The following is a 72089-nucleotide window of genomic DNA, read 5'->3' on the forward strand; positions in this document are numbered from 1 at the left end:
CCATCAAGGAGATACAGATGATGACGACGAGGAAATATTTGAAGAAGCATCCTCTGACAAAACAGAACCATCATCAGCTTTAGTCATTGTTCCAACTGAAGAGCCAGTTCATGATAAGCCTCTTTCACCTCCTGGTGAACAACAACTGTATACTGAAGCTGAGCTCTCTTTCGCACACATTGATGAAGTTATTCAGGCCGTTGTGGAAGAATCCCAGATTAGTGCACCCGTTTCTGACAAAGTTGATCACTCTGCTGATCAAATCAATCCAAAGGTCACTTTTCCTTCAGAAGAACCTGTTCAGCCAGATCCATCTACTGATCAGGTTATCCCAACTGATGTGCCAGTTGATTCAATCGATCATCCTTTAGAGGCACCAGTTTCAGTTTTGTCACCATCTGCTGAACCAAATCCTCCTTCACCACCTCGGGATCAAGGAGAAATCACTGCTGCTGATACTTCAGTTCGAGATGCTGCTGAAACAATCTCAACTGATCAAGCCTTGATAATTTCTGAACTTACTACAAGTGAACCAAGCACTTCTCGACAGTCTCATCTTGCATCTTCATCTGATTTTGATCTTATTTTTGAAGAAGTTCAGCATATGCAGGACAGTATGAGTCAAATGATTACTGCCATCTCCAAGATTCAGAACACGCAATTATCGCATACTCTGAAGTTGGACGATAATCAGCAGTCTTTACAAAAGCTGAAGGATATAAAATCTGTTGTTACCTCTCTTTCATTTGCAGTTAAAGATATTCAGAAAAAGAGAGGAATTTTTTCAAGTCTGACTGCCACTCAAGACTCTATTAACCAACGGGTCGACAGTGTGGAGTCACTTGTATCAAGAAAAATCGAACTGCTACAAGTCACTATGTCTACTGCTATCGATAACATTTCATCCTCTGTCAAGCTCCTATCTACTAACGTTCGGAAGTTATCTCTCAAGATGAAGCTGTTTGACAAAAAGGGGGAAGAGATCAAGGAGATCTTAGAACAGCAGAAGAAACAATAAGAGCAGTATCTATTGTATTTAATTGAAGAAATGTGAATTCAGTTGATTCAGTTAATCGACATATTATTTTATCTACTTTGAATTCAATCAAGTATCTCTTACTATAGTTTTGTCAAACACCATAAAGGGAGAAATTGTTGGAAACGAAATTCCGGCGTTTGACAAAAGATTTACCAACTGAATCCAGCAACTGAATTTGACTAACTGTTCGACGTAAATGAACACGTCATCAGTCAACTGATCGCTACAACTGAAGACTATTCCATCGTCAACTGATCTTTACCAGCTGATCTCTCAGCTGTACACATCATCAGTTGAAAGCGACAACCGACAAATAGTACAAATATCTGCAACTGGTAGTGGCTCGTCGCATTTCAGAATGAACAGTGTACGATTGTCAGAATATATCGACGTGGCAATCAACGGTTAGAATATTCAAATATCTTTAATGTGACCGTTGAGAGGGAAGCCTATAAATAGTCGAAGACAGCAGCTGAAGAACATCCGACTCTCAGTTATCTTATCTTACTTGTTGTTACGCTGCAAAAATATCCACTTACATTCAGAAATCAAGCTCACGCTTATCAGTTATATCAGTAGTATTCTAGACTACGCTCTTGAGCTTATATAGCACTTTGTAATCGATTGATAGATTTTCTAAGTTGTGCTAAGATCAGTTACGATCTGTAAAAGTGTTGTATACTAAGAGTTTCAGTATTGGCAAAGTGATAAGTCCAAACTGAAGTGGGTCAGTACACCTTTTTGTATTTGATCAAAGTCTTTTAGTGAATATCCTCTCTTCGTGATAGAAGGGGTGACGTAGGAGTTATTCAAGTCTCCGAACATCCAGAAACAAATTGTGGTGTTATTACTTTCAGTTATCATTTTCAGTTAGATACTCTATCTTTCAGTCAGTTAGTTTTCCGCAACTGGTTATTCAGTTTAACTGATTGTTATTGACCGGCGGGATATTTAGATTCAGTTTGTAACACAACTGAAATCAGTTTGTCGAAGAATAATTTTAATTGAGCAGCGTTTATTCAACCCCCCCCCCCCCTTCTAAACACTCTTCACCCAGTCTAGATACCCAGTGCATGACTTGGAACTAGTAGTAGTGGTTTTTGCCCTACAGATTTGACGCCACTACTTGTATAGGGAGACAATATTCAATGATCATAAAAGTTTGAAATACCTCATTTCACAAGCGGAGCTGAACATGAGACATAGGAGTTGGTTAGACTTGTTGAAAGACTATGATTGCGAAATAAAATATTATCCAGACAATTCTAATGCAGCAGTCAATGCTTGGAGCAGAAAAGTATGCAATATGTCCTTGATCACTAGCAGTATATCTGATCTAGTAGAAGAATTTTTTCTTTCTGGTTTAGATTTTGTGATAGATACTCAACCTGTAAGAGTATTTATGATTCAGGCAGAGCCAGAGTTGTTTGTAAAAATTAGAAAGGCCCAAAGGTTAGATCAAAGCATTCAGAAATCAGTTGAACTCATCAGATCAGGACATCGATCATAATTTCAGGTCAATAATCAGTGTACTTTGTTTGTAAATGATCGTATTTTAGTTCCTAATATTTCAGAGTTGAGGATTCATATTTAGCGTGATGCTCATTGCATTAAGTTCAGTGTACACCCTGGAATTATAAAGATGTACATTGTCTTGAAGAAACAATTTTGGTGGAAAAGAATGAAATCTGACATATCAGAATTTGAATCTCTTTGTTTGAATTGTCAACAAGTGAAAGCAGAAAGAAAGGGACCAGGAGGTCTTTTGCACAGCCTTAAGGTTCCAGAATGGAAGTGAGACCATATCACATTGGACTTTGTCACGAAATTGCCGAGGTCGTCGAGGGGTTGCGATGCAATTTGGGCTATAGTTGACAGATTAACCAAGTCTTCGTGTTTCATTCCTTACCAAATGACATATAAGCATGATCAGATGACCAAATTGTATATCAGAGAAGTTTTGAGATTGCATGGTGTGCCTAAGTCCATTGTATTAGATCGTGATCCCAGATTTTCTTCTCATTTTTGGCAGAGTTTACAAGAGGCCCTTGGTACTCGTTTTCATTTGAGTACAACATATAATCCTCATATAGACAGACAGTCAGAACGTACCATTCAGACATTAGAGGATATGCTGAGAGCTATAGTGATGGATTTTGGTATTGGTTGGCAGGATTCGTTACCACTTGTCGAGTTTTCTTGTAACAACAGTTATCAAGTGAGCTTTGGAATGTCACCATTTGAAGCACTATATGGCAGGAAGTGTCGATCTCCTCTATATTTGGACAATTTATCAGAAGCACCAATTGTAGGACCTGATATGATAAGAGATATGATATAGAATGTGAAATTGATTCAGAGTCATATGCGAGCTGCTCAGGATAGGTAGACTAAGTATGCGAACATCAGGAGACAACCGTTGATTTTTGAGAAAGGTGACAGAGTTTTTCTGAAAATATCTCATTTCCGTGGTACAGTTAGATTTGGAAAGAAGGGTAAATTATCACCGAGATTCATAGGTCCGTATGAGATTTGGTAACGTGTTGGTGATTTGGCTTATAGAATAGCTCTTCCTCCCACATTATCAGGTGTTCGTGATGTTTTTCATGTGTCTTTGTTGACGAAATATCATCCAAATCCTTCTCATGTACTTCCACCCGATGAGATTGAGTTAGATCGTACTTTGAGCTATATTGAGAGACTGATTCAGATTCTAGACAGAAATGACAAGCAACTCAGAAATAAATTGATATTGTTGATTAAAGTACAGTGGAACAAACATGGTGTCGAGGAGGCAACTTGGGAATTAGAAGACAATATGAGATGTAAATATCCAAAGTTATTCAAATGAAGTATGCTTCTATTCTCGTTCTTACTTTCAGTATTGATCATTACATCGTAGACTTGAAATTGATGATTTGATTTCAGGACGAAGTCTATTTTAGAAGGGAGGAATTGTAATGCCCGAATTTAAAAAAATGAAAAACAAGTTATTGTTGATGAGGTTACTATTCAAGCGCCTAGGCGCTAGAATAGCAGCGCCTAGTGTAGCGCCTAGGCGCTTGAGCTGCGAGATTTTGGCGTTTGAAAGAGAGAAAAACCCTATTATTTGAAAGCGCGAAAAATCAATATGTAAGCCCACCTTCACCTCCACCAATTATTTTTCTCCTCCTTCACGCAAATCCTCATCCATCTCTTGTCCATTTTCGAACTTCTTCCTCATTTTATGAGTGATTCGCTTAAGAAAAACATGAAATGAAGGTAGATTTGTGATCTTCTCATCACAGGCTTCAAGTTGACCTAAGTATTTCCCAATTTTATTCAAGTTTAGAAATGGGTTGAAATTTGGAATTGATATTTGGGATATTAAGATGTTGTATTTGAGTTGGTTTGAATTTAAAAGGATATGAGAATGTTTTCTTGTTTATATGCAAAGAACAGTTTTTACACCTTCAGTATCTGGTGTATATGGGATAGTTGTGTTTGGATTTTAGAGTTGGGATCTTCGTCAAACTTGTAAATCATCGAGTTAGCTTCGATTTGGTTCTTGAATGCTGGTCTAGAACTCCGAGTTAGTGCATATTTGTGTACATGCCTTCTGTTTATTCAAATTCTGGGATTTATTAGTTGGGATTCTAGATTTTACGTTCACATAAAAGTTATATAACATTGTTTTGTCTTCTAAATGATACCAAATTGGCTTGATTCCATTGAATATTGAAGAAGTTATGCTCAAAATACTAAAATGTGCCAGAAATGTATTGATACAAAATTCATGGGAATTATGTTGTATGTTTCAGATTATGAACGACTGAGTAAATTAACTTATTTGACAAAAAATGTGAAGATTAATTGTTGGGCTTTGAGTTTTCTTGCATATCCAATTTGCGGATCTTGATTTGAATCAATATTAAATTAATTATGAATTTGTTATAGAAATTGCTCTAAATGATCCGAGTTCTTGAGTTATAGTAGACTTCAGAAGTTCAAGACTTTCAACTATACCTTTCGGTTTCCTTTTGGTAATATTTGAAAGGTATGTTACGATCAGTAACATACGAGGTAAAAGTATCATTTTAATTTTAAATTTAAAATTCTATGGCCTGATGAATTACTTGTGATTTGATGATGGTTGTTGTCTTGAGATGAGTTTATTATGATATCAAGATGATGATATTGATTTGCATCATTATATTGCATATTGAGCCACTTGTCGATTCAAATTTGATATGGCAGAGATCTCCTTGATTTATTGATTTGTTGGACGTATGTGGCTATAGTTGAGTTGGCATAGTGTATGCATAGGTCGCTGCTATGGCCTGGACACTCTCTATAGGAGCATCATAGTCATGGGATTGTAGAACACATCACCCCACCACGAGCAGATGAGTCGGTGGATGTTGCTGGGGCATTCTCTTCCCTTGGGTATCCTATGATCAGATGATTCACTTGATCTTGAGATTTATTGATAGCCCACAACTTCTGATCATGCATTTCATTATATTGCATCTTTATGAATTTCATATGAACTATTTGTCATTTTAATTCTCTCATATGTTATTGATTGTATCATACTGGGTTTATACTCACCGGCACGTCGGCCACCTCTTGTTTTTATGTGCTTGACGGTAGGGCGAGGCTTGGGATGCCAGAGTCCAGCTCCAAGCAAGGAGATACAAGTTAGAGTGGGATTCTCGGGTCTTAGGAGCTATATTATGATGTTTGGATTATTTTGGCATTTTAAAACTTATATTTCAAACATTTGAGACCTTTAAATTATTTTGACGATGTTTATTTCAGTTTGTAAACCACAGTTTATGTTTTTTACTCAATCGTTTGGTTTGTTACATTTATAATTATTAGTATTAATGTGTGACCCGGGGCCCACACTCTTCCTGCTCGCGCGGTTGCACGTGGACAGGGTGCAGGACACGCGCTTCTTCCTGCCTCTGTGCATCGTTGATGCACGAGCTTGGGGTTTCTATGTGTGCGGCTCCTCACGTCTCATTTTCATTTGATTTCAAGCCTTCTTGGCCACGACTTGCATATGTCTCATGTGTCCATGCAATCGACAAAAAACAAAAGAAACACAAAATTCCATTCGATAACAAGCATAATCTATGCCAATTTCTTGGGTAATTTAAGTGCAAAACTTGCACTTATCCCTTAAACTTAAGTTTTTCTAGTTCTGAGAAAAATATAAAAATTACGTTCAACGCTATCCTAGGAGCTCACACAACTCAAGCAGTGGAATAAAGTAATCATCATGGCCTCAAATATCATGTGTCTGAGGTTTTTAAGTCCGATGTGTGCACCTGTTACTTAAAAATTCATGTGTGTGGTGTGAATCGTCAGTCTCATCTACCCAACCCAACAAAGTGATAGATTCATGCCACTAGTTCACCTCATAGAAATGTAAAAAAATTTGGATCTAAATATTTTGAATTATGGCACGTTTATCGTGGGCATCATTTTAGTTTTACTTTTGGGTTTATTTTTTTGAGGATGATTGTATGTATTTTAGTTTTTATTAGTTGTAATTTCATGAATTTTTAATTGGTGTTTTTATAAAATTATTAATTAAATAATTCATTGCATATAAAATGTGAGAGACAACGGCTTTTCAAAAGTTAAGGACAACATTTATAAAATGATGCATATTTGATTTGTAAACAAGGTCAAAGACACCGGTTTTTACATGTTCTTAAAATTTTGTCTTCTGATGTTGTAAACCACAAACAACAATGTTTTTAATCTACCTCGTTAGGGTTTTTCTCTCTACCTCGTTAGGGTTTTTCTCTCTTTCAGCGCCTTCTGATTTGGGAGGCGCGATCCATAGAAGGGCTACACGGCATGGATCCAGACGAGGTGGCAAGATTGGTGAACAATCTGAAGATCTCTCATACCCTTGATCGGGGGGAATCTGTAATACTCGAGGATGGGGACCTCAAACTTGGCAAAAAACGACTGGAGCATTGTTTAGTGGCTAAAGTTTTATCTCTGAAAATGGTGAATTGCGAAACTTTCAAGCAACAAATGCCTCGCATTTTACAGACGGTTCGACCGGTGGTCATTGGTACGGTAGGGAACAACGTCTTCACACTTGATTTTGATGCAATATCTGATCGAAGGAGGGCTCTTAAAGGAGGGCCATGGAATTTTTTCGGTGACCTAATTATTTTTGCAGAGCCTCGTGGTTTACAAAATCCTCAAGACATGAATTTTGATAAAATCTCATTGTGGGTTCAGTGCTATAACTTACCTCTGAGCTTCATGCATAGGGATGTGCTGCATAAAGTCGGAAGGCTTATAGGCGAAGTGGAGGAAATTGATACCAATGAGAGAGGGTTTGCTATGGGGTGCTGTGCTAGAATCCGTATCTGTATCGACGTAAAACGCCCTTTGAAAAAGTCGATACGTGTGGCGACTAATCAGGCCAAAGAGGAGGTAATTGTGATCTTATCTTACGAGCGCCTCCCAGACTTCTGTTATAGTTGTGGGTGTATTGGCCATTCTTTCAGAGATTGTGATCATGGCCCTGTGGGTGACGGGAAACTAGAGTTTGGTAGCTGGTTAAGGGCTCCCCCTCTTAAGGGAGGGTCCAAGACTCGGAGACCTCCCACTGGAAATTCGCAGACTAGTGCCGGGGAATCTCCAAGTGGAGAGGCTTCAACAAATAGTGGCAGCTTCTCTTGCGCAGTGGCGGTGAGAGACTCACAAAGGGAAACAAGTCTGCGGGGACGGGAAGATAGCAATCCGGTGGGAGGGACACCTATAAAGGTAACTACTGTCTTATCTCAATTTGGGAGGGAGGGACCTGATCCCATCCTGTCCATTAAGGCCGCTGGGGAGTTAGGGGAGACACAGTTCAATAAGCCTCTTATTCAGAAGGTGATGCCACAGCAGGCTTCGTCTGATGTAGAGCAGTCCACTTTTCTTGAACCAAAAATCCCAACGATGGACAGTGGTCAAAAACGGTGGAAACGTCGTGCCAGGGATTATGGAACACAACTCAGAAATCAGGGAAGGGGATTATTGGGGAAAGGCAAGGGGAAAGTACATGACGAAAGCTCGCCTAGAAAGAAACGTATTTTTGAGCAGTCAGGCCTTCCTTCGGAATGTTATATCACGGCAGCGGTTGCTAAGCAACCCCGCCGATCCCAATGAGTTGTATTACTTGGAATGCTCGGGGGCTTGGGAACCAACGAGCATTCCGTGAATTGAAGCGACTTGTCGCTGAAAAGAGACCCTCCCTCCTTTTCATATGTGAAACGAAAATGAGGAACTATCAGTGTGGTGGGTGGAAGCATGGTCTTGGTTTCTCGGGTATGTTTGTGGTCAACTGTGAGGGTAGAAGAGGCGGGCTGATGCTTTTCTGGAAAGAACCGTTAAGTGTCAATATTCACTCATATACTTCAGGGCATATTGACAGTATAATTTATCATGGGGAAAAGAAGTGGAGATTTACTGGCTTCTATGGACACCCGGAGACACATAATCGACAACTTTCTTGGGCTCTTCTCCGTCGTCTGAGTTGTATACCAGAAGTTCAAGAGTGTCCGTGGATTGTAGGGGGAGACTTCAATGAGATTTGTTTTGACAGGGAAAAGCTTGGAGGCAACCCTCGACCTCTCTCCCACACTCGAGCGTTTCGAGAAGTTCTTGACGCCTGCTCGCTCCAGGACCTTCACAGCTCTGGTGAGTTTTTCACTTGGGTTAACCGTCGCTCACCTGAAGACATAATATTTGAGAGACTTGACCGCTTAGTGGCTACAGTTGAATGGCGGTTGCTATACCCAGCAGCCCGTGTTTGTTCCCTTGATTTCTACCATTCGGATCATAGGCCTTTACTTCTTGACCTTGGAGGCCAACTTCGGTCCACTGCTCGACCAAAGCACTTGTTTCGGTTCGAACAACATTGGGTAACAGAGAAGGACTTCATAGACGTGGTACGTAGGGGATGGAATAAAAGTGATCAAGCTATTACACTTCCTAACCGAATCCGAGGGTGTAAGGAAACTCTGAGAGTATGGGTTGGAAACAGGTTTGGTAAACTCCCTAAACAACTTCAAGATAAGCGTAAACACCTGAATTACTTGAGAACTCATGATCGGTGGCACACCTCAGTTGATCGAATTCTCGAGCTTGAGCGAGAGGTGGAGATGTTGGCGACGAAAGATGAGCTTTATTGGAAGCAAAGAAGCAGGGTCAACTGGCTTAAGCATGGCGATAGAAACTCTAAATATTTTCATGCTTCGGCGGCAGCAAGGAGATCTAGAAATCATATTCATGGTCTTGTCTCGGCACATGGGGACTGGTGCACAGAGATGAGGAGCATGGCTGAGATCGTTGAGGACTACTTTACTCAACTATTCCAATCTGATAACCCCACAGAAAATGATAGAAACCAGATTTTGGACTGTGTGAAGAAGACAATCGACGATCACACAAATTCTGTACTGTGTACTCCTTTCACAGCGGCTGAAGTGAAGAAGGCGATGTTTGATTTACATCCCGACAAAGCTCCAGGACCAGATGGTATGTCTGCTTTCTTCTTTCAAAAATTCTGGGATGTGACAGGTGAAGAGGTCTCGTATGCCATATTAAAAATACTCAATGAGGGGGCGCCTCTTTCGGACTGGAATGACACAATAGTTACTCTTATACCGAAGATTCAGAATCCCATGACTCTGAAAGATTTCCGACCGATAAGTCTTTGCAATGTCTGCTATAAAGTAGTTGCTCGGTGTTTGACAAATAGGTTCAGACCTATTCTTAAGAATACGGTGAATGAGTTCCAGAGTGCATTCGTACCCGGCAGATTGATTTCTGATAACATTATTCTCAGCTTTGAAACTTTACACTGGATCAGAAGCAGAAAACAAGGACCAGAAAGGGTATGGTGCTCTAAAACTTGACATGAGCAAAGCTTATGATAGAGTGGAATGGGGATTTCTGGAAGGCATGATGATCCGGTTGGGATTTTCACCTATTTGGGTGGAGAAGATCATGAGGTGTGTGCACACTGTCCGATACTCCTTCTCCTTAAATGGTGAAGTCAGTGGAAATGTCATTTCAGGCCGCGGGTTAAGACAGGGAGACCCTCTTTCCCCTTATTTATTTGTATTGTGTGCTCATGGTTTATCATCTGCTCTCATATCTCTTGAACAACGCCGTCTATTAACAGGAGTTCGCATTGCCTCATCATGCCCTGCCATTACTCGCTTGTTCTTTGCTGATGATAGCCTGCTCTTTTTCAGAGCGACATTGGGAGATTGTAAGGCCATCCGGAACTGCTTATCTTCTTATGAGAAGGCCTCGGGACAACTAATTAACTTTGAGAAGTCCTCGCTCTCTTTTAGTCCGAATACTGATCCGCAGCTGGCAGAAATTATTAAGTCGAGACTGGCCATTTTGATAGTGCAAGGGCATGAGGTCTACCTTGGACTCCCAGTGTTTTCTACTAGAAGCAAGAAACTACAGTTCAGATATCTTGTGGAGAGGGTTGTGAAACGAATACAAGGGTGGGCAACAAAAATTTTCTGCTGGGGGTAAGGAGATTATGATAAAATCAGTGCTGCAGTCAATACCCACCTATGCTATGTCCTGTTTTCGAATCCCAAAATCGGTTTGTGCAGAGATAGAGCGTGAATGCCCTAACTTCTGGTGGGGTGTTAGTGAGGGAAAGAGAAGAATGCACTGGAAATCATGGAAAGCCCTGTGTCAGCCTAAGTGTTGGGCTGGGTTGGCTTTTCGACATCTTGAAACTTTTAATAAGGCATTGTTGGCAAAGCATATATGGCGTCTGTTAGTAGACCCGGGATCATTAGTTGGTCGTGTGCTTAAAGCTAGATACTTTCGGTACCAAGATATCATGGAGGCAGGCCTTGGCAGTAACCCATCGTATATCTGGAGGTCATTGTTATGGAGCCGTTCTCTACTGGACATAGGGCTGTGTTGGCATGTGGGCAACGGAGCAAATATTAACCTATTTGGGGATAGATGGATTCCTAAATCAATAGGCAGAATCTCTCAACCTCCGAATCAAGACAACAGAAAGGTGAGCGACCTTATTGATGATGGGAGCTGGAAGGTATCGCTCGTACAACAGCTTGTTTCCCCTCATCTGGTGCATGATATATTGGCCATTCCCCTACCAGTGACGCCACATGAGGATTTCCGATTCTGGATATTTGATGCGAAAGGCAAATATACTGTCCGAGAAGGGTATAAGGCAGCCTCAGGCTTCTATGATTCGCCGTTGTCCAGTTCGAGCATTAAAATGAAAAGTTGGTGGAAATTCCTATGGGCTCTCGCGATCCCGCCGAAAGTCAAGATATTCTGTTGGAGAGTGTTACATGATATCATTCCTACGGAAAGAAACCTGCAGAATCATCACGTCCAAGTAGCCGACGTGTGTCAGCTGTGTCAGGCGAGTTGGGATACATCGGGCCATGCATTATTCGCATGCGCCGCCATTAAATCTTGTTGGAAAGAAACTCGCTTCCGGCCGCTCTTGAAACAGGTCTATCATTTGGAAGTGTTCGATATATTCTTGTGGATGAAGGATAAGCTTAGTAAGATAGAGTTTGAAGTGTCTGCAATGCGTACCTGGGCGACGTGGAGTGAAAGATTGCGGTTGATTTACAAGAATCAGGGGAGGTTGGAAATTACTAATACAGATTGGAGTGAAATTCTGCTGAATGACTTCCAACTGGCTCAAGCTGCTCTATCAACTTTGGCTGTTAATGTAAAATGCTCGTCTCCTGCAGTGTGGAGGCCGCCTCCAGAACACAAGCTCCGGTTAGATGTTGACGCGGCCTACATAGAGGAATCTAACAGCTGTTCAATTGGAGGAGTGGTGAGGAACCACGAGGGACAACCAATAGTAGTTTTTGGACAGAAGATTGACATGCCACAGTCGGTGATATGCGCCGAGCTTCTCGCTATTCTCGGGGGTATAAAACAGGCCCAAATGCAGAACTTAGAGATTCATCATGTGCCTCAGATTCTCTCCTTGCCGTGCAAGCAGTCACAACTGCGGAAGAGAATCTTAGCTATTCAGGATCCATTGTTATAGAAATAAAACTTTTACTCATGAATTCTTGGAATAGCACATCACTTTTTCATGTTCGTCGATCGGCAAATGTGGTTGCCCATTCGATAGCATCTTTTGTTATTTCTTCCAACTCTCAATTTGTTTGGGAGATAGAAGATTTTCCCGTATGGTTGATTCATCTTGTAACTAAGGACTTATTGCCTGCAATAAATTACAAGTGTTAACCATAAAAAAAAAAAAAAAACAATGTTTTTAATCTATTGTTAAAATGTTATTGTAACTTTAAAAAAACAACGTTTTTAATTTGTTGCAAAACCGTTGTAGATCATATAATACAATATTTTTTAAGCGTTGTAAAACCGTTGTCGTAGCTCACACAACACAATATTTTTTTAAAGATTACGAAACGGTTGTCTTTGTTATCTAAGACAACGATTTTTATCCGCTGTCGTTGGCCGGATTTTTAACAACAATGACTACGACATCATTTTTTCAGCCTAAAAACCACGGATAAAAATTTATGGTTTTTCTTCTGGTGGGAGGGGGCATATTCTTCATTAAACTGCTGACTTGGCCAAACCTGCGCCGCAAACGAATTAATAATTGCAAACCGAGAAAGGTCTTTTCTGTCCTCCAATCTCTACATTTCTGCTGGTTCGTCGAAGACTATTTTGAATGCAAATTTCAACACATTTTTCCTCATCGACAAATTACTCTCCATATATACTCACACATATATCTTCCAATGGAAACCAAACCATTTCTCATTCTTTTCTTCACTCTAATATTAGTCGTCCTACACAGGAAGCCATCCCAATCTCTTTCAATAGCTAACGAGCTTATTCTGAGGAACAATCCAAGCATAGACAGAAGCCATTTCAATGCAAGCAACCATTTTCATAAAGCGAAAGTTCATCCACAACAAGGGATGAAAGAAAGTGATAGGATCCATAGATTGCCCGGACAGCCCGATGTTAAGTTCAAGCAATACGGCGGATACGTTACCGTGAATCAAACCGCCGGTCGAGCTTTCTTCTATTACTTTGCAGAAGCTCAAAATTCGGATAAGCCATTGCCTCTTCTTCTCTGGCTTAATGGAGGTATTTGGCTTCTTTTCTTTTTTTTCCCAAAAATCTAGTTTATTTTTTGAATAAAATTTGGTTTTGTTAGGTAAGATTTAGGTGATATGTTTTCAATTCATGTTATTTTATGTGGAATTCACAGTGATATTTCCCTTTAGCTTTCCTATCTCAGGTTGGCACTAATTCATTTTCAGATGGTATGATTATTATTTTTTATCCATGGAAATTAAATATATATCCCACCTAAAGTTCAAAAACTTTTTGAATACAGTACATCATGATATTATAATACTCTATTAATTTAAATTCAAATGTCATATTAGTAATGTTACGATTTTTTTTTTTGGGATTTATATACTAAGTAATATAAACAAAATAACATTGTTTTGATGCATCTACGAATAGGGTTGGTTTATGTGTTTTAGTTACACGAGGGAGTATATCAGTGGCGGAGCCAGAAATATGGCTCTGTCCAGACTAAAATTTTAAGTTCTACAATCTTTTAATATTTTATATTGATCTATCTGGACTAATATCATGTTATTCTAAAATTATACAAAATTTACATATAAATTTTTTTTAAAAAAATTGGGTCACTCGAGCTTTAAGAGTGTAGCTCCGCCCGTGGAGTATATAATCCCTCCTGTAATCGGATAGTTAGGTACCGTTTGTATCTATTACTTGGATCAAGTACATTTTGATCTCAATACTTTATAACTAGTAATTCACACCGTTGGACCGGAAACGTCCGACATTGGTAAGTCGGAGACCATTCCGACCACTTTGGCACATCGCAAACAAGAGGGACTAAAACAATCTTCGTCCCAAATGATAGCGACGAAAAATGTAATTATCCCACAAATGGCCACCCTTTTTTGATGCATCTTGACGGGATTGGTTTTTTTTTTTTTTTTACTAAGAGTAAAAAGTTCTTGTTTGATTAAGTTGTGGTGCACGTAATTTAAGCTAATTGTAATTATAATTTTAGTAATTTTTTAAAGGAAATTTGAAACCAATATTTTTAGATGGGTCAAAATTAGTGCACTCTTCCCAGAAACAAAAAGGCTTGCATCAAGGAGACATGTTTATTAGTCTCGCAATTTTCTTGGAATTAAAACCCATTTTTTAGCTCATATAATTGGCTTCTTCTTGCATATAATTAATTTAATGTTATGCATGTTGTAACAACCCCTTTTATTTTCTAAATAGACAAAAATTTGTGTGAGACGGTCTCACGAGTTGAGTCGTATTTTGTGAGACAGATATCTTATTTGGTCATCAATGAAAAAGTATTACTTTTTATGCTAAGAATATTACTTTTTATTGTGAATATCGGTAAAATTGACTCATATCACAGATAAAGATTTGTGATACTGTCTCACAAGAGATCTACTCTTTTAAATAATTAATTCTTATTATATTTCCATCCAGCTAGAAATAAGTTACTATAAATTTATTAAATAAATGATTTTTTCAATTGGATTCCAGATAATATTTAATAATTACTTGAAATTGTAGCCGATGTATTTATAATATAAAATATTCGTTGAGTCACGTGGGACTATGATATGTTTATTTCTTTTTCTCTTGGAAAATAATAATTAATAATTATATGTCAGAACTAATTAATCAATTATTGTTGTAATTGTCTACTACTTGAGAGATTTCGAATTTATTGCGTGACAGGGCCTGGCTGCTCCTCTCTGGCCTATGGAGCAATGCAAGAGCTAGGACCATTTAGAGTTCAAAGCGATGGCAAAACACTCTACACAAATAAATTTGCATGGAATTATGGTACTTTACACACTTTCATCTCCCAATATTAATTAAGCGCAAATATTAATTTTGAATTCTGTTAGATTTATTATTTTTATTCATTTTTTTAAAAATTTTGTTTTAGCTGCAAATGTGTTGTTTCTGGAATCTCCGGCGGGTGTTGGCTTTTCATACTCGAACACGACGAGAGATATGGTGACCGGAGGAGATACCACAACAGCTATTGATAATTATGTGTTTTTATTGAATTGGCTCGAACGATTTCCGGAGTACAAAAATCGCAAATTCTACATTGCCGGAGAGAGTTATGCTGGTCATTACGTACCCCAATTGGCACACACCATTCTCCATCACAATCAAATGGCAAACAGGAATATTATTAATCTCAAAGGAATATTGGTAAGTTCTGACTTAATTTTTATGGATCCAATTCAATATTTTTTTCTAAAAAATATTTGGGAGAACAAAACTTTTATTTTTATTTTTATTATAAAAAATAAAATTTTGTCAAAAACTAAAAAAATAATAATAGGGAGAACAAAACCTTTATTGTTATTTTTATTATAAAAAAATAAAATTTTGTCAAAACATCATTGTTGATATATTCTCACTGGGACAAACTCGTCACACTTCACTGTAAAATTGACTAATTAGAGGACAAACATCATTCCGTTCCATGAGTCACACATTTGGTCTTAATTGGCCAAAACCGTCACATTATTTGTGATGCAGTGACATAAATATCTCACAATAGGAAGAGAATTAAATTCGATCCTAAGTGATTATTAAAAAAACGTTATTCCCATATAATAAAAAATAGCCAAAACTTCATTTTAGTAAATTTGTCTTTCATATTTAGTTCGATTTTCGTAGAAGTGTTGTACTGCATGTTGGTAGACATGTTAGCAATATTGACCTCATATCACTACCTCGACAAATCGATTTAAATGTGCAATATAACCAATTTAGAGATTCAAAAGTACCCTATCTAGTCCAATTTTTAGGAAGATTTTTTTTTTCTCACAAATAAATATATTTTATCAATATTCTTGTTTTACATGCTCCCACAAAATTTGAAAGATACACTATTATAGAGAATATAGATATATGAATTATTCCCATAATTTTTGAAGAGTTGGAAAAAATATGATGTCTAGTTAAGATTTAAGAATGAAATATGTTGTCTTAAAAACAAATCAAGATCCGCGCGCGATTTTCTGAATCAGAGGTGCAATTGCATGCCCAACCCTATACCAAATGTAACTTTGCCATTGAATGCAACATAATGTTCATATTTTTTCTTGGATGACTATGTACAGATTGGAAATGCTGTGATCAACGACGAGACCGACGAGAAAGGGATGTATGAATTTTTCTCGAGCCATGCCTTAATTTCGGACAACACATTTAACAACATCATGACGTTCTGTGATTTTCTCCCCAACTCTTCAGAAAAATCGAAAAAATGCAGCCAGGCACTCGAAGAAGCAGACGACAACGTCGGCAGCATTGATATTTACAACATTTATGCTCCCTTATGCACTAATTCAAGCATCACCCAAAAGCCTAAGAAAACATCTGTATGTCCATGTGCATATATATCTATATATACTTACTATATACACTATATAGTTACAAATTTTCATTTAATTTGGAGAACTCTACCCCTTTATTGATCTCGAATTTTTTGCGAAACTTATAATTTTTCTTATATTTTTTAAAATTCCCTTCCGACATAATTCAACCAGCTTCCATCGACTAAATTTGTGTATTCAATGCATGCTCGAGTTTATCATTTAGTATTTATTAAACATTGATTAAATTTTAATTCTTATTAATTTTAAGCATATTTTCATTCATTTTTTCCTATTATTATATAGAATAATAATATTCTTACGAATTAATTATATTATATATTATGCAGGGAATGAGTACAATTGATCCATGCAGTGACTATTACGTTCATGCATACCTTAATCGGCCTGAGGTTCAGCAGGCTCTCCATGCCAACGTTACGAAACTTAATTATGATTGGGAAGCTTGCAGGTCAATTATTTTTAATTAATATCCGATAATAATTATTATTTTTTACATTATTATCAGTATTATTAATTTTAACGGTATGATATGCAAATATTATCATGATTTCGTTCGAAATTTAAATTGCAGCGACGTCCTCAAGAAATGGCTAGACAGCCCTTCGACGGTCATTCCTCTCCTCGAAGAGTTTATGTCGAGTGGACTTCGAGTTTGGATATTTAGGTATGCTATTACAGACCTTTACGTAAAACAGTAGCTAGAGATGATTAATCTTAGTTCGTTCGATGTGATAAATGAAAAAGGCCAAATTTTATTGGGTACTCTTTGTTACAAAAAAAATATGACAAAACACAACAAAAATAGAAAAGATAAAATAAAATTTAAATTTAAGAAAACTAATATATATAACGAGTACTTTTTGAATAAAATATTTAATAATTTATGTTAAGATTGGAGATTAATTATAAGAGGGGCTTAAATAAATAATCTTAAGAATTTGTAAATATTTTAGTTGAGTTAGTATCATTGAAATGAAATCCTTGTCAGTTAGGTTATCAGCAAGTCAACAATGAAAACTATGCGGAAATAAACTGATTGAAATTTTTTGAACAAAATATCTTATATCAAGAACTCAGCTGGGCAATAAAATAAAAATTAAATGCAAGTATAGACTTAAATGTAATATGCACATATTGTTTCTGGATGTTCGTAAACTTTGATACTTTTACGTCACCCTTTCTTCTTTGTTGAAGAATTTTACTAAAAGACTGGTAATTGCAAACAATTTTAAATTACCCACTTCAGTAGGACTTATCACTGTCTAACTGAAACTCTTAGTTTACTTCAATTTTAATAAAAAATTAGCAGTAAGACTTCTTACTCTCAATTACAATGATTTCACAAGAAACTTTCTAAGCACAAATTGATTCTCAATTGATCAAATAATAACTTATCAGATAATAACTTATCAACACGTAGCTTTGATCAGTTTGGCTTGTAGAAAGTTTTTCACGAAATTCAGAGGATCAGAGAATTCAAATTATCAAAGACTCGGATAGATTTAAAAGCTTGTCTAACTAATCTATATATATACTCCGTGTGCAACAATCATCTTTTTAAATTATAATATGTTTCCAAATATATATTTCGTTGTTGTCATGTTATCGTCCTTTCTGACAGATTTTGGTAGTGCGCATGAATTCTGACATTCTATTGGAAATCAGAGACTATTGATATGAAAAACTTTAGCGGATATTTCAGTTGGGCTCTGATTCTTAATCACCGAGTATAATGATAATATTAAGAGAATGTTTGGATTTGGGCTAACTGATCGGCTGAAATAATCTGCTATCATTTGGGCTCCATCAGTTTTCATTTGATCAGTTTTCCTATTAGTATCTTTTTTTAACTTAGAATAATGCATTATTAGTTTGCTCGCTAGTCTGTTGGACTCTGATTGACTAATAAAAAATTTGCTCTTGTATTTTCAATTTTCTTCTTGAATTCAGTTTAGTTGGGCTTTGTAATTATTCATTGGATTAACAGCTTTGTTAAATCTAAAAAACTGAAATGTTCTAACGATTTTTTTCCTTTTTGTTGTTTGAAAAAATTGAGCTCTTGAATCAAAATACCGAATTCATTAATCAGAATAAAAATTACAACTAGATTAACTTGTCAAAATACAAAGCATGTCTTCTAAATACTATCTTCTATGATTATCTTTCAGAGATCCATAGTGCTCGTCAGTTGGCTTCTTAGACTGATTAGTTGACTTCAGCTGTTCTTTTTTATGAGCCTAACTAGAGGATTCAGCTGGATTTTTTCTTCCCCCTTGTTGTCAACACCAAATGGTGCTTTCGATTAGGCCAGAACACTGAGAGCTAATTCCATCAATCTTCTCATTAAAATTAGCCTGAACTTCCTCAATCTTGGTGGAAATATGAAAATTGTTAGCTTGGATTTTCAAATCGAGAGGAGTAACTGTGGCCGCCTGAGCCTTCTTAATATGCTCTAGTCGAGTAAATATATCAATCATTCCTTTTGATAGGTCTGATACCTCCTTGAGCATCTTGCCCCTGAAAGATTCCAAAGTTTCCTCAGCATTCAAGTTACTCCTTTTGAGAACAGTGAGAGAAGTATAAATAGATGTGAGGTTAGAATGGATTCCTGTCCAAGGTGTTTTCATCTAAGAGATCCATATCAGGAGAAGAGAGCTCTATTCTTAGAGGTTCCTTAGATGCAACAAGTATCAAATCAGGAGTTTGACTGCTCGAAGGACCTGTTTGTTCAATCATCAGTAAACTTGAGTCAGTCTGACTTACAAATGCTTTGATATGAGCTTCTTCAAGCTGACTGATTGGCTCAGCATCAGTTTCAGTAGGAGCTTGGCCACCCATAACTATTTCAACTATTTCTTGCTTTATGGCTTGAATGAATTCAGCTTCATCAAACTCTACTATGAGTACATCCTTAGATACGATGACTTCTTCTTCGATAACGACTACATTATTCTTCTGAATTCCTGAAGATGTAGACAAATTTTTCTCAAAGTAATGCATCATCATCATCTTCTTCTTCATGTTGTTGACAATTGATCGCATAACTTCATCTACGTTTTCCAAGATGATCTGCCTCAGAGGTAGAGATGTGTAACTTTCTTATTATATTGGTAGTTTCTTGAGGAATTGGTTCAGTCTGGTTCTCTGAGGCACGTTGAGATGATGATCCAACAGCCTTTTTGTCCTTGGCCTCCACAAGCTCGAACAACTTGTGAACACTTTCCCAAAACTTTACTTTCATTTGCAGTGACACGAGATCCATGTCAAGTTGGTTGGTCACAACAATGTCGTTGAATTCGGTCGGGCAAGTGGGATCATAGTTGGATATTTTCTCAACACAAACAGTAGTTAATTTCTGAATCTTCAAAAGATCAATCAGAAAAGCTCAATATTGAAGAGCTTTAGAAATAACCATTTTCCTCACTTGATTTATTATGGCTTTCTCTAGGGCTATGAACCTTTCCAGCACATTCATCCTTTTCAATTTCTTGGCAAAAGTGACTATCTAGAATTTCACCCATTCATCAAAGAATTTGATTTTTTCTTCTACAAATTCATTCACCTCGTCCATCAACAGATCAATTCGAGTCTGAACTATTGATACAAACTCAATTTCCACAATTTCAATAATATTATCTTTTCTTTTCACAGAAACTGTGAGAATCTGGAGTCCAGTCCTAACCATTTGTGATTGGATAGATCTCTGATTATGACTCATTTTGTTGGTCTGGGAGGAGGAAGAGCAGCTGATGTCCTGATTTTCCTTGACGGAGCGGCCACAGTTATCGGTTTCATCTTCTCAATTGTCTCTTCAGTAACTTGGATTGCTTGTACCTAAGAGAGGTATAACCTTGATAGATTTAGGCACTGGTCTTGTTTTGGTTGTCTTTGGAATATTTGGATGAAGAGAAGAAGTTGCCACCTCATAGTCACTGGATTGATGGACCAGTTTCCTCTTTTGCTTAGGAACAATAGTCTTACTTACCTTCGTCTCTACAGTTTTTTTCACAACCACCATTTCTTATCCAATTTCTTTCTTAACTATCAACAGTCTGGAAGCATAGATGTTTAATGCATGTCCCGTAGGCTTGTGAGATAATATGTTTGCTTCACCGAAAGCCTTGAATTTATGTAGGGTGATTGAATTGCTCAGCAAGGCTCCTGGATCCTCAAATAATAATTTGATAGATATGGAAAATCCGGATGATCTCTTTTTAGTTTGAAACACAACCTTTAGAATTTCAAATAAAATGATCAACCAGTTTATATTCATTACTATGGAAATGACTATCATCACCATAAATTTCTATGTGGTGAAGGCATCGAAAGAGCATGCCTCAGCCATAATGGCTTGGCTTCCACATCAGATAGCGACTGATATTCTAGCTTCGTCATCTTTCTTTTCGACGATTTATTGATTGGGTCACTTGAAGCAGAGAACTCCAACTTCATATCCTCAACTGCTTGTTGAGGCAATTCCGAGAAGTCGGATAGCCCTTCAAAAGGTGACTGAAACAGAGTTGAAAAGAAATCTTGTTCAATCAGCAAATTGTCATCTCCTAGAGGCATTCGATTCTTCCCATCTTCAGCGGCCTTCCCTATGGTATAAAAACTATTTAGCTCAGATAAATAGATTTCCAGAGATGAACTTAGAAAGGTATTGAGTCCAGATAACTCAACCGCCTTGAAAACTTCAGTAATTGCCAGCATTTCCAATTGAATAAATCGATTCCAAATCGATTGTGAGCGCATTCATGATGTAGGAGAGAGTTGTTGGTGCTGCTATTTCTTAAATGAAATTTTGAAAATAAGGATTAGAGAATTTTTTGATTTAAAAGGAAGCAAATGCTTGAAAGTAGGAACAAGAGTATACTCGAAGAATGAAATGCAAAGGTAAAATGAAAATATTAGGTATTTAAAATTGAATTGATAAACAGATGCGACACGTGTCACAATATTAGTCAAAATTTTGAACTATTTTTTTTAAAGTAAAGTGTACTAGTTTTAAAAGTTTTTAACATTAAATGAAATATTCAAGCCGCCCTTAATGGTTAATAATGAGAATTTAAGTAGATCATTAAAGTTAATACTAAATTATAAGATTAGTTAGACTTAGTATATTATCTATCAGTTAGGTTGTAAGGATAAATGTTAGTTAGTGATATTGAAAGACTAACTGACAACTGTCTTATAAGTTGAGCTTCATGATTTAATATTTTCCCTAAATTCATGCTTCCAAGATAAATCAATAAGTCTTAAAATATTTCTAAAGGAAGAAAACTTATTCTCTGTAAGTGTTTTCGGTGAAGATATCAGTCGTTTCCTGTTCAGTTGAGACATATTCCAACTAGATGTTCTTATTTAAAAAGATGTTCTCAGATAAATGATGATGGATATCAACATGCTTATTCTGAGAGTGCAAAAATGGATCATATATGATAGTAATTGAACTTACGTTTTTCGCAGAAATTGGTGTCTCCTTGACATCAATTCCATAATCTTTCAGTTGTTGTTGAATTCACAACAGTTGAGCACAACAGCTAGGTATTCAGCTTCTGTGGTTGAAGGGACAATTGATGTTTGCTTCTTATTGAACCAAGTAATCAACCGATCTCCAAGAAACTGACATCATTCGCTGGTGTTTTTCTTGTCTAGCTTACAACACGGATAGTATGCATCAGAATATCCAACTAGATTGAACGATGAGTCCTTAGCATACCATAATCCAACATTTAGCAACATTTATCCAACTAGGTCATGTGAACGGCTTCTTGTTCTATTCACTTGATTGCTGGGCACGGTTCCTTTTGCGATCCATCTCCCAGTCAATGTCCTTCAGAGACTGCTCGGCTCGAAAGGCTTTAGCAACAACAGCAGTATAATCAATAGGATCAGTCAGCATCACATCTCGACGGATCGTCGGCCTCAAACCATCCAAGAAATATCGTAGCTTCTCCGCAGAATCATTTGCAATCAAGGGCATAAAATGACAGTCCCTATCAAACTTATGAATAAACTCAGCAACATATGAATCACCCTGGCAGAAACTCATGAACTCTCTCTTCAACTTCGAACGAACGTCGGTAGTGAAATACTTATCATAGAATACCCTCTTGAAGCCCTCCCAAGTCAAAGTTGCCAGATTCACTCCTTGTTCCGCTCTCTCCCACCATAAGGAAGCGTCGCCCTTCAGAAAATAAATGGTACAACGAACCCGGTCAGTGTCTCCATATACCTAAAAATCACCTCCAACGACCTAATCCATCCCTCAACCACGAATGGATCAGTAGTGCCAGAAAAGTCCTTGGGATCCATCCTCTTAAATCGCTCATAAACAGCCTCAGCATTCCCAACATGCTGCTCCAGTAATTGAGTCATCCCAGCTAGCACACGAGCACTAGCATCCTGATAAGGCGGAGGTGGTAGAACCTCCTCCTCCTGCCTATCCTCACTATTTCTGCGAAGATCACGTCTAGGAGGCATCTCTGTATAAGTCGTCCAAACCATCTAACCAACATGCATTTAACATTTAAAAAACATACATCTAACCTTATAATTCATACACCATAAAAGCATTTAAAATTCAGTACATAAAATCTAAAGCAGTAAAAACTCACAGACTTGAGTCTTGACTTCTCGAGCTTCTCGGAGTGGCAGTAACGCAACCCTTTAGGGATCCTTGGCTTTGATTGCAACTGAAACGTCCACTGCCTTTTAACTTTAAAACGCTACTAAATTTTTTTTAAATTCGAATTTTCTTACTAAAATAACCCAACATCTCCAAAATCCTAAATACATAAAAATCCATAAACGTCAATCACCAAAATCATACGTTAACATTCAAAACAATCCAAAATTAAAACTTCAAAATAATACATGAAACTCTGAATAGAAAATCTTTAAAATATTTTCGTAAAAACCCTGAATACAAATAAGTAACTAAATAAATGCGTAAAATCAATGTTCTTCACGAGTGTACTGCTGGACTCGATCCACTCCAGCGTCACCGCCTCCCTCAATCTCATCATCACCTGCAACCATCCAAACCTAATGAGTCTAATGACTAAGCACGTTCTAACCACGATTAACAAATAATACATATACAGGCACATGCATAAAAATCATAATTTTATTTAAAATAGCTAGCATAAATTTTTAAGCATAAATAAATCATAAATAATTTAATCGTAAAGCTTTCCATCATCATATATCATTTTTAGTGAAGTTTGATCCTTGAAAGCGACTAGTTGTAATCAGTATCATGTGGTCGATTGATCAGTCTTAGCTCATCAATGCACATTGACGGGCAATAGGCACCGCCGTAAATGAAAATACGATCGCCGAGCTCCCTCTGAGGCCTTCTCCCGTAAATGGGCTCCCTCTGGGGCCTTTCCTTTCACGTTATTCCCAATAATATCATATTTGTCACAGTCAATTCACATCCTTCAAAATATTTTTCTTTCCTTTTTATTCATAAAATATCGTATCATTTCCAAATTCAGTAAAATAGCATTTTAACAGGAAAAATCGTGCAACTTTAGAGTAAATCATTAAATTCCATATTTTCATCTTAAATGTTATAAAATATCATTTAACATGTATTATAATCCTTCAGGGACAGTACCAGACCTTTTGTACTACACGGGACGCAAAATGATCATTTTACTCTTGGACTCTAAAATTCCCGATTTTTGATGTTTTCTTATTTTTATCGACTCGAGCTTATCCCAAACCATAATATAAGATTAAAATTGATTTCTAATATTTTTTTTAAACGTAAACCCAAGCCTTTCGATTTATTTCCTTATTAACTAACCCATAAGACGTTTTAAACCCATATTATTTCAAAACTTAATATTTTATTCCCAAATTGGAAACTTAGACTTTTCATCTCTACAATATCCTTGCAAGCCACGAATTAAACCTCGCGAACCATGGTTCGAGCCCTTACCTTCTCCCTAGCTATGTTCGAACCCTAAAATTCCTAGGGTCACTCGTCTCTCCCAACCCCCGAGCCACCACCTAGCCAACTTCGACCAGACCTAACCCTGACCATCCTGGACCCTACCTGAACCCTCCTGGACTAGCGCACCAGCCCCAGCCCACGCGAAACACCCTTGCGCATGAAACTCCTATGCCATGACCCTTCCTTGCACGATTAGGAGTCTTGTCCATGCTAGGACTGTTCCTAGCCTCTAAATACAGTCTCCACATGCCTAGCCATCCCTGAACCACCCTCTTGGACACTCTCCCTACCCATGCCTAAACCCCCGCATCCAACCAGCCCAAGCCGCGCACACCCAAGCAAGAATAATCCCTTGATCGCGCCTCCTCCCTTGCGATCCAAGAGCCCAACCATGCTAGGACTCCTTCTAGCCCTCACACGCAGCTATCACATGACCGTGATCAATCCTGGTCGAGCTCTAGTGCATCACCCCTCCTTGCCGAGCACTAAGCCTTAAGCAAAAACCCATAAAACCCTAGATTCTACCCTTCACCATGCAGGGCTCCTTCCCTGCCCATCCAGCCCTCATGTGTTCCTTAAACGACCATTTTTTTCCATCGCTTTATCGTCCTATATTGGCAGCATGTCCCTTAGAATTTATAATGTTCACAAACGAATCGTAAAATCATCAAAACTTTGACAATAATCATCCAAACGTTAAACGATTTGTACTTAAATATTTTTCATGCTAAAATACATCAAACATGCATAATATGATTTGAATGGTTCTTAAAAAGTATAGAAGCATGTCTTTGCGTTTAAAACGATCGAATATACGACCGTTGGCGTGGGTTGCGGAGGGAGACGACCGGGACGACGAACGACCTTGAATTTTTCTCTCAAAATCTCGAAAATTTGAGGGTGTTGTGTGTGCAAGTGGTGTGGCTGCTATGCCCATCAAGAACCCTAGTTTATATGTTGGAACACTTCATGTTCGCAATCTTGATTTTGATGTTTACAAAATTTGTTATTTTGTTTCTAATATTTTACCTAAGTGCACATAAATTGGAACTGATCAGGATTTGAACTGATCAGTTATCGAGCCAAAACTGAAGCTATCGAGACGTAAACTGAAAGTGACAACTGATCGCCCAAACTAAACCAGTTCCATTGATTGTCGAGCTGATAGGTAGTTCAGCAGAAGACCTTCAGAAGCCCAGCCAGCTGATGAAGAGCTCAACTGATGAAGAGTCTAGCTGACCAGTTCAACTGAACCAACGAAATCAATTCAACTGATGAGCTAACTGATTTCACCGAACCAGTTCAAGATCAGTTCAACTGACCAGTTCAGAACATCAGTTAGGGATCAATCAGTTTGCAGAACATGACAAGCTTATTCAATGGAATCCAGCTGTGCGCACTAAGGAAAATCTTTTGTCCAGTCAAAGGACAATAATAGACGTTGCAGCAGTTCTTAAAGCCAAAACGTTCCAGAATGGCTGTCGGAAAGTGCAAGACAAATATTAGGAACAGATTCAAACTACAACGTTCATATTTGATGAGTTTTGGTGTACGATCTCATTGCCTCTATAAATACCAGACCAAGATCATCAATACACAAGTGTGTGGAAAATACACAAGTGTGGAAAACACACGAGTGTGTGAAGATAGAAGAGAAAAAGGGTATGCCAACTGCTTAGTATAGAAGCAAAATTCTCAGTGTGTGAGAATACTTTCGTGTTGTATCATAGTTCAGTTCTCACAGACGCACACACACAATCACTCACATATACAGAGAGTTGAGCTTATTTACTAGTTGAGTGAGTCTTGCACAAAGACGTAAAACTTGTGTATGTAGCCTTTGACACATAGACGTTAAACAAGTATTGGCTGGAAAGTGTTGCCTTCAGTCTAGGCTAGGAGTTCAGTTGGGCAGTAGGGTAAGTACTAAGCTGAGTGAGTTTGTACAAAGCGTTGTATAAATCAATCTTCTAGTGGAACCTACCCGAGGTGGTAGGAGGGGTGACGTAGTTGCAGTTGAAGTCTCCGAACATCCACAAACATATCTTGTGTTATTAACTGTTTAACTATTGTTTTAAAACTGATTTGATCAGTTCGAGCAGTTATTAGTTGAGTTCTCACAATAACTGAACTGATATATGTAAGAACTGATCCCCCTTATATTAGTTAATCAGTTTACACAAGTTAAAAGTTTTAAACCGATAGTTTTCTTAACGAATGATTATTTCGAGTATTTTTTATAGTTTAAAACCAAACTCGATTTAATTCATCGGTGTTTACGTTCTTAGAACACGAACTATTGTAGCTCATTGAGAATATTGTGTTTGAAGCACCTTTCAAACCGATCCATCAATTGTTATCTGAGCTAGTTGTTCTAAGAATGACATTTGAAAGTTAATATTTTAAATATAGTTTCAAAATGTTATTTAAAATGGATTTCAATATCCTCTTAAAAATTTTATATGAGCTTAATCGCGATTCAAGATAAATTCGTGCAAAAGAGAGAAGATTATTTGATCTGCAACTAACATTGTAGTCACTTCTCTCGACTCCGGATTTTGTTGTTTTAGTAACTTGCATGGTTTTGAGTTCAACTTGACACCAGAACAACTAAACTGATCGGTTGACAAGATTTCAGTTGCCAGCCTACCTAGTCCAGCTGATCAACAGACGAAACCCAGCTAAACTGAAATGCTTGATGATTAAAGTGAAGCTTAATCATCAGTAGTATACCGCCTCTTAACTGCCATATCAGATCAGAGTAGATGATCAATGCGGTTAATCATCAATTGAGTCCAGTTTGAGTAAGCTCGACCAGTTAGCCAGCACAGAGATCAATTCCAAGGCAAATTAGCTGCTCTTCTGGCAAAAAGAGACTCAAAATCGATGCAGCATTTCAAATCATTCAAGACAACCAGTTATTGGTACATTCAGTTCTACTATGTTATAAACTAACTGATATTTGATGTTATTTTCTATTTGTTAAGTGTAGTAGCATTTCCCTTACACTTGATGGTATACTTAATGTATAATACAAGGGACACTTATTTGATTAAATAAACATCATGTTTATTCAGTTGGTTTGAATGTAACTGAACTAATATTTTCAGTCAATGTGTTGCCTAAACTGCTTAAATGTTAAAAGATGCTAAAACTTCATTAAAACGCGTAAATAATTATATTTTTAAAGGGATTTTTTAATTTAGTTCTTGAGGGGAAGTTTTCTTTAAAATTATCCCTCAACTGAAAATGTTTTAAATTCGTTTTCAAATTTAGTTCTTGAGGGGGAGTTTTCTTATCCCTCGAACTGAAAAATTCCTTTTAATCGTTTCAAATGTTTTTAATTCTCACAAAGTGGGAGAATCAGTTAAATGTTAAAATTTTAAAATTTTAAATCAGTTTAAATTGCTCAAGTTTTGTGATCATTAAAAAGGAGGAGATTCTATTTTATAATTTTGAAAATTTGGTGTTAATGGGTTAGGGTTTTGTGCCTTTTAGTTTAGAGTAATTGGGCCTTCTAATCTTAAGTAAATTAGGGCTATTATGACTTATTTAATTAAAAATAAAAGTTTACAAAATTTATTTTCAAAAATAATAATTTTTGGGCCTTTGAAGGTCTTTCTTTTGCCCAAAACCAACTTCCCGGATAAAATCGAACGCGTCTCGTAAAATAATTTGGACTCCAGCATTTTTAGAAAATTTTAATCATATTTTATCATATTAACAAGTCTCAAAAATATTTACCGAAAAATATTTTATCTTGGTCGTCCCCGATCTCCTTTCCCAAGCCTATTATAGAATATTCGGATATAATCTTCAGTTTTCATGAAATCATGCAATTAGACCTTCAATCATATATTATGTATCATTTAAGTATTTAAAATCAATTAAATATATAAAGCAATTAAGTAATTTAAATAATTTACATGCATGCGGTTTAAGTGAGTTAACTTTTGGTCGTTAAATTTAGTCAAGATATGTAATTATCAATTGGATCAGTAACGATGTTAAATCACAAAAATGAAATGTTGTTTATATGATAAAAATCATAAAAAATGCATATTTTCTGCTCTATTTATCCACAACATATTAAAAATTTTCAGGTACGATGCCTTCAACTAATGTAATATGCTGCATACATATATATATATATATATATATATATATATATATATATATATAAATTGAGTTTTTTTGGTGCAATGTAAATTGCAGACTATTTACATTGAGTTTCGACTAGTTTGGACGGACGATCTTAGTTTAATGAATTACTATATTTTTTTAGCTTTTTCGTCATAGCGCTAATGTAACACATAATATATCAGCAATGTCCAGGCTGTCTAGGCCTGGCTAATTAGATAATCAAAACTCTGTCTAGGCCAATTGACAGGCTGTGTTTTGGAAATTTCTCGATTTCGGCTTTTTAAATACTTTTTTCTTCACATTCTTAGAAATTATGTATGATTATTTTAAAGTAGACTTTTTAAATCACGAAATATATAATCCAAATTAATTTTGTTAATTTGGTTTAATTAAATACAGTGGGGATACAGATGGAAGGATACCGGTGACTTCTACGTTAAATTCTCTTAAGCAGATGAAACTCACTGTCAAAACTCGGTGGCACCCTTGGTATCTGGCTGCAGAGGTTAGTTGTTCATTTGCACTTTACATTTCAGGTTTTAAATATTTTTTTTTATATTTTATTGACGAAATTAAATAAATCGATGGAACGAAAAAGATTTTAAATCAGAAAGAAAATATTTTATTAATAATTAAATTTATTTTATATATATAAAATAGGTTGGAGGGTATACAGAAGTGTACGAAGGAAACCTGACATTTGCGACGGTGCGAGGAGCAGGACACCAAGTTCCGAGTTACCAACCAGCTAGGGCACTTTCCCTTGTCATGCACTTTCTTGGAGGGACACAGCTTCCTAATTCCTCTAGAAATTAAAATCATTATTATTTTATTGCTCAATTAATAACTAATTTGTATTTCATTAAATTGAGTTTTTCTTTCTTCATATTAAAATTTTATTTTCATGACGAAATTTAATTTCAGATCCACGTCCAAATAAAAATAATATCAAGAAAAGAAGATATTCGAAAGTTGTGTAATCTTTTTAAGTTCCGTCGTCAAGTGATATTTCAAAGTATTGATTTCTGTTATACATCGATGTATGAACTTTGTTGACCAAACTTCTGAGATCATAAAAATAAATTGATTTCTATAAATTTTTTATGCTCACGAGAAATTTAAGGTCCGATTACAGCAAGTGTCACTAGTCCAGAAGCAGGTTTCAAAATTGTCCCGAGCCTAAAATCACGAATAAGACCGTTAGAAGGGGTCAGGAGAGTGTCCCGGCGTAGTCTCTCCGACGCTCAAGTCAGATACTGAGGATACAAGGAGAGCAGCTAAGAGTGTTGCTGAAAAATAATATATTGAATGAATTAAACACTCAAGCCTGATATTTATAGGAAAATTCTTAGGCTCATCATGAGCTTGCTTTCTATTTGGGCTAGGGATGAACCAGGGCTAGGATGAGCCAAAGGTACTGGATCCGTCCATGAGATATCAATTTTATTATTTATAGCCGTTGTAAGAAGATCCTTGAATTATACGTTGTAAGAAGATCCTTGAATTATACGGTTCGGATTGATCCAATTTCAAATTTTTGAAAAGAAAAAAGGCCTACTCAACGTTCACAGCCATTCTCTTCCACTGTCTCTCTCTCTGAAGATTTCAGCTCTGAAATTCGTTTTTCTGCTACATCTGTTCTCCATCTATCAGTAGAAAGAGCGGCGAATTCACTGTTATCATGGACGGTAATCTCTCTCATGATTTTCTTTTCGCTTGTTTTTTGGGATGTTTTGACCTAGTGTTCTTGTTTTATTTATTTTTTACTTTCGATTTCCTGGTGAATTTTTGGATTTTGAGTACTTTTGGACTTAATGTTCCATTTTAAACTTCAATTGTTCGCGAGAATCGCAGGTCTTATTGTTAATTTTGATCTGATATTCACATGGACACTTTTCATCATTCGGTCAGAATTGTGGTTTTCATGTTAATTTTACCTGATGTTTCTGTTCTCGATTTCAATTTTTCGAGGGAAATGTTGATTTTTAAACTGAAGTTGCTATAGAGAACTGCTGTTTTTAGTGTTAATTTTTGTCAGATATTAGCATTTTCAGTTTTCATCGTTCACCAGAATCGTCGATTTATAGCGTTAATTTTCACCCCATGTACCTATTTTTAATTTCAACTATTCAAGCACATCGTGGATTTTTAGTATGAATTGTTAACCTATCTTTCTATTTTCATTTTCGTTTACCCTAGATAAAGCGTTTTCTTTTGTTATACTTTCCCCCATTTTTCTATCGTAATGGTTCAGGAGAACGTTCGCTTCTAAATTTATAGAAATGATAGAGTTCTCCCCGATGAAATCGATTGGTCGAACGGAAAATCTTGATATTTTTCAACCTTCTGTTGTTCACTTTATTTTCTTGACAAATTAAGAAACATAAGGGAAATGGGGATAATTTTACTGCAGATCGGGTGGCATAATTATTGTGAACGCTGATTGTCTTGTTCTGGTGGTTTTTAATTTGAAGGAAATAGTGATTCGGTGGATATCTGTAGTGGTGCCTCCGAGGACACCCAAGAATTTTGTTCTTATCCGGAGCAGACTCTTCCTATTCTTCAGAAAATCAAAGATCTCAGCGAGAAAGTAAAGGTATGTGGTTAACTGGCAGAAACATTTTTATTTAGCAGTTTCACTTTTGCTGCTAGTATTGAATGTAAAGTTGCATTGCAAATCAGATCATTAGGAATGAGCATAAGCTTCTGTGTAATGAAGTGAAGAGCTTCACAGATCATTCTTTAATTGGTTCCGAAGCTTTCACTGCTCTTCAGAATCTTGGTGTGTCTCCGGTTCTGTTTAATCTTAGTCTTCTTGAGATATTTTGACAAGTTTTGATGTATAAATGCTTTATTTTGTCGAATTACAGTCACGGAACATGAACTTCTGAAGAAGAAAAGTTATGAAGAATTTGAACTACTGAAAAAGAAGTATCTACAAGAATCATCAGAAAGAAAGAATCTTTACAATGAAGTCATTGAACTCAAAGGAAATATCAGAGTCTTCTGTAGGTGTAGGCCCCTAAAACAAGAAGAAATTGAAAATGATCTGACTTCAATTATTGATTTTACCTCGTCTAAGGAAACTGAGCTACAAATCATCTGCTCTGATTCTTCTCGAAAGCAGTTCAAGTTGGATCATGTATTCAGACCTGAGGACAACCAAGGTAGATAGAACTGACTTCAAATTGATTTGTGTTACCGTTTCTTTGAGCTCCAACAAACTTCTGTGAATTTTAATTATTAATCCATGAAACTTCAATGCAGAGGCTGTCTTTCTTCAAACTCTGCCAATAGTGGCCTCTGTCTTGGATGGTTATAATGCCTGCATATTCGCCTATGGACAAACTGGAACAGGTAAGACATACACTATGGAAGGAACACATGAAAATAGGGGAGTGAACTACAGTACTCTGGAGGAACTCTTTAGATTATCAAAAGAAAGGAACTGTATGAAATATGAATTGTTTGTCAGCATGCTAGAGGTTTACAATGAAAAGATAAGGGATCTCCTGGTTGAGAACTCGAATCAACCTGCCAAGAAGTAAGGCTCTATCAATCTTTCTTATCTTGCCTTTTCTTTTGAGTCATGAACCTTGTGCCAAGGGAAAGCTAATATTTTTGAGAATTTCCCAGCCTTCCATTAGGAAATTGAGAATATCACTGCGCCTCCAGGTTTTTTTTTTAGCTAACTTCCTCCAGGTTTTAGGAACATATTTCTAATACGTTGAACAGTAAACAGTTTCCTTCAATCAACCAACTATAGAATCAGGAATTAGGAGCTATTGCATTGTTTTCCTATTTTAGGCACATGGCAACGTGTTTTTCTCCGTGTCATATCAAATATTCTATACACTATGTAGGATGGCAATCAACCAACTATAGAATTAGGCGCATGGCAACATGTTTTTCTCCTGCTCAAAACAAGATTCGAATTTTAATTTACACAATTCAGGAAATAATTATGTATTTCAAGATAGCTACTTAATTGGCCTTTATATCATGGCAGTCATAACATTATCGAAATAAAAGATAAGGACATGTGTATAATGATTAAAAATAACAAAACAAAGAGGATAGGTCTATTAGTTTCACTGGCATAATATCTTGCATCACAAAAATAACAGAAGAAAAAACAAGAAATGAGGATATGTAATTTAAGAAGTGTCACTGTTTCTCAAAGGATTCAAGAATGCTCTCTAAGATACTTGCATGTCAAAGTCTGGTAAAAGACAACAAAGATTTATAGTCATTATAATGACTGTCTTCGGAGGGAATAAGTTTTTATTTTATGGCTTTTATGGGGAAGATCCAGAAGAGTTAACATTCTGTAAATGTAGGCTGGAGATCAAACAATCGGCTGAAGGTACTCAGGAGGTCCCTGGACTTGTTGAGGCACAAGTTTTTGGTACAGATGAAGTTTGGGGGATGCTAGAATTAGGCAGTCGAGAAAGATCTGTTGGATCAACCAATGCTAATGAGCTGAGTAGCCGGTCTCACTGGTAAATATAATACAATTTTATCTGCATTCGTTTTTTAATATGTTGATCTATCTGATTCAGATCTTAGGAATCCCTTCAGTTGATTTTATTGATATATATTCATATTACATTATATTATCATGCAGTTTGTTACGTGTGACTGTCGTGGGAGAGAATTTAATAAATGGGGAAAGAACGAGAAGTCATCTGTGGCTGGTTGACCTGGCAGGAAGTGAGCGTGTAGGTAAGATTGAAATTGAAGGAGAAAGGCTGAAGGAATCCCAGTTTATAAATAAATCCTTATCTGCACTGGGGGATGTTGTCTCTGCCCTTGCCTCCAGATCATCTCATATTCCATACAGGTGTCCTCTCTATTTTCCTCTATGGTTGGGTTGTGTGGCAGAGTTCTGAAATTCCAAATTATTTTGTAACCAGATCTTTCTCAACCTTCAGGAACTCGAAGCTTACTCATATGCTGCAGAGTTCTTTAGGTGAGCAACTTGATTTTATTGACTGATTGATTTAATCGCATTTTTATTTCTGGTATTGCGTTCTTGATTAAATATTCTGCAACAAAGGCCAAGCTGTGTGATGTTGCTATAGTTTTTCTATTAACAACATCAATTGGAACTGAATGCAGGAGGAGACTGTAAAACTTTGATGTTTGTTCAAATCAGCCCAATTGCGGCTGATTTAGGAGAAACTCTTTGCTCCTTGAATTTTGCTAGTCGCGTACGAGGAGTGGAGCATGGACCTGCTCGGAAATAGCCAGATCATGCTGAGCTTTTGAAATACAAGCAGTTGGTATGGAGAAGCAAACTAATCTAGTTTTCTGGTATATCGATTTAAAAGCCCTTCTATCTCCTTATTTGTTTTGCATTAACAGGCAGAAAAGGCTAAACAAGATGAGAAGGAAACAAAGAAGTTGCAGGACTATTTCCAGGCTTTGCAATTAAGGCTTGTTGCTAGAGAACAAATTTACAAAAATCTTCAAGAGAAGGTACATATATGTCCTCGCATGTATAAATTGCTACCCAACATCGACTGGTTGAAGTATAAAAGAAAAATAATATTTTTTTCAGTTCAATCTATTTCTTGTTGGGCTTGTCACTAAGATTTTTCGACATATACTCAACAGGTTCGAGATCTTGAAAATCAATTAGACGTGGAAAGAAAAACTAGAATAAAACAAGAGGCCAGAGCTTTGTCCTCAATTTCGACTAAACCCTCGGCTGTATCAACTTCAAACCGAGGACAAAATACAACTGATAAAAAACCACCTTTGCCTCCACCAAAGTTTAGGTTGCCACTTCGAAGAATCACAAACTTTATGACAAATCCATCCCCCATTCCCTCAAACAAATACAAGGCATCATTTCTACCAGTTTTGGACGAACACAAAGAGAATATGTCATATGACAGTGCTAAGCCAATTTTTAAAGCAAGGCGAGGCTCTGTTGTTGTAAGACCACCACCATCAACAAATCAGCTTCTTCAGCCCAGAAGAAGGGCTTCCGTTGCAACTCTCTGCCCTGAATCTAACTCAAACACGACAACTCCACTTCACTATTCGACTATTAGGTCAAGGCCTGATCGTGCTGTGGGGCGACAATCATTTGTGTGGGATCCAAAAAAAGTATGGAAAACATCAAGAATATCTTCTCCGCTGCCACAATGGAGACAAACGTCAAATACTGCTACAGAAGCTACTCCTCTTTCCTTTAGAAGTAGTAAGTTTAGAGGAAGTCCCCCATCAGGTCAGTAAACTTTCCCATGAAAGTATATATTTTTCCTATTCTGGAGAGAATGAAAATGCGATTTCGTTTCGTTAATACTATGTCAGGTTCACTGATTCCAAAGCATTCTACGGTCGTGGCCCTTCATAAGAAACAGTTGGTTTGGAGTCCACTGAAGTTGAGAAGCATGAAAAACAACCGAAAATCGTTATTGTCATTACCCAAAATCAACAATTAAAATGCATGTATTCTATCATTTCATTTCTTTACTTTAATATAGGAGTTTTCAAGCATGATTCTTGCTAACAGAATCATTGGGGCTTTCCATGTTGTCCTACTGAATGTAAATGACAAAGGTGACGTTTCAAATGAATTCTTTTTTCAATTTGTTTAAGACATGTTTTTTACCAAGTCCGTCGACAGTCATTATAGTTTCAAAGGGATATCTAAAAAAGTAATTGACTAATATAAACGTGATCCAACTTTGTTAAAAAAATTGTGTTTTTTTTTAAGACTAAAAAATTGTATTTTTTTTATCTGGTGAAAATATATTTGTCTCAATTTCCCGAATCTCAGTTACTCACATAATTTGTCCTGAAAATAAATACAGATGTAATATTTATATTTTATCACTAATATATTTTTGAATATGAAAAAAGAATGTATATGACAATATTTATGGGGTATAGTTACATGTAATGTTCAAGGATTTGATAAAGTTCCATATTTCGATCCTTAGACGTAATAATACTCAGTGAATATTTCTAAAAAAAAAACGTTGAAGATGAGAACAAGTCGTTATTTTGAAAGAGGTAAATTTTTTTTTAAATAAAATTCGAAATAGGTAGTTGTTTTTCCTTTTGAAATTAGTGAAAGAGGTAATTATTTCATTAAATAATTCAAAATTTTTATAATACTAGTAAGCAATACGTGCATTGCAATTTTACGTGGAGAATGTGTTATTTGAAATCATCAAATGATCTTCTTATTTAGCCAATCTGTTAAGTGAAATATGATAACAAAGATTAAAGATTAAATCTAATTTATTTTTTTCCGTCAAGAATTATAAATTTGATACATATATTGAGCTATAAAAAAATATAAATTATTATACATTTGTTAAAATGCTTGTAATTTAAATCAATACAATTAGAAATGAATATTTTAGGGGAAATTTGTATTCACCTTTTTCGAATTCAACTTTCTCCTCACTCCTGATTCCCTTATTTCTTTGTTTAAACTCTCCATTTATCTAAAATTTTAAAAAACATTATTTTGGTACGTGACATTGTTATACCTATTGATCATGTTCTTAAAGGCATATAGCCTCAAGACATACAGCTAAGTAAGGTTTCTAGCCTACATACCAGTTCAAATGATCGATATTTTTTTTTATTTTTATAAAAGGCACATCTTGCTTCCGTATGATAAATTGAACCGTTTATCTTTTTGGCCAGAATGCCGCCGGGTTATATCCATCGAATTTTACAGACTACTCCTCATAGTCCAACCACACAATCGCAACCGATGGTTTCTGACGCAGATTCCTTCAGCAGTACTTAGCACAACCCTGTTTCGTTTCCTACCTCAGGGTGTAGAGTAAAATCTCAATTTGAAAATAATACATGAAAGGGGCCAAAAACCTTGGTCTTTTATTCAAACATACAAAATATTATTACATAGTAACCTCCTGTAGAGGAGGATAAATTTGTTTAGCTACTAATAATAGCTGAACTTACAACACACGTAAACTTGAAAGAGAAAATATTACAACTTATTTTTGAAGAAAAACGAAGAGGTTGAGTGATGTCTTCATCTTCCTTCTACCTGATTATTTATAGAAGTCCTTGGCAGATTTGTATTTCGAACTTCAAACTCTTGCTATAATATGATGCCTTCCCGCTGTGGTTGGCCCTAGCTGATTGAGTGGTTGAATAGTCCCTCCACTCGAATTGTCTTCTTTCTAGATTATTAATCTAGAAACAGCTTGTTCTTCTGACTTTATCTCCTGGCATAACCAGTAGATATGTGTTTGTATTATATCAGTTGAGATCTCGTTCTCTTCTTCTTTTAACAGTTTATAGAGATCTTTAGTATTTTCCAGCTGCTTTATTATTCTCTTGACACGTCTTTTAGAAACCTTTAAATATTTATAATACATTTTTCTTTAGGTTTCGACTTTGTTCTTGTGTATTTTTATTGGTTCTCATTTACTTTATTTATAGTTGTAATTTGGTCCAATTTTCCTTGTCTTGTAGTGGGTGAGTCACATGCCCACTATCTTTTGTCGGGGAATCTTTTGCTTTTGTTATCCCCAAGGAAAAGTAATTAGGTTCACATGTCTATTTATTTTTGTCGAGAAATCTTAAACTTTTGATGTCCTCGAGGAAAACGTGGTTGTGGTCCTTCACCACTTGTTTTTGCCTGATGCTTTCTATGTGACCGAGGTCTGAAACCCTTGTCAAATTCTGGCTCCTTTTGATTTGGGGACTATGGGCAGATATTCTCTGACCATCTTCCCACATGTGCCATATTACAGAATTTCCGACGAGTTTCTTTACTCCCCGGAAGCTTGCTATTCCACAGAAGATTTATTTTCTTTTCGAATAGATCTTCTGCAAAATTCGTGGTTTTTCCTGTCATAGTATTTAACAAGAATGATCTGTTTACTGAATTATGATAAAATTTGAACGGAAACTTGATTTTTTTTCCAACTCAGTAAGACAGACCCATAAACCCCATGCTCTTTTGGTAGAAATATCGTCTTCAGTAATTGAAGCAACAAGGAGTGTTTCTTCTGACGGAGGATCCTTGATAGATTTTTGAACATTTGTATCTAGCTTCCTTAACTTGATAAAATGAAAGGCTTCGTGAGAGCCTTTCCCTGCTGGTTCTGGTGCTGTATAAAAAAAGTATAGCTCCAGAATATCTCCTCTGGACATATAATCATTATTTTCCCAAGTTTCATGAACATCTTCCTAGATCCATTTTGGTTGACCTGAAATTTCTGAGAAGCTTGGTAATGTGGTATAAACTGAGGAAAAAGTCCCAAATTCATACCAAGCTTTGACATCCTTTGGATATGAATTTGGTTTCATCCATACCCTAGGATATTTTCCTGCAACATCAACCCTGATAGTAGCTGGGTTAATGCCTACTCTGTTTTCCGATTTCTCCCAATTTTGTTGGTACACTTGTAATGGAGAAATTGTAGCTTCATTAGTATCAACCTTAGATATACCCTTGTTAGTATTAGGTCTAATATTGATCTTTCCCTCTTCAATCTCCGAGGTGAAGGGTTGACTTGAGTCTCGAGATAAGATCTAGAGTCTCAATTTTTGTTTCAGCCGACTCATCTGGAGATGATCCTGACTTTACACTTGTGCTAGGGGTATTTGAATCCCCTGCTCCAGGTATAGAGTCCTGTACTCGAAAACTCTCCATTTGGGAAACCAATGGCTTCTCAATACCTTAGAGGATAGGCCTTTGCATTACCGACCATAATTGAGTATAAGCCTATAAACATAATGTGATTCGATCAAAGATATTTCTCTTATCGGATTTTTGTAGTCTTCCCACAACTTCTGTGTTTAAGATTAGCTTGTTAAACTCGTTTTGAAACATTTCAAAGTGTTCCCTCAAATGCCTTTGCATGTTAATGGTGACATCGATATCACCGCTGTCAATCTCTTGTTAAAAAATCTGCAAGAATATTTTCATGAGATTTAATTATCACAATATCCAAAAATATAATTCTGACATAGTGCTTGCCATCGTAATAATCTGGCCTTTTCAGGTTTAGACTCAATTCTATTCCTTCAGAAAGATTTCACCTGTGTATTATCAACTTTAAAGTGAATTTATTTGCGAGTAAAAATAATGGCCATTTTTCAAAAGACCTTTTTATTGCATAGAATTTTTTTTCGTTGATATGCCATCTTATAACTTCTGCATCTGAGAATAGTCCACTGCAATATCGACATGGCTGTTCTCCTTCTGGTGTGAGCTTGGTTAAAACTGCCGCCCACCCTTGATCACTGGAATCCGTATATAATACCAGATCATCTTCATCTTGAAAAATAGCCATTTTTGAAAGATTTTTACAAATATCCTTTAGTTGACTAAGTTCATCTGTGTTCTTCTGTCCATATAAATTTCGCATCTTTTTTCAATAATGGACTGAACACTTTTCTATGTTTTGCTAGGTTTTTAATGAACATCCCAGCAAAATTAACAACTCCTAGAAAACTTTGAATTTGTTTATTTTCTTTTAGTTTGTTTGGAAAATTTTGCACATTTTCTACGATATGATCCTGCAAAATTATTCCAGACTCATTGATTTCTATTCTTGAGAATTCGATATTTCTTGTTGCAATGACTGCTTTCTTTTCTGATAGAACCAGTCCTTTTTTTTGGCAAACCTTAGAGAAAATCTCTAAATGTTTTATACGTTCCTCCATATTTTTAGATGCAATTAACAAAAATAATTTTTAAATAGATTATCTATTTTTCTTTGAAATATCTAGGGTGAATTAGACAAGCCCATTGGTAATACTACCAAAATATAGTGTCCTTGTGGTGTAGAGAAAGCCGTGAATTTCTTGCTTTCAGAATCTGAATCTGGTAAAACCCAGACTTACAATAGAATTTAGAGAATATCTTTGTGTTGCGTATGCAACTGATTAGATGTTCTCTGCTAGGTATAAAATACCCATCAAACTCCAGAATCTTATTAATTTCCTGATAATTATAAATAATCTGGGTTTGTTCCATTTTATTTCACCATGATTTCTTACCAGGAATCCTGGGCTGTTGTATGGTGAAATTCCTGCTTTGATCAAACCAATGTCTAAATATTATTTGATTATAATCTGCATATCCCTTTGGTCAATTATATTCATTGGGATAGGCTTGTAACGGACAAATTCATACTCTTTGTCTTCCTTAATTTTAAGACAAGCTTGGAGTTGATTTTTGTCCCACCATGCCAAGGGATTTTCATTGTAATTTTCTTTGATCCTTTTCTTGACATCTTCCAATGATACCTTAGATTCAAACTATACCTCATTCTTATGTAGAGCTATCTTAAGGGATTCTATTTCTTCAGGTTGGAGCTCTTTATCTACTCTTAGTTGGAGCATTGTTTCTCCAAATCGTCTAGAATTCTTCATTTTTGGGTTTAGAAGTTTTCCTTAATCACCACGCTTGCTGCGAAATTGAATTGATAATTTTCTGTAAAATGTCTCTCTTAATTGCTGGACTATGATTTTATGATCCTAGGGTATGGTGAACACTAATCGTCTAGTCTAATTTTCTTGAGTATATGACTTGAACATTTGTAAGGAATTATTTCCTAGCAAAATGTCAGCTCATGTATCATGAAAATAAATTGGCAGTGTTTTTACCTTGTACCAAGGTGTTTGTCCAGCACCTCCAATTACTATTTCAGTCATCTTAATCCCTTTACATAAGATTAAGATTCTTCTAGAGAAATCTCTTCCAGCAATCTTTGGTAGTTCATCTTCCAAATTATTTGGGATAACTCGTCTTTTTGCGGTATAGATTCTAGCGCATGCATCAATATAAGCAGCAAAATATTATGCCTTATATTGTTCGTATAACATTCCTACTGGAATGTATATCGAGAAAGGACTTGTGGTCATTGGATTTTCCACATTCTATCTTCAACCATAAACTCCATTCCATATTCTAGACGTTTCCAAGGTTTATGTTCCTCGAGAAACTCTAGTCCAAGAACCAATCGATCTGGTTTTTTCCCTGTAATTCCTTTGATATGAACTTTTAATTCTCCGATATTGATCATACCTTGGTAAGTTCCTATCATAGGTTGTTCTAAATAGTATATGATATTACGAGGGAATTTATTCCTTTGTTTCGTAATATCAAATACTATTTCTACTTCTTTCCATCATTCTGGACATTTGAGCTTTCTTATTGTGGAAAAGATTTTTAGCACCTGTTGGGTTTCTTGAACATGTGCTTTTCCCTACCTGTAACTTGTAATTCTGTCTCCTTGAAAAGATAGTCTTATTGATTCCAATCTAAGACTTTGATTCCTTTGTAGGATCGGGTTGTCTTGTATTTGGATATATGTTTCATGCATTAAAGGAAACTCAACTCTTTCTGGATAAATTGTCTGGGCAACTTTTCCAAATATATCACGTATTTCAATGAACTCATTGCTAATAAAAAATTCTGAATGATGTGTATTAGATAAAGCATATGAAATCTGATAGGTAATAGAATATGGTCTATTACCTTCTTTTATCATCCTTTTTCTTTGAAATTCTGATGTAATGTCAAAGCTCGGCTGAAATCTCGATCTGCCAAGTTGTAGGCTATTCTTGGATAAATTACTCCTACAATCTTTCCTCTGCAGAGATTTCTTAAGATAGTCCCTAGTACTGAATTTTGAAGGTTCCCCATTCTTTTATCGCATATAGCAATATCAATGGGTGAATCTATTCCTTCTTTGAAAGTAGCTTTTATCATAATCTGAATTGCTCTGATATGAATCCAGGACATAGTCCTTGGTACTTCTATATTGAGTTTTTCTAATTCCTCCTTAATTTCTTCTAAAGGAATTAATTGCTTCTCCATTCTATTTCCTATAAGTTCCATCGGATTGTCATTTCCCTTGTAGAAACTTTATAGATTAGATGATGCTTTTTGTTTCTTAGGCCAAGACTTCCTAAGAACTTTTCTACCTATTCTGCAGAGAATCCTTGATATCTTTGTGGACTAGGATTTTCTCTCATAATTCTTTGGACCATATTATGAGAAATTGTTGTCTGGTTAAAGAATCCAGACAAATCTTCGTGTGTTTTGTGTCGAAACATCTCGTCTTCAGTCAAATTCAGATTCAGTTCCATCAGATTATTTCTGACTCAAGACTTCTTCTTCTTCTTCATATATACTTTCATCTGAGGCAATGTCCTCAAATCAGCATACCTGAATTAGATCTTGGTAATAAACTAGGGTTGGATCGAAGCGTTTAATACCTCTTTTCTCATTTTCTGGACAACTGGTTGAGATATGACCTTTTGTTCCACATGTCCAACAATTACAATCTTTAAAACTTCCATTAGCTCGAGTGTGAGTTCTTCTAAAAGTTTTCTTTGTAGGTGTTCTTCTTGTGATTCGAGAGGTACTCGATGCTTGGGATGATATTCTACTTCTTGATGGTCCACTTCTTTGTCCAGATTTATAATATATTGCTTTTTGTCTAGACCTAACTATTCTTGGTTTCCAAGAACTTCTTCCACTTCTAGCATAAGGATGAGTCCTAAAACTTTTCCTCTTATGCTTCTATGGTTTACTTCCAATAATTGTTGGAAGATCATTTTCTTTATAACCCAAAAGAGTTCTTTTATTGATACCTCTTAAGTGTTTGTAATTCTTTTGTAATGCTGCCATATGACACCATTCTGACAATTTTCCTTTAAGAAAAGAGGATCTTCGTCCAACCGTATCTGGATTTCCAGGGACATATTCCCTTATAAGCATATCTCTCCAGGGACTCGACATTTTGGCGAAGAAAAGCTGCATAGCTATATTTTCTTTGACTCCTGAATTCCATCTATATTTAGTGAATAACATAATATCTTCATCCACTAAACATATGTCATGTATTCAAGGCTATACAGAGCTTGAGTATATATCTTCATCTTCTCTGTATCTTAACTGTTAAAATAGACTATCTCTATAAATTGTGCTTTAAATAGGGTAGCCATTTTTTCAAATATCTCATTAAGAGATTCTCCAACTAGGACTGACTCTTTGGTTTCCAATGAAGTCATGTCCCAAGTAATTTTAACTGATCTCATAAGACTCATTTCTAAAAGTTTAATGAATCCTTCTCTGTTGATATCTAGTGTTCTTGCAGCGATTCTCATAGCAGATGTACAGTCGTCTATGATATCTTCTCAGTTTTTGAAATCTAATACATCAAGGTTAAGCATAACCCCGTAAGGATGTATAGGTTTTAAAAAAGTTTTCCCACATGGTGTTTGGTGCAAGAGAATTTGATTTCTCCTTGTCCTTGTTCCCGTTGGGTGTGATTCTCCACCTATATGCAAATTTTGTTGAGATTCTCTCATATTTATATTCTGAAATCCCACACTTTCCATTGGTGGTTCTTGAGAAGATGATCAGGTTATATAAGGTGGTTCCCCTCCCGTTGTGTTCATCTTCAGATCTACGACTTTGAGATTTGCGAAAGATTCCGCAAGCTCTTGTAGATACTCTAGACCAATCCTTTCTAAAGTTGTCATCAAATTAATTTCTTTTCTGAGACAGATTTAATTAGATTGATCATTTTTCTTTCTTCAGTCAAAGGTTTTTGCACGACTTTGGCCTTACCTTGTTGATGTAACAAGGGTTCAGTTCCAAAAGATGGTGATAACCTTCCTTCCGAAGTTCTCTTACTAAGACTTTGTTCTAGTATTTGAGTTCTTGTTCGAATATCCTTTAATATTCCCAGAATTTGTTCTTGGTTTTCAAGGATTTTTTCCACATTTTGTGGTACATAATACATCATATTGCCATAATTTTGTACCGTCTTTTGAATTTTTTTAAGATCTCCCGAGAGTTTAGAGGAATCCGTTACTATTTCTAAATAACTGTTTATAGAACTCGTTAAATCAGATTACGTATAAGCCATGCATAATGTGGGGACCCGGACGCTAATCAAGTTCTTAATCATAATTGGGACTAATTAATCAATTAAAAACAGGGTCTAATTTTTTTTTTTAAAAAATACGGAACGTAGTGAAATTAAAACATATATACATATCAGTATATAAAATACAAGTCCTGTATTACAACACATTTATTCAAACTAGGGTTTGACAACTACTATCAAGTGTTCAACCCTATCTCTAGTCCAAGTCCGGTGCCACCACTCTAATCACGATCTCTCTCTTCATCTCCTGGACCCTGATCCTGTCCCACCTGCTGTCAAGTACACATACAGACAAGACAACAGCCGGATAAACCGGTGAGAATATAATCCCAGTATAAATCAACGAAACATGCAATCATATAAACAATATAAAGCATGTAATCAGGTAACAGATATATGTAACAAAGTCTGAATCATAATTAATATCAAACTGTCGACAATACTCGTAGCTACATCATTCAGACTAGACTCAATCCTAGTCTAGGGATCCCGATTCCAGAAGTTGGCATGCGTATATCGACTAACAGTAATAGAAAAGACTCCAGTTCTATCCACGCCGATATGGTATTGATCAACAGTAATAGAAAAGACTCCAGTTCTATTCACATCGATACGGTATCGATTACCAGTAATAGAGGAAGCTATTATTCTATCCACATCAATATAGTACCGATTAACAGTAATAGAAGCAACTCCAATTCTATCCACATCGATATGACATCGATTAACAGTAATAGAAGAGCTACTAATCTATCCACATCGATACAATACTGATTAACTAGTAATAGAAAAAGCCACCATCCTATCCACATCGATAGCCAAACATCCAGTGACAGTCTTTGGCACAACCGCCAATACACCATCTTATGACATCGTGCAATGTGCCCGTGGTGATCCCACCACTAACGGCACTTCTGTCATAAGATTACTCTTCTAATACCTGTAATCTATAACTCAAGAAAACAAGTATATAAATCAATCAATGCAAATATCAATGCAATAAAGTAAAGTATGTGATTTAGGGAAACCCAAGTCTAAACCGACTCAAGTCCATCTCCCAATACCACATTGACTTATACCTTTCTTTCGTTGGTTTCTGGCTCAGTCAAAGTCCTGAACTCACAATCTGTCTGGTACTGACAATATCAATAATCTCATATCAATATACCAGTCAATTCCATAATAATCTGATCAATCTGGATTTAATTCAAAATCAACGGTATAACGGTACAATTTTTAATATCCCCGTCAATACCAATTCACCAGATAACAGTTACAATCTATAACTCATATCCAATACAATCCGTAATCCCGTCACAATTCAAATCTGTCCAGTATAAATCAATATACTCCAGAAAATTCATAACAATTCCATAATCAGTCTGTTTCTTAATCTGACTTCGATTCTACGATGTCTAACATGTCAAGAACATCATATATGAATCCTATTCAATTCTGACAATAGCATAATTTCAAAGCATTTCAAAACGTAGCAAAACTTACGTCAAAGTGTAGCTTACGTCGATAGGATTACAGTACTGAAGTCGGATTACAATTTGGACGGACGGATTTCTCAGAAAAGGCGTAAGGATTTTCGGTGAACTTCCACTGACCCCTTTTCTCGATTCTTACCTTTCTTTCCACTGAATTATGAGGGATTTACGTATATATATATATATATCAAATGGTTCGGTTGAAGAAACGTGGCATCATTTCACATATTTCGGTCGGCGCTTGAGCGGTGCTAAACTACCGCTCGAGCGCGGCAGTCTCTGTCCGAGCTCTTCCGGGTTGCACATTGGCGCTCGGGCGGTCAAAAACTACCGCCCGGGCGCCATCTCTTCTGCCCGAAGCATTCCCCTACAGAACATTGGTGCTCGGGCGGTCGTAATCTACCGCTCGGACGCCACTACTTCTGTCCAAAACTTACCCAAGTTATATGAACTCTTATTTCGTGTCCCGATTAATCCTTTCGTAATCATATCAAATTATAAATCAATAATTACCGATTACTAGGATTAAATTTCCGGGCATTACATTCCTCCCCCCCTAAGATATGATTTCGTCCTCGAAATCACAAGCAATCTATTATATCAACAAGGCGTATATACAGAAATGTATTCCAAATTTACATTAGTGAAATAATGCTGGGAATTCCTGTCTCATATCAGATTCAGTCTCCCACGTAGCTTCTTCAACACCATGACGAGTCCATTGTACTTTTACCAATGGAATCATCTACGTTCTGAGCTGTTTTTCTTTGCGATCAATAATCTGGATCGTTTCTCGACATAACTCAATGTCTCGTCCAGCTCAGTCTCGTCTGGTTGAATCACGTGCGAGTCATCAGGGAGATATTTCCGCAGCATAGATACATGAAAGACTTTATGTATTCCGGATAACGAAGGCGGCAAGGCGAGTCGATAGGCACGATCTCCTATCTTCTCGAGGATCTCATATGGACCGACGTATCGTGGAGACAACTTCCCTTTCTTGCCAAATCTGACAATTCCTCTGAAAGGTGAAATCTTCAGGAACACTCGGTCTCCTGCCTCAAATACCAACGGTCTACGTCGAAGGTTGGCATATTTGGCTTGTCTGTCCTGGGCTGCCTTCATTTTCTTCTTAATCAATTTTACTTTTTCAGTCATATCTCTGATCATATCAGGTCCAGTCTCAGGAACTTCAGAGATATCATCCCAATACAGAGGGGATCTGCATTTCTTTCCGTACAACGCTTCGAATGGAGCCATCTCAATACTCGTTTGATAGCTATTGTTGTACGAAAATTCGCAAAGAGACAATGCATCTTGCCAGTTAGTACTAAAATCAAGTACTACCGCTCTTAGCATATCTTCCAATGTCTGGATCGTCCGTTCTGACTGTCCGTCGGTCTGTGGATGATATGCGGTACTAAGATGTAACTTTGTACCGAGAGCTTGCTGCAAACTCTGCCAAAAGTGCGATGTAAACCGAGGGTCACGGTCTGAAACAATCGACTTTGGCACTCCGTGCAGTCTCACCACTTCTTTAACATAAATATCGGCCATCTGATCATATCTATAGGTCATCTTGTATGGAATAAAGCATGCTGATTTGGTCAATCGATCAATCACGACCCAAATCGCATCAGAACCTCGGGAGGATCTCGGTAATTGTGTCACAAAATCCATGGAAATGTGATCCCATTTCCATTCAGGAATCGACAAACTCTGTAATAATCCTCCTGGTTTCTTTCTTTCAGCTTTCACCTGTTGGCAATTCAGACACTTGGCTACAAATTCAGTCACATCAGATTTCATTTGTTTCCACCAATACTGTGTCTTTAAATCATTATACATTTTTCTGCCGCTAGGATGAATGCTAAAACGACTGTTGTGCGCTTCTGTCAGTATTCGCTGTCTCAAATCCGAAACATTTGGCACAACCGGACGATTATTCACATACAAAATGTCATTTTTCACCTGATATTCCGATTGATGACCAGTTCTGACCATAACAATCGATTTCTGTATATTCTGATCACTTTTCTGAGCTTCTTTAATTTTCAAAAGTAGCTCTGGTTCAGCCCGAATAGCACACAATCTCATAGGCTGACGATTTGTTTCAAAAGCTAATCCAGACAAACAGCAGTCTTCTATCAAATTCGAAACACCTATCGTCGATAAGGATAGTGCACATACCTTTCGACTCAGTGCATCTGCTGCTGCATTGGACTTCCCTGGATAATATTTAATCTCACAATCAAAGTCTTTCAATAAATCTAGCCATCTCCGCTGTCTCATATTCAACTCTGATTGCGAAAACAGATATTTCAAGCTCTTATGATCAGAATAGATTTCAAATTTCTCACCGTATAAATAATGTCGCCATATCTTCAAGGCAAAGACTATGGCTGCCAATTCAAGATCATGAATTGGGTAACGAGATTCGTGGGATTTCAGCTGTCTCGAGGCATAAGCAATCACATGCCCCCGCTGCATCAAAACACAACCTAATCCTCGGTGAGATGCATCACAATAGACCACAAAATCACCAGTACCTGAAGGAATCGTCAACACAGGCGCACTGGTCACCTCCCTTGTAGAAAGATTTGATATTTGTTTAACAACTTACCATTTTATTTCTGAAAGCAATTTCCCTACCCATTTTTGAAAGCAAGATTCGGCCACCTCCCTTGTAGAAAGATTTGATATTTGTTTAACAACTCACCATTTTATTTCTTTCCTCATCTTTTCTTGGAGATAATTCCCTCACCATTTAATCTTCACTAATTAAAAAATAAGCAATATTTCTACCTTGCATCTAGACTAGAAAAATCGGCCACCCCTTCAATCAAATCAAATAATATCATTTTCATTTTCTTATCTCACAAATTCAAAGAAAGCAAGATTTGATCTTGCCATTTAATCCCCTTTTATCTCGCAACCTTCCCTTCATTTTCCCTAGCCATTTCCTCCTTCCATTTCTTCGAAATTCAGTAGACATTCAACAAGAAAAAATCGTGTGAGGCTTGAGAGAAAATAAGAGAGAAAAGCAAGCTAGAAAAGTAACTCCGTCTCCGCCGCGCCGCGTCGTGGTATTGATTTGTTTTCGTTTCAAACAAATCCAAGGCATGTGTATATTTTCTCCTGCTCTTCAATCAATTCATATTAACGTTTTTAAACATTACATGATCATGATTTTTTTTGGCAAAAAACTGAAATCAAGACAACACCATTTTCGAAAATTTGTACAGAATTTTTCGGCACCCACATGCACTTCACGGTTTCATCATGTGTTTATGGTTTCAGGGTTGGCTCAATTTCCAGGGGCTCAAGGCTGATTATAGACATGATATAGGGTGTGCTAGGAAGGTGTTAGTCCATTGGTTTCACTCCCTCCCCCCACCCTCAGCAGCGCGTTTTTACAGCAACTTCAGTAGCTGCCATTTCGAGTCTCAAATTTGGATTCTTTCTTGTCGAAGGCGAGTGTTCTGATCTTGGTTTGTAGCCATGGTTAGAACGTCTCCTTGTCATGTTTAGAACGTGACCAAGATGCCCTTTCATGGCTTGGTTCAAGGTCCCCTCGGTTTTAAAACAAAACAATGCAAGTGTCCCACGGTGTCTGTTTTCTGATTTTCGTGTGTGTGAGTGGTTTCGGTTTTATGTGGTTTGGTGTGGATCTTGGTTGGCTTCTGGCCCTTAGCCATGGTTCACACCATACCTCTTGATGTCTAGATCTAGCCATGGTCGATCATGTGGCCACTGGAAGAATACATGAAAGCAAGAACAAGCAACACACCCACGTACAGCACATTGTTCTCGGGTGGAGCTTGGCGTTGTCTTATGGAATTGCTTGGTTTGTGTTTGGCTTGTAGCCATTAGCCATGGTCCAAGCCATGCCTTAGGATGTTGGGAAGAGGCTCTGGTCGTTGGTTCAAGCCCTAATGGCCCTTAGTCTCACAAACGAAGCACGGAAGCGCGGCCACTGCTGCTGTATTTTATTGGACAGCAGGTTTGGCTTCGGTTCAGAGGTGTCGTTCGAGTTCTTGGTTGGCTTTTAGCCTATGGCCTTGGACTGGACAGTACCTTATTGAGTTAGGAAGGTCATGTTTTTGACCGTTTGTGATTTGGTTAAGTTTAGAGGTCGTACGAGAATATACGGTGCAATGTGCCAAAGTGACTCTCGAAAGAGCGTTTCATGATTTTGGCCATGCACAATTTTCGTGTATTACAGCCCTATGGTCATGTTTTCTAGTATATTAAAAGTATTTTAATCATGGCTAAACGCTGGTTCGATGTTGGTTTGGGTTGGTACGTAGCCATGATTGAATACTAAGTTTGTTGGGCGTAATTGTCTCGTTTTTTGTTCGGTTATGAATAGTTGGTCAAGTTAAGTTTATTTGCATGTTCTAATGTTTGGATTAGGATGCAGCGAGCCTGGGAACGATCCAACTCTATTGGTAAAATAAAACAGGATAATAATTATATTACGTGGATAAAATATAAAAGTTTATTTTTGAGATATATGCGATATGTCTTGTGGCCACATCACGTTCATGGGATTGCAGCTTATAAGATTATTACTTCACCTGGTGACTCACGACCGGTTCAGTTCATGTTCATGTATGGGTACGGATATCCAGTCCAAGGGCTGTGATGATCTCTACCGCCCAGTATACTTTGTTTTAGTCTGATCAGACGATTCTGTTCATGTTATGGGCCACTCGCGTAGAACATATTCTCAACAGAAAATTATGATATGCTATTTTATGACAGGGCTCTATCGAGCAAAAATTTTACGTACGATTTTCAGTTATGCACGTATTTATAATTATTCATGACACGATTTTCACGTTACGCTTTACGATATGATATCTTTACATGGCATGAAATTTTATGATATATTTTACTTGTTATTCATGATGTATGCATGCTGAGTCTTTAGACTCACTAAACTTGATTGTTCTAGGTACTGATGAGGTCGGGGCCAAGGGCGGGGACCAGTGAGCTAGCTTGGGTCGGCAGTAGTAGGAACCCGATGACCTCATTTTCAGCACTTACTATTTTTATTCCAAACTCAGTTTTTATATTGTTGAAATATTTTAAGTTGTTATTTTGAAAACATTATTTACTTCTGCTACTACTTTAAACATTGAATCTTTTTATCAATATATTTTATGAATGAGGCATTTTATTTATTAAAGAGAAAATTTTAATTTTTTTCGCAAACTTTCAAGTACGAAATACGGGCCTCTACAGTTGGTATAAGAGCCAATGTTCTTGTAAAGTTTTGTACTACTACTGATCTCGAGAAGCTCTCGAAGTCACGTCTTCGGTCTGTAATTTTTACGTTTACCCATTTCTTTTAAAGCATGAAATATTTTAACAGCATGTTTTCATGGAACATTTTATGTTCAGATTATGATTATGCAGTATTTATTTAAATTTAAAGAAATAATAGAAATTATGCATGTTGGTTACGTATGGGTTTGTATGGAACAATATATCTCCTAGACGCATTCTTGAGCGCACGAGAGATGATGAGCCTCGTCAGGAGGAAGGTGAGAATGAGAGGCAGAAGAGAGATTTACCACGTCCACCGGACATGAACGCCCAGATGCTAGCTGGGATGACGCAGTTCTTCGCAGAGTTTGCAACCTCTTCCAAACAGATAGGTCCGTTGTGCGACCTATCTGTTTGGAGGAGATGCCCGTTTATGGTGGGAAGGAACATCCGTAGCTCTGAACTTGGCTACTCTGAGCTGGACGCGCTTCACGGAGGTATTCTACTCCAAATATTTTACTGACGAGGTGCGTGCCAGGTTGACCAGAGAGTTCATGACCCTGAGGCAGGGAGATATGACTGTTATGGAGTTCATCCATAAGTTTGAGAGGGGTTGCCATTTTGTGCCCCTAATTGCCAATGATGCGGGAGCCAAGCTGAGACAGTTTCTGGATGGTCTACGGCCGATCTTGCGCCGTGATGTTAGGGTGGCTGGCCCTACTACCTATGACGTCGCTGTCTCCAAAGCTCTAGTTGCAGAGCAGGATCTGATTGACATTGAAAGAGACCGCCAGGGCAAGCGACCAGTCCAAGTGCCACACCGCCCTCCTCCTCAGCAGCAGCCCCAGAGTAAGAGGCCTTTCCACAGCCCACCCAGAAACAGAGGACATCAGCAGCAGCGGGGGCGTGCAGTCCCGTGGACTTTTGAGCACCCAGTCTGTCCTAGGTGCACACGCCGCCATGCTGGAGCGTGTATGTATGGTTCAAGGAAGTGTTACAAGTGTGGTAGTACAGACCACTTGCTGCAGCAATGCCCACAGGGGAGTCTGCCTACCCAAGGCAGAGTTTTTGCCCTCCATGCAGCAGAGACGAACCCGGAGACCATGCTCATGACATGTATCTTAAAGCTTTAAGTTTGTATGTGGGAATTTATGTTTTGGATTGAAATTTTGAACTTAGAATTTGTGATAGGATTGCATGCTCTAATCAGTGTATTTTCGGGAATTTAGTTTAGAAGAACTCTGGCCTTCGCATGTCTATAAGTTTAGTTCTTGTAACTATTGGGTTCAGCTTAGTGTTCCAATCTTTCAAGGAGAATTTTTATAGCTGGTTCACCTACGAAAGCCTTGATAGATTCAGGGGCTACTCATTCGTTCATTTCGGAGACCTTTGCTAATTTTTTCAAGGTCAAGACCATTGAACTAGATATAGCCTATTCTGGAGAGAAGCTGGCAGCTACTAATGTGATCCGAGACATAGACCTCGAGCTTCACGGCAATCTTGTTTATGCAGATCTTATCATTTTGCCGATGCCAGAGTTTGATATCATTTTAGGTATGGACTGGCTACTAAGGAACAGAGTTTTAATCGACTTTCAGCGGAGATCCGTTCTAGTCCGACCTCCTAGGATGGAGCAGTTCTTATTCAAACCAGACAGGTACTTTCATTTACCGCGTTTGATATCTTGAGATCCGTTCTAGTCCGACCTCCTAGGATGGAGATCCGTTCTAGTCCGACCTCCTAGGAAGCTCATGCATAGAGGGTGTTGAGCGTTTCTGGCAACTTTTATATCCGTTCCTGAGGCACCCAGTCAGTCAGCCTCCGATGTCCCAATTGTTAGGGATTTTCTAGACGTTTTTCCTAACGACGTCTCTGGTATGCCACTCGAACGAGAGGTGGAGTTTTCTATTGAGCTTATGCCAGGTACGGCTTCGATCTCAAAAGCACCGTACCGATTAGCACCGACAGAGATGGCAGAACTTAAGAAGCAGATTCAGGAACTTCTAGACAAGGAGTTCATTCGCCCGAGTTTTTCACCATGGCGCGCCAGTCTTTTTTGTGAAGAAGAAGGATGGTTCGACGAGGCTCTGCATTGATTACCGGGAATTGAATAGGGTTACAGTGAAGAACAAATACCCACTCCCGAGGATTGAAGATTTATTTGACCAGTTGCAGGGAGCCTCAGTATTCTCGAAGATTGATCTGCGTTTTGGTTATCACCAGTTGAGGGTGAGAGATGCCGATGTTCTCAAGACTGCCTTTAGGACTCGTTATGGCCACTTCGAGTTCCTTGTGATGCCGTTTGATTTGACGAATGCACCAGCAATCTTCATGGATCTCATGAATCGCGTATTTCAGCCGTATCTTGATCAGTTTGTGATAGTATTCATAGACAACATTCTCGTCTACTCAAAGTATCAATAGGATCACAGCAGAAATCTGACCGCAGTTTTGCAGACCCTACAGAAGAATAAGCTATTCGCGAAGTTCAGTAAATGCGAATTCTGGTTAGAGAAGGTGGCGTTCTTAGGCCACATCGTTTCTAGCAGCGGTATTGAGGTAGACCCAGCGAAAGTCGCAGCAGTCAGAGATTGGGTTGTGCCGTAGAATGTATCAGAGATCCGTAGTTTCCTTGGGCTAGCAAGATATTATCGGAAGTTTATTCAGGGATTCTCCTCTATCACAGTTCCACTCACGTCGTTGAAGAATAAGAATGTTAAATTTGTGTGGAGCGATCAGTGTCAGAAGAGCTTCGATACTTTGAAGCAAGCTCTTATCTCAGCACTAGTATTGGCCATGCCATCAGGGCCCGGAGATTTTGTTCTGTATACCGATGCTTCGAATCTCGGCTTAGGCACAGTGTTGATGCAGCATGGGAAGGTGATAGCGTATGATTCACGTCAGCTGAAAGTCCATGAGAAGAACTACCCTACCCATGATCTAGAGTTGGCAGCCGTAGTATTTTCCTTGAAGATTTGGAGGCATTATTTGTACGGAGAGAATTGCCAGATTTTTACTGCCATAAGAGCCTCAAGTACTTCTTTACGCAGAAAGAGCTGAATATGCGTCAGAGGCGTTGGTTAGAGCCAGTGAAGGACTACGACTGTGAAATTAGCTACCACCCAGGCAAAGTTAATGTACTTGCGGATGCATTGAGCAGGAAAGTCGCAGTGATGACTCATCTAGCGATTTCGAGACCTCTTCAATCTGAGATGCAGAGGTTTGATCTAGAGACTTATCCTCGAGGTAGAGTTCCCCGTTTATCTACTTTGACGATTCAGTCTTCCCTCCTAGACCGTTTTTGCAGGGGACAGTCAGCAGATGAGCAGTTGGCAAAGTGAAAGTAGAGAGATGAGGCCAAGGGCAGTATCTTGTATTCAGTTAGCGACGGTATTGTGAGATACTGAGACAGAATGTGGGTTCCTAGCAGTGATTCTATTCGAGCAGATATTTTATCGGAGGCCCACATATCGCCGTACTCTATTCATCCTTGGAGTACGAAGATGTACAAAGATCTGCAGTTGTTGTATTGGTGGCCAGGAATGAAGAAGGATATCAGACATTTCGTATCCGAGTTGGGAGTCGAATTTACCATTGGTAGAGTTCACCTATAACAACAGTTTCTACTCGTCTATAGGTATGGATCCGTATGAAGCACTATATGGTCGTAAGTGCAGATCGCCTGTTCATTGGGATGAAGTAGGGGAGAGATCAGAATTGGGTCCGGAGATTATTCAGCAGGCTGCCGACATAGTAGTCAAGATCCGTGATAGGATGAGGACTGCTCAGAGTCGACAGAAGAGCTATGCGGATCAGAGGAGGATAGATCTAGAGTTTGCCGTAGGCAACCATGTTTTTGTGAAGATAGCACCTATGAAAGGTGTCATGCGGTTCGGAAAGAAAGGAAAGCTCAGTCCGAGATTCATCGACCATTTGAGATCCTCGACAGGGTTGGGACGTTAGCTTATCGTGTTGCTCTTCCGCCGAATCTGGCCGGAGTACACAATGTGTTCCACGTCTCTATGCTGAGGGTGTATATGGCAAATCCTTCGCATGTCTTGAACTTTGAGTCGTTGCAGCTCACTCCGAACCTGTCTTATGAAGAGAGACCAGTGCAGATCTTAGACAGACATGAGAAGAAGCTTTGGAACAAGCTGGTTAAGCGAGTGAAAGTCAAATGGCTTAATCATTCAGAGAAGGAAGCTACGTGGGAATCTGAGCCAGAGATGAGGAGTCCGCACCCCGAGTTATTCGGTAAGTTTTAATTTCGAGGACGAAATTTATTTTAAGGGGGGAGAGTTGTAGAACCCGTTAAATCAGATTACGTATAAGCCATGCATAATTTTTAGTATTTAAATTAAAAATGATTTATTTATTTTTTTATGCATTTTAAAGTTGTTTAGTCATGATTAATTTATTTTAAATCGCATAAGTTTAGTTTTATCTTTTCAGTTAAATAAGTAAGACCGGACTAGAGTCGGAGCATTGAGATAAAATTTAATATTAAGAAAACATTCCTAGAATTTATTTAAGATAAATAATAATTTATTTTAGTATAAAAGAATGTTTAAGACTTTATTTAATTAACTTGAGATAAGTAGTAAATAAATTCTTTATGTCCAATAATTTAATTAAAAGCCTAAAATAAAATATGTGACCAATTGAGATATGTTAATATAGGCTTATTTTAATTAAAGAATTTCAAATAACATCTTAGTAATTTAATTTAAAGAATTTGCCATGCATGCAAGATAATTACTATCCTAAATTAATTTATTAATTAACTAAAATACTTAATGGGTAGATAAAACTCTAAAGATTTAAAATACAATATTTAACAATATTTTTCCCTCCGATTATCAAAGAATTTTCGGCCATTACCCTTAAAATATTTAATTTTTGATTTGTCAATTCTCCATTTTTGATATCTTTCTTTATCCCTTCGTGGTAGAATAATTCCTCCATTTTAAATCCCACTAATTAATAATTAAGCAATTTCCCTACCCATTTTTGAAAGCAAGATTCGGCCACCTCCCTTGTAGAAAGATTTGATATTTGTTTAACAACTCACTATTTTATTTCTTTCCTCATCTTTTCTTGGAGATAATTCCCTCACCATTTATTCTTCACTAATTAACAAATAAGCAATATTTCTACCTTGCAACTAGACTAGAAAAATCGGTCACCCCTTCAATCAAATCAAATAATATCATTTTCATTTCCTTATCTCACAAATTCAAAGAAAGCAAGATTTGATCTTGCCATTTAATTCCCTTTTATCTCGCAACCTTCCCTTCATTTTCCCTAGCCATTTCCTCCTTCCATTTCTTCGAAATTCAGTAGACATTCAAGAAGAAAATCTCGTGTGAGGCTTGAGAGAAAATAAGAGAGAAAAGCAAGCTAGAAAAGCAACTCCGTCTCCGCCGCGCCGCGTCGTGGTATTGATTTGTTTTCGTTTCAAACAAATCGAAGGCATGTGTATATTTTCTCTTGCTCTTCAATCAATTCATATTAACGTTTTTAAACATTACATGATCATGATTTTTTTTGGCAAAAAACTGAAATCAAGACAACAACATTTTCGAAAATTTGTACAGAATTTTTCGGCACCCACATGCACTTCACGGTTTCATCTTGTGTTTATGGTTTCAGGGTTGGCTCGATTTCCAGGGTCTCAAGGCTGCTTATAGACATGATATATGGTGTGCTAGGAAGGTGTTACTCCACTAGTTTCACTCCCTCCCCCCCTCAGCAGCGCGTTTTGACAGCAACTTCAGCAGCTGCCATTTCGAGTCTCAAATTCGGATTCTTGCTCGTCGAAGGTGAGTGTTATGATCTTGGCTGCCCTAGGGGCTATAGCCATGGTTTGAATGTCTCCTTGGCATGTTTAGGACATGACCAAGATGCCTTTTCATGGCTTGGTTCACGGTCCCCTCGGTTTTAAAACAAAACAACGCAAGTGTCCCACAGTGTCTATTTTCTGATTTTCGTGTGTGTGAGTGGTTTCGGTTTTATGTGGTTTGATGTGGATCTTGTTTGGCTTCTGGCCCTTAGACATGGTTCACACCATACCTCTTGATGTCTATATGTAGCCATGGTCGATCATGTGGCCACTGGAAGGATACATGACAGCAAGAACAAGCAACAGACCCACGTACAGCACATGGTTCTCGGGTGGAGCTTGGCGTTGTCCTATGGAATTTCTTGGTTTGTGGTTGGCTTTTAGCCATTAGCCATGATCCAAGACATGCCTTAGGATGTTGGAAAGAGGCTCTGGTCGGTAGTTCAAGCCCCAATGGCCCTTAGTCTCACAAACGAAGCACGGAAGCGCGACCGTTGCTGCTGTATTTTATTGGACAACAGGTTTGGCTCCGGTTCAGAGGTGTCGTTCGAGTTCTTGGTTGGATTTTAGCCTATGGCCTTGGACTGGACAGTACCTTATTGAGTTAGGAAGGTCATGTTTTTGGCCGTTATGCACGTATTTATAATTATTCATGGCACGATTTTCACGTTACGCTTTACGATATGATATCTTTACATGGCATGAAATTTTATGATCTATTTTACTTTTTATTCATGATGTATGCATGCTGAGTCTTTAGACTCACTAGACTTGATTGTTGTAGGTACTGATGAGGTCGGGGCCGATAGCGGGGACCAGTGAGCTAGCTTGGGTCGGTAGTAGTAAGAACCCGAGGACCACATTTTCAGCACTTACTATTTTTATTCCAAACTTAGTTTTTATTTTGTTGAAATATTTTAAGTTGTTATTTTGGAAACATTATTTACGTCTGATGCTACTTTAAACATTGAATCTTTTTATCAGTATATTTTATGAATGAGGCATTTTATTTATTTACAGAGAAAATTTTAAATTTTTTCGCAAATTTTCAAGTACGAAATACGAGCCTCTACACTGTTATTTTAAATCATAAGTTTACCTTAGGACTCTGATAAGTTCATACTTCATATCTAACCTTGGTTAGATTTTTCTGTTGCAAATATTCCAAAGTTCTGGAATAATTCATGTAAATAAATAATCTCGAACCTGAGTTCGGATTCAAATAATTTGAGAAAATTTCCTCCTCAAACATTTAATTACATTGTAATAATAAATTTGTTTGTTTAAAATAATTTCACCTCGGATCTGATACCATTTTCCCCAGGAAAATCAATCATTAAAATATGTAAGAGTATTTTTGTCAACTTTAAACTATTAAGGGAGTTTGAGCAAATTTTTTTAGGTGTAGGGAGTTAAGATAAAGTTGAGTTTGGGTTTGGAGATTTAAAACCAATTTTTCCAATATTTTATCTTATAATATTATTATTTCCACATCATTTTTTGCATATATTGTTTCATATAATCTTTTGATCTTTCATTATTTTACAAAAGATATCATTAAAATCAATTATAATATATATTTACTTACATGTTAAAAAAATATTATTTATTCATATTATATTTTAAAATGATTATTTTATTTATAGATAATTTCCATGATATAATTAATAAAAAAGAGCCACTCGAGCTACTCAAGTACGACCAGAATATTCTCCTTAGTCATATATTTATTTATTTCCAGTTCCATATAAATTTACCTAATTATTTTTGTGAAGTTTGTTGAAATTACACAATTTGATATGAACTGGTCTAGTTGAATTTTATCTACCAAAGCAAGACAAATATTGTAAAATCAACAGATTTAAAAATCATCAATCCAAATACAATGTAAGGGTTCAAATCCAAAAGGCTAAAGACCAAAAAACGTTGAAACAAAACACTTAAAATAGAAGGACCACATCTGAAACAACCTCTATGAAGCTTTTATCGGAGTTTAGTCATCATAAACAACAAAGTATAATTCAATCTACATCGAGGATATTACCCTCGTGGTGGATACAATGATACTATTGTACTACAAAATTTTATGCCCCACATCGTCAATTAGGGGTGAGCAAAAATTCGGTTAAACCGATTTAACCGACCGAACCGAATTAATTCGGAAATTCGGTTCGGTTAATTCGGTTAATTCGGTTTCGAAATTTTCAAAAATCGGTTAATTCGGTTAATTCGGTTCGGTTTCGGTTTTTGTAAAAAAATATCGGTTTAACCGAATTAACCGAATTATTAAATAAATAATTTTGATTTTATTTTATTATGTTTTAAATATAATTTATAATATTTTTATATTTAATATTGTATATTATAATTAAATTTTTTACGAATAAAGTGCTTTATTATGATTAAAATAGAATATTAATTATTAATTTTATGTATAATTTTTAAAATTTTAATTTATTTAGAATATTAATTATTAATTTTATATATAATTTTAAAATTTTAAATTTTTTTTTAAAAAAATCGGTTAATTCGGTTACCGACCGAAATAACCGATTTTAATTCGGTTCGGTTAATTCGGTTTTTGTGAAAATTCGGTTCGGTTCGGTTAGTCTAAAAATTTTCGGTTAAATCGGTTTTCGGTTAATTTGGTTCGGTTTTTAACCGAATTAACCGAATACTCACCCCTATCGTCAATGATAATCAATGCATGTGGAATGCTTGACCTTTAACTTCTTATTAACTCAATCACGGAGAGCATAAGTTTAGGTATGTTTGATGTGGATAATAAGTAAATGATAGATTGTTAAACTTATGTTTGTATCATTTTTTATGGGCTCAATTAATCAAAAAGTTCATGATAAAAAAAACATATTTGATTGAAAAGACATCTCATTGTTTTGGTGAGATTGACAATCTAATTCCAAAAATATAGCATAATTACCATTTTACCCACAAAAAACTCAATATGAGAGATCTAAAATTTTAGATATGCTCTCGGCTCAGGTTTTAGGAAATCAAAAATTAATATTCTTGGATGGTTTATATATTTTTTTAATTTGTACATCACATAAATAATTTCATGATGAAACTAAATAAAATTTAAAAAATAGAGAAAAAAAAATAGAAATCAATATTAAAAATGAGATAAAATTCAAAATCATATAATTTTTATTTAAAAATAAATTATCAGATAAATACATAATCTATAATTTAAAATTTTTATAAAATATTTATTTATTAATAGAACACATGATTTTGAAAACACACAAATATCATTTTATATACCAAATTATCATCAATGATAGTTTAGGGTATTTTTGTCTCAACACAAAAAATGTAAGATTTATCATACTCATTAACATCTTACCAAACAAAACATGATTTATCACAACACATTATATATCCCGACCTTGAGTTTTGACATCAATCCAATTAGTTATCTTATCCTACGAACCAAACGTAGCCTTAGGACATAATAAAACCGCCACAATCCGATAAAAGATCATCGCACAATTTCTCACTTATACTCTTTCCCTTTGAATTATTCATTTTAATTACTTCTATATAAAGTAAATAATAACGATTTATATTTAACGTGGATATGTATAGATTTATTTATTTAGAAATTTTTTCAGAAAAGTATAACCATAAATAAGTTTTTATATTTTTCTATTTCTCTAAGGTACAAAGAAATCAAATTATGTAATGATTTGATTACAAAACTATTATTATCGACTTGATAAATCCTATTGCGCATAAAAAAATTATTAAAGTAGATGTATATGTTAGAATTAAAAGAATTTATGTTTTAATCATATACTTCCATCCAGTAAGTCAACTATGTTACTTTGGCCAATGAATACAACCTTCTTTCATCTGGCTAAAATACATATTCGTGATAGAAGCCATGAATAACCTTTTTCCTCACTAAAAAAACCAAGAAATTCTCCTTTAAAATTATCTTGTTGTACCATCAGACATTGTGCAGAAAGCTCAGGATAACCTGCTTCTCATGGGGAAAAAAAACAAGAAATTCTCCTTTAGAATTACATTAATTTTATACCATCAAGCATTATACAAGTATCTATGAATGTGGGTGTCCATATAATGAAATTTTAATGCATCAAAAGTTTTCCCTTTGTCGTGTAAGGAACATACAAAGGATCTGTCTATTTCATCGTAAAATGTCGAAATTTGAAGGAGAGAAGAAATTATATTTCACTTAAAAGTTTTCCTTTATTTATATTTTTATACCTACAACAATGAAATACATACACATAAAAAATCATAAAAGAAAAAGTCATGTAATAAAAAAAAACTAAAATAAAAATAATAATGCCTATACTCCCACAAGCTTGGAAACCACCATGAACATTAGGGTTCACATTCAATTTATGGACTGTGGCGATCCATTCTATATCTCAACTATGTCCTCTGACAGATTTTAAGCAATGAACTCGATTCCAACTTCATTACGTGTCTTTTCTTGAGAAATCTTCCATTTTCCAACAAATAAAATATATATAAGAAATTCTCATTTAGAATTATCTTTATGTATCATCAATTATTTTGCAGCAAACTCATGATAACATGTTTTCTCATATGAAAAAACAAGAAATACTTCTTTAGAATTAATTATCTTTTTGTACCATCAAGCGGTGTGCATATATCTGGAAATGTGGGTATCCAAATAATAGCATTTGAATGCATTAATAATTCTCTCTTTGTGGCAAATGATCTACCCTTTCATCATAACGTGCCAATATTTGAAGGATGGGAAGAGATGATATTTCACTTATAAGTTTCCCTTTATTTATATTTGTATACTGGAAACAACGACAAACGTACCCAAAACAATCATAAGAGGAAAGTCATATAATAAAAAAATACAAAGTTAAAAAAATCAGTATGTGTGATCGAGCTTTTTTTGCACAGTAGATCCCCAATAAAAATAAAATAAAAGTTTATGTTCGATGAATCGCAAGTGCACGAGTCAAGTTATAATATAGTGTACGAAATACGATTATCGTTATCACAGAGATTGATTGATATATTTAACTTAAACAAAATTCTTTAGTTAAAAGGGTCAATTTGCATAACTTCACTTTAGAATGACTAAATTGCAATTAACCATAACTTAAGGGGCTAAAATGTAATTTCCAAAAATGTAAGGGCCAAAAGTGTAATTTCCGAAATTTGAGGAACCAAAATCGAAATTTCCGAAATGTAAAAGGGTCAATTTGCAATTTTGAAAAATTTTGGGGACAAAAGTGTAAATTTCGAAAAAGTGAAGGGTTAAAATGCAATTTTTCATGAAATGCTAAGGTTCAACACCTAATCTTCACATAAATTTGAGAAAATAATGATAGAAATTCCTTAATTTTAAACATGAAAAGATTAAAAAGACGTTTTTGTCGCAGGGAGGATATTCATTCTAGGTGTAGCTATCTATGCACTGCTAGATTCGAGAGCTACACATTCTTTCATATCTGAAACTTTCGTCAAGCGACTGAATATTATTCACAAGGATATGAGATTTGGTTTCAAAGTTTCTATTCCTTCCGGTGACCAAATGATCACGTCCAATATTGTGAAGAATTTGGAGTATCGTTTATATAAAGATGTGGTTTGGGCAGATCTTATCGTACTCCCTATACCTGAATTTGACATCATACTTGGTATGGATTGGTTATCAGTGAATGGAGCTTCGATAGATTTTCTTCAGAGATAAGTGACTATTCGACAGCCTAGTGGGAAATCTTTTATCTTTGAGGTGGCGAGGAACAAGCAAATGCCGCACATTATCTCTTGTCTGTGTGCAAGGAAACTTATAAGACGGGGATGCTAAGCTTTTCTAACATGTGTCATTACAGCACGTGCTCCTATTAGTCAGAAATCAGAGGATGTTGAGATCGTCTGAGACTTTCCTAGTGCCTTTCCTGAGGAAGTTTATGACATTCCACCTTACCGTGAGGTGAAATTTTCTATTGAGTTGATGTCGGGCACTGTACCCATTTCTAAAGCACCTTATCGTCTAGCACATGATGAAATGAAAGAATTAAAAGATCAAATCCAAGAATTGCTAGGCAAGGGTTTTATTCTGTAACGTCCAAAAAACCAACCTACGTAAACCACATGCATGCAAAATTGTTTTAATTGCTTAATTGTTTTATTTAATTGCTTTTAAATGCTAGCATAATACTTATTATATGAATAAATGTATGATTGTATGATTAAATGATTATATGACATGATTACATGAAATTAAGGATTTTACTCGAATATTCGATAATAGGCAGGGAAAAGGAGACCGAGGACGACCAAGACAAGAATAATTAATTTTCATTAAATGATGTCAAGGAATCCTACCATGATTTAAAAATGATTTAATTTTCCTAAAAATGCTGGAGTTCGAATTATTTTACAAGTCGTGCTCGATTTTTCCCGGAAAGCCGGTTTTGGGTAAACAATGAGTTTTAAAATATCAAAAATATTATTTTTGGGAAACTTATTTTATAAAATTTATTATTTAATTAAATAAGTGCTATTAAGTCCATTTTAATTAATTTAAGTAGGTCCAATTACTCTTAAACTTGCAAGCCCAAAACCAAAGCCCATTTAACTTGGTACTTAAATTATAAATAAGTGTCTTAGGTCTTCTAAACCTCATAAAACACCTTCCATCAGCCGAAAATTTAACATTTTGCACACACAATTTTCGAAAATAAAAGGGGAAGAAAAGCTAGGAGTTTCTGTCCGTTCGTCCTTCCTCACCGACGATTGAATATCCGAGCGTTATAAATGCAAAGGCACGTTTCCTAAAACCCTTTTATGCATGAATTAAAAGGGCATTCGATAATTTTTACGGTGGAACGTTTATACGATGTTTTATGATTTTATGAAAAACGTTTGAATCCAATTAGTACGCTGCCAATATAAGATTAACCATGAATTAAATATGATTAAATTGAATAAAATTAAAATAAAACAAGGCTGGAAATACGTGGATGGTAGAAGGGTTCTCGCATGGGTTTTCTGTTGGAGTTTTGTCCTTCTACTTGGGTAAGTGGTCGGCTAGCTTGCATGGGGTGTTGGGGGCTCGACCAGGGATGGTAGTGGCTTGGCTAGGGTCGTGTTGAGGGGCTACGAGGAATCCTAGGGCGGCTGGGCATTGCTGCACGTATGGAGGAAGGGAACGTGCGAGACCCGCTTGAAGAAGAAACTGGCGCGCAGCTGGTGCAAGCACCTAGGCTGGTGCGCGGGTCCAGGCATGGTGCAGGAAGGTCTAGAGGGTGCTGTAGGGATGGCTAGGAGGAGGTAGGAGGGGTCTAGAGGATGGAGGAGTCCTAGCATCGCAAAACTCCTAAATCACGCAAGGGGAGGGTTACGACTTGGAGATTGCTTGCGCAGGCTAGAATAACTCAAAATAAAAATACCCAATACAATCATATCGAATCAAAACAATACCGATAAACTAAACCAACCAGCTACTCAACGTCCTCCTCCTGCTCCTCCTGAGCTGTCCAACCTGAGGCCTGCCCCAAGGGAATGGGGTGTCCAAGAATAAACAAAACCGAGGACGTGAGCGATAAGAACGCCCAGTACAAAAGTATGAGTATACAGACCTATATTAAATGCACATGCTATGATCATGATACCGGGGTAGTCAAGAAACAGGAGTCACAAAAGGATCTCAACAATGCTCAGTCTAGAGGCGCCAAGTGGATAGTGCCGCGCGGTCCAACCTCTGGGTCACTGCATCCACTACAAGACAGACGTGGACCTAAAATGTCCCGGACCACCGAAGCCCTCCCGACCCGTCGGCCACTGTGTACTCTCGGTGTCCATGCGTCCACAAGACAGGGCTGAGCGGCCCCAAGATATAGCTTATCTCGAAAGAGATACAGCTCAACAGTAAAGGCTATCTCGAAGAAGATACGGCTCAACATGAAATGCAACGTGCAGTAATAAACGTGACATAATAGCATGCATCATATGACATATATCAATGCACCACATAATCATGCAACACATATAAGAATGTATACTCAACCAGGATATCTCGGATAGTACTTTCGTACCTCTATCACAGTAATCCTAATCCACTGGAACCACCAGACAACAGGTCTAATCCAAGCCTATTCATCAAGTGAAAACCATCACTAAACTTATCTACCAGACTTAACTAGATAATCCTGAGATAAATACTGATAAAATTCCAAACCTTCGTCCGTCGCTAGCCCGCTGATGCCGCTAGCTCCCAACTAGAGCACAGCTCTGCTACAAGACCAGCAGCTCCCCGCTAGTGCCCAAATCTCGGAACAAGACTAGAACCTGTCAGAAACGACTGAAATGCTACGGAATTCTCTGAATTGGCGAGTCAAAATGAGGAAATCCGACCACTATTTATAGGCCATGTTCGGATCCTCCGAACACCACTTCGGAACGTCCGAACGCTACGTGTCCATTGGCTCTTGACAGCTCATGATCGGATCCTCCGATCATACACTTCGGACCGTCCGAACATGCACGTGTCCAGCTGCTCTTGACACCTCATGATCGGATCCTCCGATCATACACTTCGGAACGTCCGAACTCCCACGTGTCGATCAACTCTTGACACCTAATGGTCGGATCCACCGAACCCACTTCGGACCTTACGAACTCTTCGGTGCTTCCGAACCATCTTCGGTCCGTCCGATCATGACTCGGTCAAAATTACACCTTAAACCTTCTTAATCACCAATACTCCGTTAATTACCCAATTTGGAACTCGGGCTACTACATTCTCCCCCCCTTAAAAAGATTTCGTCCTCGAAATCAGGCTTAGAGAATGAACAAAACGAAACAACTCTCCATGCGCTCTAACCAATCCTCAGCATCATCGGGAGTCTCACCACCAACTAAAGGCTTAGGCCCCATCTGAATAAAACGATGCAAATCAAAACGCCTAGGACCATCCCGACGATGACGATGCTCACGATGACGATGACGCCTACTATCGTCCTGATCACCCCAACGACCTACACTTCCCTGACTACTCTCATCACCAAAGTGGTCAGCCATTGCTACAACATAGAATAGGGAAAATGGTAAAATGGTCAACGGAAATCCCAAAACAGAATCTATATCCCAAAATCATACGCATGCTCTGATACCATAAATGTAGTGACCCGTTCCAGAATCACCTACTAGTCAAGAACTAAGCATGCAATCAACCTAATTAACAATAATCAGAGATAACAGCGGAAAAAGTCGACAACTATAATTATACAACCCAATCGAAGTCTAGAATAACTCAAAATAAAAATACCCAATACAATCATATCGAATCAAAACAATACCGATAAACTAAACCAACCAGCTACTCAACGTCCTCCTCCTGCTCCTCCTGAGCTGTCCAACCTGAGGCCTGCCCCAAGGGAATGGGGTGTCCAAGAATAAACAAAACCGAGGACGTGAGCGATAAGAACGCCCAGTACAAAAGTATGAGTATACAGACCTATATTAAATGCACATGCTATGATCATGATACCGGGGTAGTCAAGAAACAGGAGTCACAAAAGGATCTCAACAATGCTCAGTCTAGAGGCGCCAAGTGGATAGTGCCGCGCGGTCCAACCTCTGGGTCACTGCATCCACTACAAGACAGACGTGGACCTAAAATGTCCCGGACCACCGAAGCCCTCCCGACCCGTCGGCCACTGTGTACTCTCGGTGTCCATGCGTCCACAAGACAGGGCTGAGCGGCCCCAAGATATAGCTTATCTCGAAAGAGATACAGCTCAACAGTAAAGGCTATCTCGAAGAAGATACGGCTCAACATGAAATGCAACGTGCAGTAATAAACGTGACATAATAGCATGCATCATATGACATATATCAATGCACCACATAATCATGCAACACATATAAGAATGTATACTCAACCAGGATATCTCGGATAGTACTTTCGTACCTCTATCACAGTAATCCTAATCCACTGGAACCACCAGACAACAGGTCTAATCCAAGCCTATTCATCAAGTGAAAACCATCACTAAACTTATCTACCAGACTTAACTAGATAATCCTGAGATAAATACTGATAAAATTCCAAACCTTCGTCCGTCGCTAGCCCGCTGATGCCGCTAGCTCCCAACTAGAGCACAGCTCTGCTACAAGACCAGCAGCTCCCCGCTAGTGCCCAAATCTCGGAACAAGACTAGAACCTGTCAGAAACGACTGAAATGCTACGGAATTCTCTGAATTGGCGAGTCAAAATGAGGAAATCCGACCACTATTTATAGGCCATGTTCGGATCCTCCGAACACCACTTCGGAACGTCCGAACGCTACGTGTCCATTGGCTCTTGACAGCAGGGTCTTGTTTTGTGGCTCAGGGGTTCGGGCTGGGGGTGTGGCTTGGTCTGGGACTGGTCTAGGGTCAGTAAAGGTCATGGGTGGTCAGTGGTTAGATGGCTTGATGAGTCCTTAAGGCAATTAAGAACACCTCACACACACATTCAATTGGTCTACTGTCAACAAGGTTTAGCGAGTCAAGGGATAGGTCCCAAGGGTCAGGGCTGGTCAGGAGGGTGCATAGGTGGGTTGGCTCTGGTTTGGCTTGAGGTGGCTTGATCATGGCTCGAGTAAATTGGCAGATGGCTCGGGTTGTTCGATAATGTGTCAATTTCAAAAATTAAAAGGCTAAAATTAGAACCATGGGTCCACGGGTGTGGTTCATGGAGCACAAGGTATAATAAATAATAAAAAAGTTATTTTAAAATCGGGATCAAAATATTAAGTTTTGGATTTATTCGGGATTTAATCGCCCCACGGAATGTTAATTAAACAATTAATTGAAAAGCCTGTTTTTAAACTTTATAAAACTATAAAAAATTATATTTAAGCTTAAATAATTATTTAGAATAAGTACATGTCATCAAATGTGAGAAAATGATAAAATCAAGAATTTTTACGTGCAGGGCAAAACAATAATTTTAAACTTACGAAAATACGTAAACGTATGGCAGCGTCCCGAATGATAATAATTCTTGTAAACTGATATTTTTTGATTTAAAATGATGATTTTGTTGATAATATTTTTTTATGATTTATGGTAAACTTGTGTAATTTATACTATTTAAAATGCTATTTTTGGAAAGTTATGTTATTTTATGATTTTAAAAAAATGGAAAATATTTTGAGGGAGGTGAATTGAGTGTGGCAAAAGATATGATTTATGATATATGATTTTGTGGGGATATCGTGAGGGCCAAGGCCCTAGAGGGACCCCATATCTCTTGTATGGGACAAGACCTCGGAGGGACCCTGACGATTGTATTTCCACGGTGGAGCCTAGTGCACACACCCATGGGCCATGTGGAGCTGAAGACTGATCAGTCGACCGAAGGATAAAAGTTAATCACTTTCAAGGATCAAACTTCACCAAAATGATACATGATTGAAAGCTTACGATAAAAATAATTTTATGATATGCGATTAATGATGATGATTAAAGTATTTTTAAAATGATTTATTTATGCTCAAAGCTTATTTTAAATGATTTTTAAAGGATTTATTTATGCTTAAAAGTTATTTTAAAATGATTTTACGATTTATGATTTAATTATGCTTAAATGATTTTAAATGATTTATTTATGTTTAAAAGCTATTTTAAATAAAAATATGATTTTAATGCATTTATTTGTATATGTATTATTTGCTATCCATGTTTAGAACATTCTGAGTCTTTATACTCAATAGGTTTGTATGATGCAGGATTTGATGATATGTGGAGGCGGCGACGATTGAGTGGATCGAGTGCAGCAGTACACACCCGAAAGACCTTTATGTTTCCGCACTAACTAGATAGATTTATGATTTAAAGATTTATGTTAATGATTTTTATTAGAGATAATTTTCATGCTTTATTTTATTGTTAGTTGATCTTTTTAAAGGTTGATTTAGAAGTTTTGGTTAATTGAAGATTTATGATTTATTTTATGCACGTGAGATTTCATATGTTAATTTATTATGATTGTTAGAAATGGTAAGTTATTTTATTTAGTATTTTAGAATTTATGATTTGTGATTAGAAAAAGAAATAAAAAAGTCGAGGTCATTTCAAATTCGCCCTAGTTATTCTCCGTTGGGTGCACTGGTATTGTTTGTGAAGAATAAAGATGGTAGTATGCGACTCTGTATTGATTATCGAGAGCTGAATAGAGTCACTATCAAGAATAAGTATCCTCTATCAAGAATTAAAAACTTACTTGATCAATTGCAAGGAGCATCTATATTCTTGGATATAGATATTCGTTCTGGTTCCCATCAGTTGAAAGTAAAAGACTGATGTTCATAAGACAATGTTTAGGACTAGATATGGACACTACGAGTTTTTGGTCAGGTCATTTGGGTTGACCAATGCGCCAGCGATCTTCGTGGATCTCATGAAACGGGTATTTCAGTCATATCTGGATCAATTCGTCATAGTATTCATTGATGATATTTTGATCTATTCAAAGAATAAAGAGAAGCATAGTCGGCATTTAAGGACAGCACTGCAAGTACTGCAAGATAGGAAGTTATTTGTGATGTTCAGCAAGTGTGAATTTTGGCTTGATAGCGAGGCATTGTTAGGCCACATTGTTTCTAGTGATGGGTTGAGGTTGATCCGAGTAAAGTAGAGGCAGTGAGAGAGTGGCTAGTACCGAAGAGTGTAACCGAGATTCGTAGTATCATGGAACTAACTAGCTATTATCGAAAGTTTATTCATGGATTCTCATCTATTGCGGTACTCATGACCGCCTTGACAAAGAAAAATGCAAAGTTTGTATGGGGATTCGAGTGCCAATCTGTTGTTTCTGACAGATATCCGAGATTTACATCGTCTTTCTGGAAGATTCTGGATTATGGATGTAAACGATCCAAACCAAACCAAACAGTATCAGGATTGAGCTTGGTTTGTTTAAGATTGTTTGAGGCTCGAGCTCGATTCGAGCTTCTATTATCAGGCTCGAGCTCGGTTTGTATTGAAATTACTGAGCTCGAGAAAAGCTCGAGCTCGGCTGGTTTAGCATGTTAATCAATCCATGCTCGAGCTTGATTCATTAATAGCTCGTTTATCATGTTTAACAAGCCTGGCTTGAGCTCGTCTCGTTTTCGAGCTCGATAAGCATAGAATGGAGCTCGAGTTTGAGTTTGAATCGAGCTTGTTAAAAATTAAATATATCTATAAACTAATTTTAAATCAGACATAAAAATGTAAATTCATTCATAAATAATCAAAACGACACAAAAATGTTAATTTATTTTATTTATTGTATTTTAAAGAACATTTTAGTATAATGATATGCAAAAGATTAAAAATGTAATTGTGACTAAATGCTGTGAATTCATCATTTTTTCAAATATGTATTGTATTCAATTCCTTCCATTGACATTTGTACTAATATTTTTATTTGTCAACTCAACAAATGAGCCAAGCTCAAGCTTACGAGCCGCCTAAACGACTCAAGCTCGAGCTCCAGCTTACGAGCCACCTAAACGAGCTGAGCTCGAGCTCGCAAGCCTATTATCGAACATGTTTGTGAGCTCACGAGCCGAATATCCTTAGGCTTGAGCTTGGTTTATTAAATTGTCGAGCTCAAAATCGAGCTTGGGCTTGGTTTTATATGATTAACAAACAAACTCAAACGAGCTTTTTATCGAGCCGAACTTCGGATAGCTCGCAAGCAGTTTGGTTCATTTACATCCTTAGTCTGGATGCAGCGATGAGGACAAAATTATTATTCAGTACATCAATACATCCTCAAACCAATGGTTAGTCTGAAAGAGTTATTCAAATTTAGAAGATCTACTTCGAGATTGTGTGATCGATCTCCAAGGAAATTAGGATATGAAATTTCCTCTAGTGGAGTTTACCTATAATGATAGCTATCAATCATCTATAGGGATGGCTCCTTATGAGGCACTATATAGAAGGAAATGTAGATCACCTATTCATGGGACGAGGTTAGCGAAAGAAGGGAAATTGGTCCTAACTTGATCGAACAAATAGCCGAGCTAGTAGTCAAAATTTGAGAGAGAATGAAGACCACACAAAGCCGACGGAAAAGTTATGCCGACAAGCGATGAAGAGAGCTAGAGTTTGCAGTGGGAGACCACGTATTTGTGAAATAGCACATATGAAGGGTGTTATGCGGTTTGGCAAGAAAGGCAAACTTAACCCAAGATTCCAGGGCCATTTGAGATTTTGGAGATGATTGGAACACTAGCATCTAGAGTAACACTGCCATCGATGCTATCTAGAGTACACAATGTCTTTCATATCTCGATGCTGCGAAAGTACGTGTCGAACCATTCACATGTCCTAAATCATGAACCTCTGCAATTGACTCCAAATATGACTTATGAAGAAAGACCTACACAAATCTTGGGTTGGCAAGAAAGAAGACTCCGAAACAAAGTCATTCAATGGTCAATGTCAAGTGGCTAAATTACTCGGAGGAAGAAGCTACATGGGAAATCAAGAGGGACTTGACGAGTCGCTACCCTGAGTTATTCAGTAAGTTTTAATTTCGAGGACAAAATTTTATTTAAGGGAGGGAGGAATTGTAAGGTCCAAAAATAAGACGACGTAATCCAACTGCATGCAAATATAAGAAAATAGAAAATAGCTAATTAAATGATTTTAATTGCTTAAATTGATTATGTTTGATATTTATATATGGTTTTAAAGTAGTTTTCTACTTGAATGCAAACATCTGTATTTTTAAAGGTTATTTGAGATGTGATCGAGGAATGGAGACCGAGAGCATGAAAAATAGAAAATATTTTTATTAAATAATTGTTTTTAATTATTTAAAATAAGGTTGATGTTTTTTGTTATTTTCGAAAATAAAGAGGTTTGAGATTATTTTATACGTCGAGACGTAATTTTTATCGGTATTCGAATTTCAACGAAAATATGAACTTTTTGATAATTCAGCTAATAATTTCACGAACTTTCTAAACGAAATATATTTTTAAATGCACTAATGGGATTATTGAGCCCATTGTATTATGCTAATGGGCTAGGCTTGCACAATTATTATTGATCAAATATTTAAAGCCTAAACCCTCCCCATTATTTTCTTAAACTCACGCCCCATCTATCCAACATACACAAGACTCCTAGCACCCCTCAAACACACAACACACACGATTTTTCAAGGGGAAAAAGCATCGGTTTTTCTTAAGAAAAATTCAGCCCAGGTTTCTTGTCGTCGTTCTTCTCATCATCAACGTATTTTCGTACGTAATATATGCCAAGGCACACCATAATTCTTTCTTTTCTCATCTATCACACACTCATATGTTTTTGATTATTGTTTGCATTAAAAACATGAATCCCTTTTCATTATTTTCGTTTTTATGCATAACCATGTGATTATTGTATGATTTTTGTCCCAAAACTTGTTTTATATTTGTGTGAAGGGGCTGCCATGGTTAAGGGTTCAAGGAGGTACGTTTTTACACAAGTTTAAGTGTCCTATGATGCATGGTATTGAAGCCACACGCAGTAGAACAAGCTGGAACCATTAGCGTACGTTTTGATGTCAAGTGATCGAGTAAGGGTGAACCACGGTGCATAGCCAGACCAGGGCTGGACTGGGACATGGTTGGGTCTGTAGAAGAGTCCTAGCAAGCTAGTCGGCTAGGGAAGAGTCCAAGCGAACTAGGACACTTCCCAAAGCCACCTGAGAAGCGACAGCGTGCAAGGAGGGCTCGTGGCTAGGGGTCAAGGGTCCAGGATAGGTCGGTTAGGGTCCTGAAAGGGTTCACGAGGGGCTGGGCTTGGTGTTGGCTCGATGGTAAGGGTCCTAGCTGGGTTTTGAAGAGTCTTAGTGGTTGCTACTAGGTTCACACAAC

At 37.0% G+C, this 72089-nt stretch overlaps 2 protein-coding genes across 3 annotated transcripts; both read left to right on the plus strand.

The window, feature by feature from the left end:
* Positions 1–12772: 12772 nt before the first annotated feature.
* On the plus strand, positions 12773–29649 carry LOC140812712 (serine carboxypeptidase-like 40). 2 transcript variants are annotated; one of them, XM_073171058.1, is made up of 8 exons: positions 12774–13198; positions 14867–14974; positions 15081–15355; positions 16276–16536; positions 16881–17002; positions 17126–17218; positions 29063–29168; positions 29324–29649. In XM_073171058.1, exons 1-8 carry the CDS (start codon positions 12844–12846, stop codon positions 29477–29479), a joined length of 1476 nt encoding a protein of 491 aa, XP_073027159.1. In that variant the 5' UTR covers positions 12774–12843; the 3' UTR covers positions 29480–29649. The 2 variants fall into 2 exon arrangements, with proteins under 2 accessions (XP_073027160.1, XP_073027159.1); XM_073171059.1 differs by lacking the exons at positions 29063–29168; positions 29324–29649 and adding an exon at positions 18176–21747 and having other exon boundaries at positions 12773–13198.
* A 551-nt stretch (positions 29650–30200) lies between these two features.
* LOC140813219 (kinesin-like protein KIN-14S) lies at positions 30201–35260 on the plus strand. The gene is given in 12 exon segments (XM_073171705.1): positions 30201–30351; positions 31138–31259; positions 31346–31445; positions 31534–31830; positions 31931–32207; positions 33004–33165; positions 33291–33506; positions 33598–33635; positions 33785–33948; positions 34031–34144; positions 34283–34901; positions 34988–35260. Coding segments are annotated over 12 exon segments (2247 nt in total). The 5' UTR covers positions 30201–30344; the 3' UTR covers positions 35119–35260.
* The last annotated feature ends 36829 nt before the right edge of the window (positions 35261–72089 follow it).

This window comes from Primulina eburnea, chromosome 14 (genome assembly GCF_022965805.1).
Source record: "Primulina eburnea isolate SZY01 chromosome 14, ASM2296580v1, whole genome shotgun sequence".
In the NCBI taxonomy this organism is placed as follows: domain Eukaryota; kingdom Viridiplantae; phylum Streptophyta; class Magnoliopsida; order Lamiales; family Gesneriaceae; genus Primulina; species Primulina eburnea.

Excerpts from the sequence above, each read along its gene's own strand:
- LOC140812712 (XM_073171058.1), top strand. The coding sequence starts at position 12,844 with ATGGAAACCAAACCATTTCTCATTCTTTTCTTCACTCTAATATTAGTC. Across the intron at positions 13,199-14,866 it reads TCTTCTCTGGCTTAATGGAG|GGCCTGGCTGCTCCTCTCTG; the intron begins GTATTTGGCTTC and ends ATTGCGTGACAG. Across the intron at positions 17,219-29,062 it reads CTTCGAGTTTGGATATTTAG|TGGGGATACAGATGGAAGGA; the intron begins GTATGCTATTAC and ends AATTAAATACAG.